The sequence below is a fragment of the Pteronotus mesoamericanus genome, unplaced genomic scaffold (assembly GCF_021234165.1).
Source record: "Pteronotus mesoamericanus isolate MK-2021 breed Mesoamerican mustached bat unplaced genomic scaffold, CSHL_Meso_final contig_182, whole genome shotgun sequence".
In the NCBI taxonomy this organism is placed as follows: Eukaryota; Metazoa; Chordata; class Mammalia; order Chiroptera; family Mormoopidae; genus Pteronotus; species Pteronotus mesoamericanus.
This window is the reverse complement of record NW_026555078.1, coordinates 7,870,852-7,942,940: the sequence shown is the minus strand read 5'-3', so window position 1 is coordinate 7,942,940 and position 72,089 is coordinate 7,870,852. Positions and strand designations below refer to the sequence as shown.

At 41.6% G+C, this 72,089-nt stretch overlaps 1 protein-coding gene across 3 annotated transcripts; it reads right to left on the bottom strand.

The window, feature by feature from the left end:
- Positions 1-31,362: 31,362 nt before the first annotated feature.
- GALC (galactosylceramidase) lies at positions 31,363-71,533 on the bottom strand. Of its 3 annotated transcripts, XM_054567182.1 has the most exons (17): positions 71,335-71,533; positions 64,546-64,614; positions 64,223-64,286; positions 62,928-63,041; positions 60,914-61,053; positions 59,030-59,068; positions 57,358-57,488; positions 54,482-54,637; positions 51,565-51,689; positions 50,151-50,278; positions 47,258-47,347; positions 46,442-46,528; positions 44,194-44,344; positions 43,614-43,794; positions 40,154-40,317; positions 38,850-38,926; positions 31,363-32,743 (listed from the first exon to the last, which is right to left on the bottom strand). In XM_054567182.1, the coding sequence occupies exons 1-17, from the start codon at positions 71,527-71,529 to the stop codon at positions 32,597-32,599; spliced, it is 2,058 nt and encodes a 685-aa protein (XP_054423157.1). In that variant the 5' UTR covers positions 71,530-71,533; the 3' UTR covers positions 31,363-32,596. The 3 variants fall into 3 exon arrangements, with proteins under 3 accessions (XP_054423157.1, XP_054423158.1, XP_054423159.1); XM_054567183.1 differs by lacking the exon at positions 38,850-38,926; XM_054567184.1 differs by lacking the exons at positions 31,363-32,743; positions 38,850-38,926 and adding an exon at positions 38,614-38,791.
- Between the last annotated feature and the right edge of the window lie 556 nt (positions 71,534-72,089).

Sequence of the window (72,089 nt, the reverse complement as noted above, 5' to 3'; positions counted from 1 at the left end):
TTTCTCTCAGTGGCCTTTCTCATACTTAAGTGCCAATGTGTCTGTTGGCACGTGCTAGCAGAAGTCCACACCAGAGAATGAGAAAAAAATCAGCGTCAAGAGCAAACTCAGAATTATCAACGCTTACTTGAATCAAATCGCTTACTTGAAAACACTAGGTATTTGGACTTGTAATTGTAATGTAATCTTGTTTTACAGAATGTACCATTTAGTTATATTCAATATTCCTAAGCATTATAAACTGAAAACAAATACAAAGTGACATTTGAGTTTGCCATTTGTATATAAGTGCCTGCCATTATTAGCAGGTGCCGGGCCAGGGCAGCATTTAATTCTTAACAGCCATACTGTGATGCCGGCAATTTTTATTTTCCCAGTTTTATGAAGGGGACACTAAGCCTTAGAGAATTTAAATAACTTGCCCAAAGCCACCCAACCCAGGAGCAAGCAGGGCCACAGTTGTAACCAACAGCAACCCGGTCCCCAAATCCCCGCTCTTTTTTGTAACTCCACTGAGGGGGAAGAAAACTTTCAAACTCCATCCTCCTTCCTCCCCCAAAAATACCATCCAGGAGGACACTGCACCCCATCCTCAGTCCCTTATGACCCATTTCAGCATTACGCCAGCTCTGGGGAGAGATGTGGAGGAAGGGTCAGAGGTGAAGTGAGAGAACTGCTTCATTCACTGTCTGGGAGGTTTTGCAAAGAACACAGGGACTTCTGGGTATGAGGCATCCTGAGTGAGAACGTTTCGTTTTATTGAGCCCAAGTCTGCCTGCTGGCGACCTCAACCCCTTTCCCCTGGTTCTCACTTCTGGATCTCACAGAGAACAAGCCTACTTCCTTTCCAACCAATGGACCTTTGATGCCTCTCTAAGTTTTTGCTTCTGAGCTAAACAAAATCCTCTTCCCCAGTCACCTTTGATGAGACAAGTCTTCTGTGTTAGGGATGGCGAAGTCAGAGAGGCAACGCCCTGACTGGATTTAGTCCTCTGTGTCTCCACAGGAGAGAGGCCTCAGGTCTCAGAGACAGAGACTGGTTAGAGGCCTTTGCTTTCTTTTATTTCTTTTTTCCCCTTCGTTGTTATTCAAGACAGTGCAATGGAATATTTAGCTCTTCACTGCTTCCCCCTCTTGGTCAAGGGAGTGACAATTTGAATAAAGGGCATCGGTGGCCCCCACAGGGGACACTGCCCCTGGCACACAGTGGTGACCTACACCCCACCACGAGCCCCATGGGCATGACCAGGAAACTGCGTCAATAGGGTGGGAGAGGGTCCCTATATTTCCTCCCCTGGTAGAAACGTTCCCACTTCATCTAAGGCATTAAGGGGAGCCCCCTCTGTATACAGAGAGAAGCGAGCAGGCATTAATTTCTGGGTAAGGACCTTCATGTCCCAGGAATGCTATCAATATCCCCTGGGAAAGGACCCTGAGCACACAGACAATGACCACACTTAATGACCCAATTTGTTCTCAGGAAAAAAGAAAAGGTATTCCTTTCAGGTGAGCCTCAGTGGGGTCTTCAGACCCCGAAGAAAAACTGGTCTTTGAACTTCTGCAGCGATTTCCAGTTTTACCACCTTGGTTCTCCTCTAGGTAATGCCATTTGGGATGGACTAATTCACAAAGCAATAAAGCGGAGTTTTCAGAAAGTAAATGACTCGTGGCACAGTCTTCTCTAAGGAAGATGGTCCAGCAGAAAGACCTCACTGCCTTCCCCCAACCAAAATCCCCTACAACACATTTGTGCTAAAGAAGCCTTGGCTTGATCTGGATTTTACCAAAAAACAACCTATTTAAACACATCTTGATCCAGGATGAAAAGTACGTCATTGCCAGGGACAGGCGAGGCCCCTGGACAAGAAATCTCGGACTTTGTGACGGTTGGCGCTGGGCTCCGGACACTTGGGACTTTGGTTCCGCACCCATTTCTGACCAGGATATGGGACCTCTGTGGTCTGATGAAACAAGTAGAATCAAGAATCCACAGTTCAAGTCCTGCCTCTGCTTAGTTTCACAAACCTCTTAACTCTTCTGAGCTTTATTTACCTCATCCTTGAAATCATTATTCTCATTACAACACCTACCCCTGGGGTTATTGTGAGAAATGATGAGGAAACTGCTACATTGCACAAGCACTCCTGGTAGGATGTGACCAAGCCACAGGTTCAGTCCCCTCTCACTGGCTCTTTCCAATCACTCCATGGACTGGCTTTTTTCTTGTCCTGTATCAGATTTAGGGCTAGTCTCATGACACTTCCAGACACTTTAGAGTAATCACAGAAGCCTTGACTGGGTAATTCCTATCTTCTGATCCAAAGAAATGAAATAATTGTGAACTTCTTTGTTCTCACTCACAGCCTCCCCATGTTCACAGCGCGCCCCGCAGTCTGGCTGGCTGGCTGCCTGGAAGAAGGTGGTGTTTGACTTCGCTTTCCCCATCTTGCACATTCACCCCTTCTCAAACTTGTTAATCGTGGCTTCTGACCCTTCTGGATCAGAGCGTGAGGACGAGAGAGAAGAAAAGGGGTCTCGTCTCAGGGTGACCCAGCCAGCACGAGGCCCTCAGCTTCCCCCCTGGGGCTCTTCCCTGAGCCACTGAGACACGCCCACCCTCTCCCATAGCTGAGGGTTTCTCTCCTGCAGTTCTGGCAACTGGGGAAAACGCCTGTCTTGCAGCTGGCACTCACGGATCCTTCTTCAACCCCTACAATGCAGAGCCCTGCCCCTGCCCGGTGGGAGACCGCTCGCCCCTGCTGGTGGCCCCCGGGCCAGGGTCTAAGGCAGCCCCCACCCGCTCACAGGCATGGCCTCCTCTGCTCTCCAGAACCCACTTCCTTTGCCTCGAGAAGTGCTCCGACCCCAAGGCGGCAGCCACCTCTCCTTCACTGCGTTCTCTCAGCAACAGCAATCGGTCTGCCTCTCGCACTCAGGAACTGGGAGGTGAGTCAAGCTCCAGGGCACAGTGACCAGGGAACTGCGGGAGGCAGGCATTACTTACGCTGCCTGCGGAGATTCCCTACAGCCCGCGCTCTGGACCGGAAGCCCCACCCTTCTCCCTCACGGAAGTGACTCACCCCGCCGACCGCTCTGGCCACAAGCCCGCGTCCCGTCTCCCACCCTTTGGTCCATTTTTCCACCGTCTTCGAGGATGGAAATGAGTGGTCAGGAGCTGGTCAGAGCCCAACTTTTTGCACCTCCTTTTGCAAGTCTTGCTTGTGGTTTTGCACCTCACCTTGGGCTGTAGCCTCTATTAACTTAATGCACAGCTGAAACTGGGGCTGGTAGAACTTCCTTTTAATACCTCAGCACGATAATGGTAACAATGGTAACAGTGGCAGCCCATGGGGATCGATCACTGAGATGCGCCGGTCACGGCACTGTTTTGCGGGTATCCTTTTATTGAATCCTCACTGCAACCCCGTGAGGAACTGCGATGCTTGCCTCGTTTGACAAATGAAATTGAGGCTCCCTGAGGGTCTGCGATTTGGCTGGGACCACAGTTCATAAGCAGCGACGTGGGGGCAAGGGGGCATGACTTAAAAAGCAAGTGGTCTGATTTAGAGGCCAGTGCGCAGACTTCTGTCCTCATCCTAGAATGCTTATTTATGGTGTTATTTTAGTTACCAAAAAACAATAATTTTTATTATTCCATTCTACTGCGATGGCTTTAAGCTGCTTCTATAAGATACATTAAACACTCCAAAATGATTTAAACTGAGACCGGGAATTGAGGGGTGATAGAGTGTTACAGTAGCCATTAAAATGTCTTAAACACTAAGGTGCCTAAAAATGGAATATTTAACTGTGTTAAGATCACCAAATTAAATTGGCTGTTTTCCCAAGCATGGTCTCCAGTAATTGCCACTTGATTGAATAGTGAACCAAAGGGACTGAAATGCAGACAACACAAATGATAGCCAAGCCCCTCCTCCTCCATCAGGTACATGTAGCTTTACTGATTGCTCAGAAAATAGAACACCTGGGCTCTGCTTGGAATTTAAATAAATATCAGAAATACTTGCAAAGGTTTCCCCACTATTTAAAAGGAATTAAAAAAGAAACTCTCATTGAAATAATGCATGGATGAAAAGGATCCTATTAGCAGCTAGCCAGTAATGAATGAGTTGCCACTCTGTGCCAGGCTCTAGGGCAGAGCTCTTCACATGGAACGACTTCCTTCAACCTTCTCAGCAAGTCTCTCCATAAACCCACAAGGATTCTTGAGATACGGCAGGGGTGTAGGACAGTCACTGTCATGGGCAGAATAGTCCACGTCCCACTGCCCGCCCCCAAGATGACCACAACCTAATTCCTGGAGCCTGCGGGTATGTGACCTTACATGGCAAAAAGACTTCGATGCGATGAAGACGAGATGAAGTCCAGGATCTTGACATGGAGAAATGACACTAAATTACCCAGCTGATAATGACAAGGATCCTTAAAATTGCAATGGAGTCACTAGTATACTTGAAAGATGGAAGAGGGAAGCAGGAGGCCAAAGTCAAATTCAAAGACAAATTTGAAGATACAACATCACTGGCTTTGAAAAGAGAAGAAGGGGCACAGGTAAAGGAATGCAGACAGCTTCTGCAAGCTGGAAAAGGCAAGAAACTAATTCTCCCCAGGAAACTCCACCAGGCACACCACCCTACTAACACCTGGATTTCAGCCCAGTATGGCCCATTTTGGACTTCAGATCTCTAGAACTATCCCCTAAAATAGTACATTAGAATTGTTTTCAGCCACCGGATGTGTTCATTTTGTTACAGCTGCCACAGGAAACTAATACAGTCACCTCACATTTGTAGATGGTGGAGGCTAGATTTGAACTCTGGTGTGCCTGACTCCAAATATCATCCCGGTACTTTCTCACTGCTATGGGATGAATTGTGCCCCCTTGCAGCCCAAAAAGAAATGCTGAAGTCATAATCCCCAGTATCTGTAAATGTGACCTTAATTGGAAATAAGGGCTTTGCAGATGGTCCAGTTAAGATGAGGTCATTAGGGTGGACCCTACTCCAACACAATCGGTGTCCTAAAGGGGAAATTCAGACATAGATATGCACAGACAGAAAGAAGACCGTATGAAGAGACACAGGGAGAAGACAGCCATCTGCATGTCAGGGACACTTGAGGCTACAAGGAGCTAGGAGAGATGCCTAGAACATATTCTCATGCCTTCAGAGGATATGGGGCCCTGGAAATACCTTGGCTTTGAATGCCTGGCCTCCAGAGCTGGGCGACAGTAAAACTGGGCTGTTCTAAGCCTCCCCGTATGTGGTGCGCGTTTTGGAGACCCTAGGAAATGCCACGCCCATGACGAGCAGCAGCCTCACAGTCCGCGGTGGACGCCTTCTCCACCTCTAACAGGGAGAAGGCAGCTCACAGGAACATCACCTTGCATGTCCACATGAGTTTTATTTTAGAGAACAGTTTTCACCATAAATAAATATTAACGTATTAGATTGTGCCATGAGCACATAAGCAAGGCAAGGGTTGAGTCCGCAGGGAGGCTCCACAGGAGGTGCGCAGACACAGTGGTTTCTGACTGGCTCCAGCTTTGCCTGACCGTGGCCAAAGCCAGCCCCTGCCACTCCGAAAACTTACTGACCTTCTGCAGGCCTCAGTTCCCTCATCTGCATAATAGGAATAATAATTCTAGTTCCTGCCTCATAAGGTTTTCCTGATGAGGCTAAATGAGATAACACACGTGACGTTCTTCTTGCTCAATCCACGAAAAACCACCAGAAAACCCTATTACAGAGAGGAGTGCTGAAGCTCAGAGAGCTTAAGGGATTTATCCAAGCACATGTGGCTCCTAAGGTGCAAAACCAGGACTAAAATCCAAGTCTTCTAAACACTAAGGCAGAACAATTTTCACTATAACATCCTGCCTTTCTATTGCCTTTCATTCTCATTATTCTTTGGGTTTAAATCAATCTGAACCTTTTTGGCCTTTAAACGACTCTAAATTTAATTCCTTTTCCCTTGTCCACCCCACTCAGTCAATAAAGATCACAGTTTCTATAAACCACTAAGTTTTCTTGTCCAAATTCTTTTATGAGACCCTTTAGCCCAAGAAGTAAGTCTTCATATTGCCCCATAGCAAAGGAGTTCTCTCAAGACGATGCCGTCACCAGATAAACACCAAGGACAGAAAAAAAGAAAACTGAAAGGCAACAGCCACTCCTGCCACCAGTCACCGAACAGCTAACCCCCTAGAACGTGCCCCGTTTTGTTTCTGAGTCCTCTTTGCTCAGCGAAGAGGATCTCGGTTCTTCCCAGTGTTTGTAAATAAACTCAGGGCCCTGCAGACTGAAAAGCTGCCTTGGGGCCGCACTTGCACCTACTGTATTTTCTGCATTTATACGACCATCTCAGAAAGCAGTTCTCCTTAAAATTATGGGATGCAGAATGAAAAACCCATCAGGATTTAATGACCATATTTCAGCATCTTACTGCTTAAAGGAACTTGGCTTTTTCAGCACTTTTGCAATTGTGCAAACTGGAAGCGAATCAAAAAGGTAGAGCGAGAGTTTGATTTTTTTCTTTTTTTTAACTGCCACAAACCATCCATCAAAGTTAAACTATTGACAGGGAGACGGAAAAAGGATTGAAGAGCCATGAGTGAGGGGGACTGCAGAATATTAAAAAAGACAATCTCTCAGTCCTATAGACACAATTAACTGAATTTCATCAAGGCTTCTATTTTTTTAAAAAAAAAAAAATACACAAAGAATCAATATCAGGCATAAAACCCAAAAGTGGGCTGTTATCTCTAAACCAGAGAAAACATTTCATTAGGCTGAAGGATTTTACACTCCCGTTGGGAAAATTGCTTTTTCCTCACACCCCTCCTTTGCTAACTACAGAAACTCAGTTGTAGAGTCAATCATGGAAATCACTTAGCAAATGTCAAAAGGTGCTGCCACTTTCTAAATATATTTGTTTCTTTATGGAAAATTCAAGGCCCTGGAAAGCCTGGCACTCTGCCCCCTCCTGACTCACACCCTGCCATCACTTTGCTGTTCTCACTTTGTGCAGTTTCGTTCCCTATTTGTCTGCTTGTTTTTGTTGTTGTTGGAAACCGAAAGCCCATTTTATGAGGCTACGGGCAACAGCTTTTCCCGCTGACAGTGTGGTATTCCTTGCCAGCCACTGCGCCGGCAAGGGCTCCCGTCGCCCGGGCTGCGAATATGCATCACCCTCAAGTCCCACGCCCTGCAGCACCGAGGGCCTTTTCCAGGCCTTTCCATCGCACCGGCGACCGTCTTTTCGCATTTCATCCTGGGGAAGGCCTGTCGCCTGGTTTATACTCTGCCCAGTAACAGGGCTGGTTCAGCCGACGGCCCTGCCAACCCCACACCGACGGAGCACGCCCCCCTCCCATGGGGCAGGTGCTCACAGATCCCGCCCGGCAGCAGGCCTTGAAGATCAGGCACAGGCACAGTCAAAGTAGTTGCTCAAAGAATCATCTGAAGGCCTCAAGGCATAAACTATTGAACTAGAAAGAGCCTGGGTACCAATGTCAGGGCTTCTAGTAAATAGCAGCCCGTCGTAAAATAGCAATTTACCGGGTACCTCCAATGCGCGCTTCACACATCTTATCATTCTACTTCTGAATTCTCTCCTCACTGGACAGCTACCGGAGCTGCAGCAGACTAACGCATTCTGGGGCATAGGGTTGTTAAGTGCACATGTGATATATTTTTAATACACTTTTCCACCATGAAGTGCTTTAAAGAGGAAAGGGGTATATTTGCCTAACACGCTGACTTACTCTATTTATTGACGTGTGTGTGTGTGTGTGTGTGTGTGTGTGTGTGCGCGCGCGCGCGCGTGCGCGCGCGCTCATTTATTTAGCTCACTAAACCAACCGGGCTGTCCACAAACTCCTAACTGACTTTGTCTTGGCGGTGTGGATGTGTCCTAAAGATGACAGATGGTGACAACAGCGGACAGCTGCAGCATGGCCCTGGTCCCCACCGAACACGTCTGGCATGGGCTGCTCCTAATAATCCTTAAATCCAGAAAGTCACCTCTGATGCTTTCGGGTCCAAACCCTTTTCCTGATCACCAAGCTACTTCCAAAAGAATTTTCCATCATCAACAGAATAAAGACCTACATCTCAAAAGGGCTAGTAAGCAAGAATTTACTTCGTACTGAAGGGTCTGCTTTGCTTGTGTGCTGCAGACCATTCCCCCAGCATGTAAACCTCCACGAAAGGCTCGCTCTGCTTTGCCAAGAGCTCGCACACAGCCTGGCACTCAGTACAAAGATAATGATCTAACATATTGCATCCACGAAATATCAAAAAGCAGGTTGTAGTTCATATTAAATCATGGTAGAAAAAGAAGCAAACGACTCCGTCATGTAACTGAGTGAAAATTCTGACAGACCAGTAATTAGCAGGATCACAGCTGTGTGGCTAACGCTGTAGACCAAAGCCATTTAGTAAATAAACATCCCTGCCCTTTGAAGAATGTTGTTTTAGCCAGGCAAAGCTGAAATTAGCCAAGAAAGGTGGTGGTAGCCAGCAAAGGACTTCTGGCCATAACATTAAACCTGCTCAAGTCACACATGGTGTAAGTAATGATAGTAAGAATTAGAGTAACGATGCCCATATGATACTTCACATAATAATAGTAAGAATTATATATTAGATATATATTCTATAATTTAGAATGCTTTAACAGCATATTCGTATCCATAAAACCTTTTGAGTTCCAAACTCAGTTCAGTATTAGAAAATCCCATTTTATGCCAAAGCAAGCCAATAGGATACTTTACCCATAGTCATGCTGCCATCTAGTGGATATCCCTTGGAACTGAAGTTCTCCTGAAAATTACTGAAAAAAGGATTAGAAGTCCTAAGGTTAGTGTATTTTTTTTTTCAGTTGATAAATTTTTGGAATTCCTCTATAGATTTCTCTGAGGGTATAATGGAGTATTTTTGCACTATCCCTTTCTTCTGCCTTAGCAAAAAATAAATAAATAAATAAAAGTTTAAATGTGCCAGTGATACTCGGTGAACCAGAATAGAGAATTTCTCTTCATCTCTTTGTCTAAAAACGAGAAGCCTCTCCCAGGAGAAAATATATCCTCCTGGAAAAACGCGCCATCAAACTGGCCACTGCCTGCCTTTTCTTTAGCACCATGGTGTGTCTTTGAGAAAGTGGTCCTCGAACAGAAACACCGACCGGCCATGTCCCTGTGTTGTTGGTGTTGTCCTATGACTAAGACACTTGTGAATACTGTGAAAAAGAGACTGTTTGGGAGGGGACACTTGACTGCAGCCCTTGGACGTGCATCGTTGCAGAACTGAGGGGGATTAAAGGAAGTGGGTGAGCGGGCCGAGTCGGGGCTGCTTTCTCAGCTGAGGGGCCTGGATGAGTCAGCTCCTGTCCCAGAGCCTGTTTCTCCCCCTGCCATCTGAGCAGCAGCGTTACATGATGCTTAAAATACCTCCTCCCTCAAAAGCACATTCAGATGTGCCTACTGTTGCGGGTTAACCACCGCATGAGCCAAGCCAGTTCTGTGTCAGGATTACAAACCCTGACTCACCTCCTCAGGCGATATCCAGCCCTCATGGTGAAGGAGAAAGGCTTGGAGAAAAGAGTTGCTTCTATCCACTCAGTGGGTAGAACTGACAGGTGGATTGGCAGCTGTGCCTGAGCCCTCACTCCCTATGGCGCATGGATCTTAACTTTGGGTGCACATTGGACCTTCCTGCGGAGCCTTAACCCAGATTTCGTTGGTATGGGCTGCTTCTGCGACCTGGGGCACTCTGAAACTTCTCCTAGTGACTGTAATTTGCAATAAAGCTTGAGAACCATTGCGCTAGAGAAAATAAAACACAGAGCCCTTAAATATGAAATGAGTCTTTCCAGGACAGGGCAGGAGGCCAAGGCACCTGTTCCGGTCACCTCACTCCTTGTCGTTTCTCACCTTGGGAACTATGGCCCCTCCGGCTTCCTGCAACCCCCTGCTACTCAAACCCTGCTACTTGGTTCCATAATGTATTTGCATGCACTGCGGTAACTCACTCTTTGCCAAGGGAGGGTAAATAAAAGCTAAGGGAATATTAAATTCTCCTTGCTTCAAGGCTTTGTGAGTACTATAGATGTTTTAAAGAGAAAGGGGAATTTAGAGACCATCTATTCCAATTTCTTGACTTGACAGGAAAAGATGCAGACCAGGAAAGATCAAGAGCCGGATATGGGTTATAAGCCCTCGGTACATGCCAGGCTCCTTGCCCCCACTTTGAAATTCATTATTTCATAACTCTCCATACAACCCAACAAAGGGGTCATTTTACCCCTACGTTGTGATTGCGTGAAAATAAGCCAACAAAAATAACTCTGGACCTGGACTTGAACGCGGGCTTCTCCAGCCTCTCTACCATGTAAAGTCCCGGTCCTGGAGCACAGGGACGGCCACGTCAGACCGGAAGCCTCCCAACCCTCCCTCCACGATGGCCCAGATCAGATTGGCTGCTTTTCTAGAAAGCAGTTCATCTGCCAGCTCTTAGAAACCAACTTCAGAAAATCCCTCACTTGTCTCATCCCCAAATTCCTACAGCATCATATTTCCCAAGCCAAAATTAAATCATATAATCTGACAACAAGACAGATTTTGGAAAATTGGAGTAAGTTGGGAAAATGTAGAAGGTATGATTTTTCCCTAGGGACTTCACATGCACAGTGGTTTCTATGTGGATGTGTCAGGCTCATTAGGAAAATTTTTTTTTTTAAATGTCAATTTTAAAGTCTATAGAAGAAACTAAAACCCTGTATTCTGACCTTCCAGAAATAATCACTGTTTTCATTTTGATATTGTTATTCCTTTATTTTCCATTGCTTTTAGGAATACTTTTTCATTTTCTTTGCAAACCTGGAACATAATATAAATACTCTTTCAGATACTGCCTTTTAAAAACTCAACATCACATCATGAAGTTTCACTGTCCCAAAATATTCCTGCAAGCATGCTTTTGTTTTTTAAGGCTTCAATTCCACAAGATGGGTGTGCATAGTTTCTTTATCCATTCTACCATCATTGATCATTTAAATAATTTCCAGTCTTTCACTGGTATAAAGGTCCATGTAATAACATCCTTACACATACATATTTGTACCCAGACCTCTATGTGTAAGCATATATAAATATACATAGTATTTATAAATATATAACACCATGCTATATTGTTTTGTATATTACCTATTATACTTAAAATAGCAATATATAAATGTATTGTATATGTATATGTATTTATATATATACATATTTGTATTTATATATGCATGCACATTCCTACAGTAACAATGTACTGTAATATATATGCATTTGCTAATGCAGTAAGCCAAAAATACTTTTTATTATTTTAATTAACCTATACATTTCCCTAACATCGCACGTGAACTGAGCGATGCAAGTCCGGAACAGGAATCATGAAAGCAATTCGATTGACCTCGTCATTGCTTCGGAATGGCCGCTGACGTGGCTCCGCTCACCACAGCTACTGAAAAGCCTGCTCACCACGGAGCTCCAGGGTATCCAGAGACCCTCAAACATAGGGCAGGCTCACGTGCACGCAGCGGGCTGCTGTGTTCTCAGAGGCGTCACACTCATAGGGACACACACCCCTGAGGACACGATCAGCTGCTGCTGAGGAGCCGGCAGCCATTCCGCCTGTGGGCTGTGCAGTATCCCGATTTACCCCACAGCAAAGGCAAGCTTTGGCTTTTAACTACAATGCAGAACTGGCCTTTACTGGCCTAAGGCTGTTAACAGAACTCCCGAAGGCGCCCAGATGGGGGCCCCTTAAAGTCCCGCAGCTCTCAGGTCAGGGACCTGGGCAACTTACACCCTTACCTATCCATGCCTTACTTGCCCCATGTTTATCTGGGATATTACAGACTTTGCAGAGTAAACAGTGCTTTATAGGATTGAATAAGCTCCCCTTTAAAAAGCAGCAGAAGCCCAGGTAGACCCCAAGATGCTGACTCCCTGACCTCCCTGCTGGAAGGGACTTCTACGCCCGTCCCAGTCCTTCCCTTCCCTGCTGAACTGAGCAGGCCAATGGAGAAGGCACCCCGAGGTCCCCGCTGCCTCCCTCCAGGCAGCCTGAGTCAGCCTTTGCAGCCGGCCCGGTGGCGTCCCCTCCTCTGAGACGCCCCACTGCTCCCCATGCTGCTGTTCCTCGGAAGCCCTCAGGGGCCTGACCCTCCACCCCCAGATGCTTCAGTTACAAGGCCCCCCTCCCAGCCCCAAGCCAAAGAACCCACCTCTTCCAGTTCTCGAAATCTAGAATCCCCTGACTCCTCCTACAAAAGATATTCACCTCTGCAATGTACGTAAAAAACAGAAGCAATCAAAGTGACTAAAAACAGGGACTGTTAAGTCCACAACCTCTACCAAATGTTCTAGGGCCACTGAAGATTCCAGTCATGGAGACCATATGAAAATACTGGCAGTTCACTCTGTGACGGTGAAGACGAGAACAATGCCGTAAACCCTGATTACAGTGCCGCCAGGATGTGCCGGCACACGGCACAGGAATCCACAGAGAGCAAAATCATTGCTTTATAGGATAGAAGAATTATGAATGAATTATTTTTTAAATTTCCTTTTCATTGTGATAATGTGTACAAACAACAAATAAAATTCAACTTTACAGGCAGGACGAGCAGAACTTATTTTCAATTTCCACCTTAAGTGGTTGAAATAAATAGAACTGACTGCAAAAGTAACAGTGTTGGGTTAAATGCTGCAGGCTTATCAAATAACAACAATCACTCACGGAGCAGTTTGTATATGCCAGGCTTGAGCTAACTACTTTTGCATGCATTAGCTCATTTAACCCGAATAACAGGACTCATGGGATTAATTAACCTAGCTTTTCATGTAAGGAGCCTGCAACCCAAAAAAGGGAAGGGTTGTGCCCAAGATCAGAGAACAGAGGCAGAGGTCTGTTTGGTTCTGAAAACTCAACATGTGTGCTTTTTACTTGCATTGCATCATCCATTGCTAGCACAGCCAAGCTCCTAAGGGGTATTAGCAACATAAAAGTTTTGTAAAGTTTTCTGTCTTGTTTAGCAGTACAAGCATGCCCAAATACTTCATTTGGGTAATTTATACTCATGGAAAGTGCTTAAAAGCAGATTACACTTTTTACTTGGCCTATCGCTAAGATGCACTTAATGGGCTACAGGTAAACTATGTGATATTTATTAATATGGACTTTTATAGCATCCTAAAAAGCTGTGATGGCTTCACTGTGAATTTTAAATTTGCACTGCCTTTATTTTCACTCTAGAAATAAAATTTATGGGATTCCTTGCTAATACACTCCTCACCTGATTAGCATTTGATGGCTGGAGCCCAGCCGCCGCACATGGGAAGGACGCTGCTGCGGACGAGGGAAGAGGGATGTGGGCGCTCTCCGGAGAGGACTTGTGATGTTACCTATTCATTCTGCAAAGTCACTCGAGGCTTCAGAAAAACACAATATTCACGTTTTGTCATTTGGACAGTGAGTAGCTTGCAGAGAAATCGAATTCATCTTACACAACTGGTGTTCTAAAGTTCTATGCAAACCAAGTTGCTTTTGGTGAGTTATGCTTCTAAGGCCCTGAATAAAAATTGGCAGGGCCCTACATCCAAAGCCACTGTAGAAAATCACACCTTCCCCCTAACAATTTTGTCTGCTAAAGTTAGGTGAAAGTGCCTTTGATGAAAGAGGGGACGGAGAGTTGTCGAAAGATGATAACTAGCGAGGAATATAAAAGTAGAGAACATTTGCTTTTTTGAGAGCAGGGGGCAGTTGGGTCAGATTGTGAGTTGTTTAGCTTTAGGAGTTATTTGACCAAGAGTTAATGGAACCCCGTAACACACTGAGAACATGTCACCGGTGTCACCATGCCCCCTATAATCTAGACAATATTGGCTATAACTCCTATTTCATTTTAACCACCCACAAGATTTCTGGGTATCTATGCCTTTTCACCACCTCTGATTCAGAGTCCTGCTTCTTGGGAATTTGATAAATTTCTGGGTTATTCCTTCAACCAACCAACCCCTGCTCTGCGCTGTGGTAACCCTCGTAGGAAAATCTCCATCCCTTCCGCCTGCTCGCTCTCTCTCGCTCGCTCTCTCTCACACTCACACATACACACACACACACCCATGCACACAAGCACACCACTTAGAAAAGGCGTACACTTGTGTGCACATCACACCTGCCTAAAGACTTCAGCAAACTGTGAGAGGCAAGGGGGTTACTTTACCAACATGCAGCCCCTTCAAGTTGAGCACTTGTGATCTCTGGGCATTAAATTCCTTTGAACTCCTTCCCAAGAGGGGCACTGGGATGGTTACTTTTGCATGTCGACCTGACAGAGCCACAGATGCCCAGAGATCTTGCCAAGCTTTATTTGGAAGTGTATCTGTGAGTGGGTTTCCCAAAGAGATCATCACTGAACTGGTGACGGAGTAAAGCAGAGGGCCGTCCCCAGGGCGGTAGGTGTCATCCAATCTGCTGGGGTCCTGAACAGAACGAAAGCGGTGGAGGAAGGTTGAACTCACTCAGCCTGATGGTCTGGCCTGTGACGTTGACCTTTTGTCTTCATTGTTCCTGGTTCTTCAGAGCTGGACTGAAATACCCAGCCTGCAAACAGCAAATCACGAGATTTCTCTGCCTCCGTGATTATGTGGACCAATTCCTGGTAATAAATCTCTTTCTGCGTATACACCTGCGCCTACATCCGTAGCCTCCTGGTCTGTATCTCTGGAGAACCCTGACCAATTGAAGAGAGGCGCTTCGCACTGGACTGGCCTTGGGTACCGTCTCCAGCTCCTTCCTCTCTTCTCCTTCTCCCCAAGTCTTACTCTCTGTGCACAGGGCTTCGAAATTCCTTGGGCTGTCTTGACCCCAATGATTTGTCAAGATACTTTCCTAAAATAGCTCCCTTTCTGGGAATATTTCTGGTAGCAGATGTTAAAATAATATATCCTTCTACCACCTACATGCTTCTTTCTTCTCTGCCTATCTTTTTTTGTGCATGTGTGACTTGGTACCTGGAACACAGGACACCACACAAATGCAGTAGTACGGATTTGATAAAGCCCAGCAACAAAAAGAATCACTAACTCAGTTTAGAACAATCCCATCTTTATGGGTATGCCTCTGATATAAAGGACGCGGCTGGCCTGCTCTCTGTTAAATACAGGGTGCACCTGTATAGTCCTCGACTCAGGACCCAAACTGTCCAGAGGTCCCATCAGTTCCACGGCCCTCAGCTTTATTGAGGGACAGTTGGTTATCCATCAACCGCAAGACTTGAAACCTAAAAGACAGCTATTCAATAACCTATGAAGACTGTTGGAGGAGGTGCCAAGTGCATGATTCCATATCAAAACAGAGGCCTGCCCAAGGCTCTGCTTCATGGGAACTGAAGAGAGCGATGCACGGAGGGGACAGCTGGGGTGTCGCTTCCAAGTCCCAGTCCATCATGCCAAATACCCAATCTGAATAGAGCAGGGGAAAATATAGAACAAAGGCACAGACAGATGTGAGCTCAGAGTGTCAGGTGTCATCTTCGCTGGCAGAGAAAAAGGAGAGAGGAAGGAAGGGAACGATTTCCTGGATCCATGACCTTAAACACCAGGCCAATTCTAGGTCAAGGACACTCAAAATGATGCACAAAAAAAGCCTGCCCCTCCATTACCAGCATTTCTGCACTAGTCTTTGTCATAAGCCCCCAGACTTGTCTCTGTCACCTCCCTGCCCACCCTCCTCTTCACCCAGATTTGCTGTGATGCACACACATGCGCCCATTCATGAAAGACCATTCCTGCTGCTTGTGCCTCATGCGAAAGCCAGAATGCTGCCCACACCTCTCAGAGGCAGCTGCGTTCTCACTCTGTGAGAGGAAAGCTGTCTCTGCGAGGGGAGCTCATCTTGCCCCGGGGAGCAGGGACGGGGGTGGGGATGGTACATGATGTGCCTGTATTTTTGTCAGAAAACTTTCCTCTTTGTTCCAGAAATCATTCTCTGACTCTGCGGGAGGCTCCTTCTCCTTCTCCTCCTCCTTCTCCTTTTCTCCTTCTCCTTCTCCTCTTCCTCCTCTTTCTCCTCCTTCTTCATACAAAGGAAAAAGTTTAGCCAAGGATTATGAGCAATTTGGGAGGTACAATTTTCCTGCCAAGTTGCCAATCACAAAGAAAATGCAGCTTGTCTGGTGATAAAGGGATCGAGAGAGAATGATGGCCTGGGAGTGCCCCGAAAGCCACGGAGGGAACCTCAGAGGGAAACAAAATGCAGGGGCCAAAAGAAAAGGCAAAGGGCCCCCCGCTGAGCTCTAGCATCTGCTCACAGGAAGCGAGTGCAGGGTGTGAGAAACAGACATCTGCAGCTGCATCAGCGGCCCCACCAGCCGCATTGGGCTCGTCCACCCCACTCTCTGCCCTGAGTCCCTCTCCCTTGCCTCTTCCCAGACACGCTGGCCACTCATTCTGTTTTTTCGGCTGAATTCTCCTCTCCTTGGTCTCTGCTCCCTAATCTCCAAACATCAGAATATCCCAGGGTTCAGTCCTTGGTCCTCTCTCCTCCATGAATTCTCACTCCCTAACTGATCTCATCCCCACTGCAAGGACCATCCACACACCAATGACTCTCACATTTGTAACACCAGGTGTCTGCCCTTAATCTCAGACTCATGTATCTAAATGTCTATTCAACATCTTTACCTGGATGTCCAGCAAGCACCGCAAACAACATGTCCCGGACAGAACTTTTGGTCTTCTGCCCCAAACTTCTTCCCCCTTCTCTCTCATCCATCTCAGTAGATGGGGAAGCCATCCTTCCAACTGCTCAGACTACATCTTAAAATTGCCCTTGAACTTTCCTCTTCTATATAGACTGTCAGCAAAGCTTACTGGTTGGACCTTCTAAATCTACCTAGAATGCAACTGCTTCTTTCCCCATCACTCTCATTCTGGGACAGGTCACCATCTCTTTGCACCTGGACTGTTGCAATAACCTCCCAACCAGTCTCGAAGTTTCTATCCAACATGCTTCCCTAGAGCTGGGAGTCAGATCAGATCATTTCTCTATTCAAATCTTCCAAGGATTTCCAATCTCACTCGTCATGAGTTCCTACATGATCAGTCCCCTGCCATTCCTCATGTCATATTTATATCTTTAGCACTTAGTCATACCTGCCATTTTATATGTCCATTTTGTTGTCTAGAAGAGGGGTCATCAAACGTCAATCTACAGACCAGCCGTCTGCTTTGTAAATGACGTTCAATTGGAGATAGCCATGTCCATTCATTTAAATCTTGTCTATGGCTGCTGTAGTGCAAAAAATGGCAGAGTTGAGCAGTGTCTGAGAGACTTGTGGGCTGCAAAGCCTAAAATATTTACTGTCTGACCATTTACAGGAAAAAAAGTTTGCTGATTCTTGCTCTAAGAATATAAACTCCATGGAAACAGGAACTTCATAAATGTTTAACAACTATTTGTTAAATAAGTAATAAACAAGGATAAGTGCAAAGTAGTGACTGGGTTTCTAATAAAGGTAACATAATATGATATCTAAATGAGTGTTGTCCTGCCAAAGACAATAATTGTAATAATTGGATCACTGAGAATAGATCCTGAGATTTTTGATGCTGCAAATGATTTCTGCCTCCTGAGACAGGAGTCTTGCATTTACTTTCAGGGAAGGCTACATTTTGGCTTAGGAAACTATTGATTAGCAGATTCCCACCTGCCACCCCTGAGGAAGACCTATGTGCAGTGGAGTCGCATGAACGTTGCTGTTCCAGAATGTTTCCTTTAATAATGCAAACAGGGTGTGTCTTTCAGTAGAGGTGTGGGCTTCACATCAAGGCAAACAAACAGCTCCTGTTCAGATGTTAAGGGAAGTCTGCCCTGGACCCTGAGGGAGGGAGATGCTTGGGGCCTCCTCAGGGTCGGGTAAGGAGCTGTCCCATTGCAGGGTGGCTGGCCAGGAGGTCGGCAGGGATGTGGTCCTGAGAGAGACTGCCCATGGACAGGTCTCAGCCTGGTGGTTGGTGAGTACCGGCAAGTGTGGTGGTTTTAGATTATCCTCTGTGGCCTCTGGGTCTCCCGTGTGCTCCTGGGAATGAGAGAAAGAGCTTGGCCCAAGCTAACAAGAACAAAGGGGAGAGAACAGTCCTTGCTTCCCCAAAGCCAGAATCGGGTGCTAGAGAGGGACAACAGCACAGGGAATAGGAGAGCTACCCTGTAAGGGTCCCCAGAAGCCAGAGCATCAGCATGGGCACAGCGTAGGGGGCTGGAGAACAACAGAGAGAACTGGCTACGGTTCTCCTGAGCACCGTTGAGACACAGCCCCTCCAACAACTCCCAGAATTACCCTGGGGAGGGGACTCCTCTGGTCAAGATAGTGTAGAATATTGCAATGTGGATTTTTAAAAAGGAAATGTGATCTTACTTTGGATCACAACCTAGAGAGACTAAAACACTTAACTTACAATAATATCAGCAGTTTAAAGAACATCATTTTAATAACCTCCATTGAGTGTTCATGAAAGCATTCCTTTAATAAATATTGATTGAGCCCTGGTCCATTCAGCTAAGCTGGTTGAAGTGCTGTTCCATAACTGAAAGGTTCGGATTCAATTCCCAGAAAGGGCATATGCCTAGGTTGTGGGTTTAATCCCTGCTCCAGGCATGAATGATGCCCAGTCCAGACTCATAGCAGAAGGCAACCAATCAATGCTTCTCTCAATCGCTGACCAGCAATGAATCATCATTTGTTTACAAATTGTACACAGAGAAGGTGATTCACGACTGGTGGTCTCACTCACTGGTACATGAGATGGACTGGACTTATTTTCCCCAGTAGCTGCCCTGTCCAAAAGAACCTGCTCTGCAAACACCTCCCTGCTGGAAAGAAAGGGATTTTAATACTATCTCAACTCAGTTCCATTGGTGTTTGGTGACTTTTATTAGAACAGTATAATTTCAGTTCTTAAAGAACCATTCTTCCTTTTAATTCTTCAAACTCATATATGAGTCAAGGATTCTTTCTGTTGGTGGCCGTGACTGGGCAGCAGTCACCTCCATGGGGCAGGGTTCGAAATGGACTCTCAGGAGCACATTTGTGGAATTTTGTGAAGGTGAATGGTCATCAGGGCCCCCTCCTATGGGAAGTCCTACTGTGTCTGCCCTGTACCTACCTCCTTCAGTCCCCCAGAGAAGACTGCAGAGGCCCCCCTCCCAGTAGGGAGGCCTGGAAGACAGCCAGCCACCCTTTCTGGGTCGTGTCTGAGAACCATGGGATGCCCCTGTGTCCCTGCCCTGCCCCTGCCTGAACCAGAGGTGGTACAGGCACTTCACTGGGGCCACCTCTGGGCCTCACCTTCCCCCTCCAGCCCCTGTCCCCATGCCCCAGTAGCATGGGAGCTCAGGCGGAGGAGATACTGTGACCGTGGGTTCCCAAGCTAGTGGAAGGAGTGATGATTCAGGTTCCCTCAGTGGATTTGGGAGCCTCCTATCCTTTGTTTTCAGGAGGACAGCAAAAGGAATAGTCTGTCTTCACCAACAATGCCCACAAACAGACGCACCCCAAACCCTTGTCCCCAGGCCTCTTCCATCGCAGGGGAGTTGGGGCAACAGGAATAGGGCCAGTTCTCCAGCCGTTGCCTCTCAGGAAGCCCTGAAGAGAGAGGCTAGGCCCCTGTTGCTGGCAATTCTCTGAACTTGAGACACAGGGTCCTTATCAACTTTGGGTCTCAGCTTCACAGGCAATTCTAAGGAGAGATCGCATGCCACACCAGACAGCAGCTTGCTGAGCCTGTTACCCCATTTTATCAGCTCAAGACCAAACGGGGTGAGAGCATTAAAATTCAAAAATGTCTCCCTTTAAGGACAGGCAAAGCCCAAGGGAAGACCCTCCAGTTCCCTGGTTGGAGCTCTCAGAGCTCTGTGACCTTTCAGTTGGTGAAAGAGGACAGCTCATCTGTGAGCAGCTGAACTACACGCTCACTAACAACTATCAGAGCAGGGAAAGAGTGTCACCTTAGGCAGCACTCACAGGGATACCAGGCACGGGGGGCCTGTTCCCTGTCCTCAGTACCAGCCACACTGCACAGTTGACATTTGACACTGATTCCCAGAGTAGGACAGGCACTTAGGAGTCACACATGGACAGTACCTTCCTCACCCCTACCACCCACCCCTTAAGTAACAGTCTCAGGGAAGAGATGGATCTAAAAACAAACCCCTCACCACAGGGGACAGGAGTGGCCACGGAGGCAGATGACTCCAAACCCCCAAGAGACCAGGAAACCTTCTCAGAGGCTTACCATTTGTCCCGATTTTTGAGAAATAACTAGATCCAAAGGAAAATGTTAAAGGAAAAGAATAAAATCATCATCACCTGTCAAACAATATTATAACAGGGTGTGTCTGCTCTCTCTTTGTAGCTCTAGTAGCCAAGAATTCCTGAAATCCCTGTGATAGATGATAAACTAACACCACTTTCTAAAGTGGTCCATGAAAGACTTTATTTGAAGGGCTTTGGATTGGGGTAAGAGTGAAGACTTTGTTGAAGTTGATTCTGATCTAGAATCAAAATAAACTGGCAGGAGGCCTAGAAAAGCAGTTTTGGAGCTCAATGAAGACATCTCACTAGAAGAGAGGGGCAGCTGTTACTAGAGGGGTCAGGCAGAAGCTAAGCCTCCACCCATCAGGGCAGCAGAAGTGGGGGCTCCCCTCTCATCCAGCCTCCAGAGCACTTTCCAAAGAACTCAAAAATTTCCTAAGTCCTATTGGAAGAGGTCACCACTCATTTGGATGCCTCATCTCCCACGTGTTTATTAAATAGTCATCTCCCGAGTCCACAGGTCATCAGAACAGGAAACATCTGCCATTTATGAAAAGAGCTTCTATGCCAAATCATTCATTAGTTGCCTGAGCCTATGGCAAAAGGATTGGAAATCCTGCTCAGGGAATTTGGGGATGGAAGAAAGAGCATTGCTGTCAAAAACATAAAAATTATAAGCTTCTTATTTTTATGCTCCTAATGATAAAGAGAGGCACTTTCTTCCCTCCACACCACTTTTTAAAACTTTCCACTGTGGTTGCCATGGTGATCTGAGCTGGTGCCTGCCTCCTGCTTGGAGACCCGAGCTCCCTGCTGTGGTCCAGTGTGTTCCCAAGCATGGCTGACACAGCTTCTCTTCAGGGACCTTGGGGTCCTGTCTGCCAGTACTGAGTTGCGTCTTATTTTAGTCAAAATAATAAAAGGGAATTTAAACCCTCCTACTGTTATCTTAATAACGTTTTTAAAGTGCTACATGGCACATTATAATCACATGTGCATACACACACGAATGTAAGACAGGGCCAATTAAGTAAAATCACTTGAAATCCCATTCGAAGAGGACCTCATCTAATATCTTGAACACACTCTGGAAAATTTGATTATTGTCTTTGTCATTTATGGGTGTGTGCTCACAAGTACACTGTTTTTTATACAAAATAGATCATAATGTACTTGATCTTCTGAAACCTTCACTTAGCACTTGAAATGCAAGGCTATGGTCATCGATCTTGAGCAACAAACATAATAGCATCTCGTATTCACTGAGAGCTAAAAAGGAGGTATCATATTAGCTCATACAATTCTCATAAAACCCCAGCCAAGAAGGTTATTATCTGTTATTATGACTAATTTGCTGTTATTATCTCTGTTTTACAAATGGCACAATGGACTATGTTCCAAGATCATGCAGCTAGTAAGCGGTAGAATTATGGTTTCAACTCAGGCACTGTAGTTCCAAATCCTGTGTACTTAACTGCCACACAGTGCCATCCCTGAGCAATATCTCTCTTCTGCAAAGGTGGTATAGTATTTTGTGGTATAAGTGTACCATCATTTATTTCCTCAGTCCCCTTTTGATGGGCATTTAGATGGTTTGCAACACTTTGCCATGAATAGCAATACTCTGATGCTTGGATATGCCTTTTGTTAACTACATGAGCTCATCTCCTTTCTTGGCAGATACTCCCAGGAGCAGAATCATTGAATCAGGGACTCTACTCTGACCTTTGCAAAGGCATTTTGACTTTTTAGTGGCATGAGGGTGCTTTTTCACCCATGTCCTTGACAATATCATCATTGATGACTTAGGTTGCAGTTCCTCATTTTTAATGACCTCTTGATTTTGTTCTTTTGAGTGACCTGTCTTCTCCATTGCCTGTTTTTAAAATTATGGCACTTATTTTGTCCCTGGTTAGCATCTTACAATTCTTTATGTACACTCCAGAGTGCATCACTATGGGCAATAGAGTAGATTGGCTCCTTTAGCACCTGCCCTAATGCCCTCTTCTTCTGGGAGAGCTAAAAACCCACACCTGCCAGACTCCCTTGCAGCTAAGATTTCAACTGTGATGGAATTCTATCACTGGGACATGCTGGCAGTGATTTAGTGGGAAAAGGAGTCAACACCCAAAGTACATATGGCATACACATTTGCTGCTCTGGGGTCACTGGGCTCAGTGGGATTCATGAGCTAATGGTTCTGGCAGCAGCTTCCTGTTCTTGGTTAACAGCAGTGACCCGGGGACTCAGTGATCAGTAGAGGAGACCGCAGCTTCCTCGGCACCTTCCTAGGTAAACCCCAGCAGCAGTTGCCCTCTTTCAGTTCTTCCAAGGATTCAGTAACCACTTAATTCCTTGTTAAATCCCTTCCTGTTTAACAAGCCAGAGTGGGTTCTGTAATCTGCAACTGAACCCTGACCACTAAATGCTGAACCATAAAAAACACTCCTTATATTTTTCCAAGTTAGCCATTTGACTTTCAGTATTGTTTCCACTGTTCCTCTGCCATTTAAATATTTTATAGTCATATTTTAAAACCATTTTCCTTGTCTATAGCATGCCTGGTAAAACTTCTCCCTTCACAAATTGATAAAAGCTACCTTTTCTTTCAATACAATTATTACTTAGTATTTGCAATTTGTGTGTGTATGGGGATCGGAGAAGACAAGACAACTGTCATAACCATTTAGTCCCACTGATTTTTAAATGCCATCGATAGACACTTGAATATGGACTTTATTCCATGCAGGAGGGGTTAGTACACTTTTTCTGGAAAGGAGCAGAGAGTAAGTATCCTTGGCTTTCTTGACAGTCAATCTGTGCTGCAACCATTCAGCTCTGCTGGTGTGCCATGAAAGTTGCCATAGATAATGCCTAAGTGAATGGAGAGGGCTTTAATTGGCCTTTGGTTTCTGACCCCATTCTTTGTCCTCCACTTGTTTATTCCTGGTCCATAACCATGCTTACTGCTTTGTTACAACTTTAAGTCCTTTCTCACCGTTCTTCCTTACAAATTTTTTCTGGTCTATTTTTGAATATCTAATCATCTGAAGGAATTTAAGAATAATTTTTTCAAATTAAGAAAATCTTATTGGGATTATAATTGGAGTATAACTTAAGAAATTTAGAAGAAATGCCATCTTTACAAAATTATCTTCCAATTTCCATTTATTCAAGTCTCTTAGTATCAAGAATTTTCACCCTAGAGGTGCAGTATAGGCACAAATTCTAATCCCAGCTCTGTCACTTGCCGGCAGTGTGACTTTGGGCCAGTCATTTCCTTGTGCTTTTATTTTCTCATCAGTAAAGTTGGAATAATAGCCTCTCTTTTAGAGAGTTTTGGGAAGATTGAATGGCTTACCTAGAATATAGAAAGCACTATTCACTTGGTGCTCTAAACTTTTTGTTCCATCTCTCAATCACAGTGCTTATTGCTGTGGGAACCCCATCTATTTCTAACTTGAAAACCTTGTTCTAGTGTTTCACCATTCAGCATAATGAAAATAACTCATGTAAATTTCCCTAATATGATCTATTACTATTTTACTGTTTTGTTTATCCAGGACATGTATTGACTTTTTATCAAATACCTTTGTCACATCCAATGAAATCATCATAGTTTTCCCCTCCCTCCTTTACCCATCAAAATAGAGAATTACATTAGAAGACTTCCGCTGTTGATCCCCCTTTGATTTCTTAACATGAATCTCAGTTGGCCATGGTGCTATACTTTCGTGCATTGCTAGATTCTATTTGCTTGTACTTTAGGTAGGACTTTCACATCAGTATTCATAAGAAGATTTAGAATGCTTAGCTGATTGTTTTTAAGGGCTACCCTCACCCATTATTTTATACCAATGTTGTCCTTGTTTCATAAAAATGATTCTGGTTTACTTCTTTTTCCCTGTTCTAGAATACTTTTAAACAGCCCCCCAAAAAAATCTGATCTGCAATAATTTAAAATTATCCAACTGGAAACTGTTTGTGCCTGATGTTTTATAACAAATGGCTCAATTTCTTCAATAAGAATTGGTTATTTTATTTTTCTTTTTGTTCAGTTCCTCTTGAGTCAGTTTTATTAAAGCCTTTTTCTTAGAAAAGCATTCATTTAGCCTAATGTTTCCATTTGTTAGAAGATAAGCTGCACTCAGATTTACTGGTTGTAGAAAAACCATAAAACTTTTCTAATTCATACTTATTTGCTTTATATTATTTCTTTCATTAAGTTTATTCATTAATTTTTAATTAAAAATAAAACTAGTCCCTTGTTATACATGCATCATTCCACCTCTCAGAGAGGCCTTCCCCTCCCTCCTCTCACTACCCCAATCAAATGCAGTCTTTGATACTCCTAAAAGTGCCATTTAATATAAGCAGAAGCCCCCACACTACATGAGTGAGGACACAGGAAGGAGGGAAAAGCAAAGATAATCCAGGGTTGCCAGTGTAAGAGCCTTGTGAGGCTACAAGAGTGACGCTCAACCCTGACTACACATCAAATCACCCCCCATGCTTCTAAATTAAATGCCAATGCCTGGACCCTTCTCCAAAACAATTAAATCAGATCCTTTAGGGTAGAACCTGAGCATCAGCATCATAGGTCTCCTCAGATGATTCTAATGTGTGTCCGCAGTTGAGAACGAGGCCCTGTAAATATTGGTAGGGGAGCCTTTAAAAGATTGCGGCCACGTGGCCTCTAACCCACATCCAACACTGGAAGGCTTTGGCCCCAGCCCAGGTCGGTCCCATGGTAGCTTTAGGGATTGTGTTCCAGACACCATGGCTTAGATCTCTCTGTGGGGGTATGAGAAACGGGATCACATCCTCACCACCTGACACAGGCTTCTGGCATTAGAAATGCCTCCAGTGAAAAAAGCAAAAAACAAAACAAAACAAAAACCCACAAAAATACACAACTCATCTGCCCTCGAGTTGGAAGAGCAGTGCCTGAGGCGCAGAGTCCGCGAGAGCCCGTCCTGCAGCTCGGTGCCCTCCTCTGCTCCTGCACAAACTCACCATTTCCTTTGAAAACGATTTAGTGCCATGGAAATAAATCCTGGGAGTAAGATGTCAATGCCTCTCATTCATGATCAAGGTGCAATACCACCACAGGGTGGCATTTGCAAATCGAATGTGTGGCTCAGAAGAAAGTCTCTTGACAGCTCAAACAACAGGATAGAAACTTTATGGAATAATTATTCTCCACTCAACCTCACCCCACTCCCCCACAATACCCAATTATCTTTGGCCAAAAAGGGGTCCATTTTTTTCCTGTTTTATTCTTCCATTTTTTTGTATGGCTAAGTAAGTTATCTTTAGTGCTGGGTAACATGTCAGCTAGTCAGGCTTTTAAAATTGAATCTATGAGTAGTTTTATACATGTTATATGATAATCAATGGCAAGCCCCAAACCTCCAGCTTCCCTAGTAATTCGGGATGGAGTCAGACAGACTAGTCCATGTTCCGACACTCATTATGTTTGTATCCTTGGGCACGTTTTCAAGTCTTAGTTTCAAATATTACCTACCTCATGGGATTGTTATGAGGATGGAATGAGATAACTCATAAAAAGTGCTTAACACAGTGTCTGCCACCTCGTAAACACTACATCCACTCACCCAACAGCCATTGATTTGTTGTGTTATATATTATACATCAAGGACTGTGCTAGGCACTGAGGACACGGAGGGGCGTAAAATCAGACTTGATCCCAGCTTCCATGGAGCTTACAAACTAATTTTCAATAGATGCCGGCTGTTATTATTTCAAGATGCTAGGAACAGGAACGATCCTTTCGCTGCTAAAAATAAATAGTGTGAGTGACACAGCAAGAATTTGCGACCTTTTACTTGGGCTTGCAGATTCCCAAATGGCAGGTATTTGTACAGTTAAAGTTTCACAGAAAGAAGCAACGCGGCACTGAAGGGCTGGATAACTTTCTGCCTTTAATTAAATTGGAAACGCCCGAGATTAGGGGCGTATAGACACAGGCTGAGATGATGGGCTTCCTGCTCCCAAGAAGCCTTCCCAGGGCATTATAACATCTACTGAAGTCACTGCACCTCTGTGTGGTTAGTTTCTCCTTCTACCAGATTACGCCCAAGGAGCCTCCAGCTCTAACATTTTCCAGTAATGCTGTGTGTATGTGCGGGGGGAGGGGGTTTCTGTTTCTTGTTTCTTTCCCTAGAAACCATGATGATTCAGATCTGCCAACTTTAATAGAATACTATTGAAATAACTAAGCCAAACACCTTCCCACAGATTGAGATTTTAAATAATTTAAAACTTTTAATTTTTAATTCTAAGATTAACTTATTTAATAATTTAAAAAAAATTTTTTAATGTGGCAGAGGCTGTTGCCTCTTCCAATAGTCACTGTTCCCTTCTTCCTTAGTAACTTAATCCCAATTTTATTTCAAGTATCCAGGAGCCCAGCTAAAAAACCTCATTGCCCAGTTTCTCCTGTGACTCTGGCTAGAATTTTACTAAATTTCAGTGAATGACACGTACATTGGTCTTTCCAGCGTATCTTCTTAAATGGGAAAGGTCAGGCCCTCTTCCCCCTCATGAACGGCAATAAAAAATGGAATGCGTGGGAAGTTAAGTGCTACTGAACCATGCAAAAGAGGGATTTTCAGAAGTCAATTTTTTAAACAAACTTTTTACTTTCACATCACCATAACCCAGCCAGCCAGATGCACACTCTTTAGAGGATTAAATTAATGGTCCTTGTACCCTTTACACTAGGCAGGGAGAGTCACCACAGACTGATTGTAAGCTTTGCGTTTGACATTCTTAACACGGTGTCTGCTACATCATAAACACTACATCACAAATGTTTATGATCATTGAAGACTTCCCATGCACTCTCCTATCCTCTATGAAAAAACAGTTCAAAATCCCATGTTCTAAGTTACATTTTTATTAGAAAATGTAATGCAATACTCCAAATAGAAGATTTTTATCTACTTTCATTTAGGAATTCCAAAATGCACTTCTAGGATAAAGGCATCTGTGTTAGTCAGGTTTCTCCAGGGAAACAGGACCACCAGAATGTACACAAGTAGAGAGAGAGATTTATTTCAAGGGATTGGCTCACGCAACTGCGGAGGCTTAGCAAGTTCAAATCTGTTGCACAGGCTGGCAGCTGGAGACCCAGGCAAGAGTTGCTGTTTGAGTCCAAAGGCAGTCCACTAGCCCAATCCCTTCTTCTTCCAGGAAAGTCAATTTTGTTTCTTTTGTTTCTTTGTTTTTACTTAAGCTCCTTTATCTGATTGGATGAGGCCTATCCACATTAGGGAAGGTAATCTGCTTTACATAAAGTTTCCTGATTTAAATGTTAATCTATTCTTTAAAAAATATACCTTCACAGATACATCTAGAATAACGTTTAACCAAATTATCTGGGTACCATGGCCTAGTCAGGTTAACACACAAAATTCTCAGTGCCTCCGTTCCATTCATAAGCCTTAAGTACTTGCATAAGTAACCATGGTCTGTGTGAATCTGCCACAGAGGGTGTGTGGGAAAAGACCTACGGAGGCTCTTGGCTCAGAGGGAGGCTGTACCTGAAAAACAGCACTTCAATCCACTCAGTCTTGCAGTAAATTCTCAAACTGTTTGGGATTGTTACCAGTTACACCTAGTGAGTAGCCAAGTATGTATCTAGAGTCTCCAAAGCCATTAGGAAGAGCAAGAGGTAGAGACCCCCTGAATCCTCCCATTTGTAAACAACCCGACCCTACTTCCATCCCCATCTTACAGTATTATGAGCAGCGGAGAGACCCTGCGGACATCCACGGCCAGGAACTGGGCGAGCCCACCTGGGAGGATGCCATTGTGTCCCCCGTACTGAAGAGCCATCAACACACGTTTTAGTATCGTTTACTTACAGGAACTTACACCCTCTGCCTGTGCCCATCAGGGTCTTCCAGTGGAGTGGCTGGCAGCCCATCTGTTACCGAAGCAGCAAATCCACTGCAGCAAAACCGCAGATGCCAAAGTCCACAATGATTCCCAGAGCACACAGTACCACCTTGCATATAAAACCTTTAATATGGGCTTAAAAACACTCCCCATATTTTGTTAAATACACGCCACACAATGCAAAAGCATTTATCAGTGAACTCTGTTGAGCCAATGCAGAAAGTAGTAACCTGTATTTTCAGTGTAATCTTTAAGTCACTTATGTTGGGACTAAATCACTGCAAATGTCTTGATCAACAGTCCCCCATAATCCCTCAAAGCATTTGCATTTTTCGTAGTTGAGTAACAATCATCAGTTCTTTGGAGCATCAAGTTCAATTTTATTGGAGAAGGAAAGAGAAAGGGAAAAAGAAGCAAGAAGGTGAAAAAGGAAGGGGAGAGGGAGAAGGAGAGGAAGAGGAAAAAATAGGAGAGAAAGGAGCAACGAGGAGGAGGAGGTGGAGAAGGATGAGACGGAAGAGGGGGGAAGGAGGAGCAGCAAATTAAACCTGAAGTAGAAGGAAAATAGAGACCCAAGCAGCAACTGATGAAATAGAAAACAAAGAAACAATAGAAAAATAAAAAACCTAGGAAACCAAAGCTGGTTCTTTGAAAAATAAATAAAATGGACAAAACTCTCACTATACTAATAAAGATTAAAAGCACAAATTGGCCACATCAGCCCCCAATCCCTCTTCTTTGAATTGTTTTGTGACACTGAAGATGGGTCCTGTAGACATTTTGTAATAGTGGGGAGTTGTAACCCATCCCACCATTCTTTTGACATTGTTTCTCTAAGTGCTGACTCTGATTAATATGTAATGTATAAATATTCTATAGTTAATATATAGTTATAATAGATAAAGGGAATCTGTTAAACACACACACACACCCCCCTTTACAGCTACCACCACACTTAATGGCGGAAGACATTTGGCTCCTGAGATCAGGGACAAGGCGAGGACCTCTGCTCTAGCCACTTCTTCCCCACAGTGTACTGGGTTCTAACTAGTGCACTAATGCACCACTAGAAATAAAGCACACATAGAGCAAAGGAATGAGTAAAGCTATCTGTATCTACAGATGAAATTACTTTATATGTAGAACTCTGAAAGAATTTACAAAAAGGAGGGCTTGGTAAAACTAAGTGAATTTAGCAGTGTTGTAGGATTGCAGGTAAAGATAAGAGTAGCAACTGTATTTTGATATATGCACAACAAATAACTGAGAAAAAAATTTAAAAACACCATTTACAATAGCATTGAAAGAACATATAAAAATTTAAGGATACATTTAATAATATGTATGTAGAACTTGCACACAAAAAGCTACAGAAGTTGCAGAGAGAAATTATGGAAAGCCAAAAAATGTGGAAATTTAACAAGCTCATAGATTGAAGGGCCAATATTATTAAGATATTTATTCTCCCTAAAATGATCTATAATTTCATTGTAATACAATCAAAATTCCAGAAAACTCTGCAGAAGAACATAAGGCATGCCTAAAGTTTATATGAAAATGTAAAAGGGCCTAAGTTAATCCTAACAGTTTTGAAGAACAGAGTTGGAGGACTTAGGTTGAGTTCAAATTTTATTATAGAGCTACAATAATGAAGACAGTGTGGTATTTGCCTAAGGATATATAGATCCATAGAACAGAATAAAGAGTTTATTTCTGGATGTGCACATCTGAATGGTCTTTTCAATAAAAGATGCTGGAAAAATTGAATGTCCAATAAAGGGAAAAATGAACCTAAAACCTCTCATTATATGCAAAAATTAGTGCAAAAACGGATCACAGACCTGAATGTAAAAGCTAAAAATATAACACTCTCAAAGAAAGCATAGGGGAAAAATCCTTGTAAACTTAGGATAGACAAAGATTTTTTAGAACACAAGAAAACACCTACCATAAAGGAAAAAGTGATAAATCAGACTTCCAAATTAAAGTTTTATACTCTTGTAAAGATACAGACTTGGAAAAAACAATTCATAGAACATATACCTGATATTTTTTTAAAAAAAGAAAAGAAACTTGCATCTGGAATATTTAAAGAACTCTTACAACTCAATAAGGCAGAAAACACAATTTTTAAAATGACCAAAATATTTGAACAGTGATTTCACAAAAGAAAATATATGAATGACAAATAAACCCATAAAAAGATGCTCAACTTCTAAAATACCTACTACACACCCACAAGAAAGGGTTAAATTATAAAGAACAACAATCTGAAGCATTGACAAGAATGCGGGGCAACTGAAACTCTCAAACATCGCTGATGGGGTGTAAAATCATACAATCTTTTGGAAAACAGTTTGCCAATTTCTTATAAAGTTAAACATACACTTCCCAAAAGATCCAGCGATTTCACTATTTGGAATTTACCCAGAAAAAAAAAGTGCAAACACATGTCCACACACAGACTTGTACATGAATGTTCCTAACAGCTTTATCTGTAACACCAAGAACAGGGGAGACAAACTGTGCTACAGCCATACAAGAGGGCACTCTTTGCAACAAGGAGCAAACCACTGACATACACAGCAACATAATCAAATCCAAAACGGATTATGCTGAATGAAATAAGCCATGCACAACAGGGTACATAGCACATGATGCCACTTTCAAAGTGTTTTGAGACAATGTAAACTTATCAGTAGTGAAAGAAATGAGATCAATGGTTGCCTGAGTGGGGAAGTGAGAGGAACTGACGGCACAGGTGTACAAGAGACCTTTCCAAGATGAAAATGTTTGATACTCTGTCTGGGGCGTTGGTTACATGGATGTATCCTTTTATCAAGACTGACGAACTATAAAGTTAAAAATGGGAACACCTACTTTATTGTATGTAAATTATATCTCAGCATAGTTTATTTTTTAAATATATGTAGGGACCAAACTGTAAATCACTTAGATTTTATTTTAATTTAAAAATTGTCTCTGTAATCTGATTTATTCTAATACTTAGCTTCTTGTGTTTAATAGTGGTACAAAATTTCATGTCAGTTGAGCCTATATTAAACCACTACGAATTCCAAAATTGAAGAGTTAGTTCATTGAAGCTTTAAACTTTCATTATAAAGAATTCCAGGAGTTACTTTATCCACATGAATAACTGAGTTGTTTTTAGGAGGTACACTAATTTTTAAATATAAATTATACTGCATGACAAATATGCTCACCCATACTTAAATATAAATACAATGAGAGTTTAATGAAATAAATGCATCTAACCACAGAAAATATTAGAGGATGATCCAATTCTATGAACTAGCAAATAGCTAAATGTTCCCTTTCTTCTGCATACAAGCAGATAAAAGAATTCATTAGCTCTTTTTAGTCTCTTACCAGTGACACATGAGCAGGCAGACCAGGAAAAGCACAATGAAATGAGACAAAAAAATTTGCTTCAATTTTATCTTTAGACCCACTTACAGCATTGGCTACATAGCATTTTCTTCCTCCTCCCAGCCACCTGGGAAACATTATAACAGAGGGTTACAGAGTTATAGGGCTAAAGTTGGAGCTGAAAGAATTAAAACAAAAAACAATAAACACAGATACCCAATTAATCTGCTAGTATTTATTATTGCAGAAATAGCTTTAGAGGTAGTTTATTAATGAGACTTTTTTTAATTATCCCATTCAAAACATCTATAATTAATTCTAAAGCATCATCATAAAAAGGAAAAGAAAAAAATACTTTTCAGAATGTCGTTTTTGAATAACAGGTTGAAGTGGTTTTCAAAAAGCAGCATTTCCAGTGTTGTTCAGCTTCTTAGTGTGGTAGCATTATCTTTAGACAAGGACATCCACATACTTAGACACATATCGGCATTAATAAATACATCTCTGTGACAATCAAGTTATTCCCACCTTGCACAATCACTTTACAAACAAGATGAAGAAAGCAATCTCAGCATCAACACCGAGGCTCCAAGGTCTGGACCACCCAAACCAGTCCTGCCGCTGAGACCACTGTACCATTGGAATAGTAGAGTGCATTCCAGGTAATGTTAAAGATTCATCTGCTTCCCCTTGGAATTAGTTTAAAAAAACAAAAACAAAAAACTTTCCACAGGATCAAGCAGAAATATCTTTTCTCATTTACTCTTCATTATTTTTAGCCTCCAAAGGCTCATACATCAATCCATTAAAACAAGAACTGGTTCTGAACCAGAACCAAAACCAAAAAGAAAGGAAAACAAAAATCTGAAGAGTGATCTCTAGCACTCAGTGAATATTAGGGTGTTGCTTCCACATGAAAGTTGTCAAACTGTGCAAATTCAAAGGCGTGAGTTCCGATCGCAGCCCAGCCATTCTTCGGGAAAGTCACCTGGATGTCTGTCCAGAGAGGCTTGCCATCCAGCAGGCCCGAGGCGAACTGACCCTGGGGGAGAGAGAAAGGCACCCTTGGAGACACACGAAAATGATTCTCTGAAGACTTTTTCTTAATAACATGTGGTCCACCGACTAGGTGGAGCAAGGATCCTTCTCACTTAAGGATCTCACAGGAAAACAGTTCCAAGAGTTGGAACAAAAGTTTGAAATATAGGAACAATTTTTCTCGGAGGAAATTCTTATCTACCTATGTCAATAAGCTTCCAAGGCACAGGAATATCTCAATATTTCCTTGGACTCCACCAAAATGTTGTAAAACCAACAGAAATGTGCAAGTTTTTATAAGATCATCATTAAATTTTAGACAAGAGCCCACGGAAATAAAAAACATCTGTCACTTACAAGTGGTTGCGCATGCACAGGTGATGACTAACGGCCCCCAACGAGCTCTTCAGACAGGACCGCTGGAGCCAAAACGTCCATTTATTGAAGTCCTTTTTATCCCCATGCACAGAATATCACTTTAAAGTCACCCATATCAGAAAATCCAGGGCCCTCCTTACGTTAGAAAAATAGGGACCCTCAGTGATGATGGGGGCGGGGAGGAGGAAAGAGGGGGAGTCTCCACAGAAATGACTAACTGCTCACTGATGGAGAAAGATGAAGTCCGCCCCTTCATAGCCTGCCATTCCTACTCAGCTAAGTGCCTGGAGCACACTGAATAAATGCCAGTTTGCTCTTATTATCATGATTATAGCACATTTATGAGCACATATTCACAGCGTGCAATTACAACTGAACACTTCAGACTAGCTCGTTTTAATAGATGGACAGCTAAAGAGCGAAAGCACGAGGCCAAGCACCAAAGTAAAATCTGTTTTTAAGTTGTATCATGCAATGGACTTTAGCTATTTCATTTCACAGATGGAAATATTGAGACTTAAGATTAAAAATCAAAGTCACGGATTTACCAGCGGGGCTAGGAACTGAATCCTAGTCGTCCACATACATCCCCATCACTACACACACATGCACGGCTGCCCTCGGCTCTGGCCGTGTTACTGAATGGGCACCTTCTGCCTCTCAGGGAGCAGTGCATATGAACATTGAGCCAAGGGACTCCCATATACAAGTCATATTAAGCACAAAACCTAATGGCACCTCATCTCCTCTTCCCATGCCTCCCCCGCTCACTCCCCAGGTGTCAGCCCTCCTGGCCTCCTGGCTGCTCCTCACACAAGGCCAGTCCCAGCAGCACCCTCAGCTCAAACATCACCCACTCCAAGAGGCCTTGACTGACCTCTCTATCCAGAAAATCCAGGCAGGGGAGCTACTTTATCTCATTCCCTGTTTTCCTCCATTGTATTACTTATTGATTTAGCTACAAGTTTATCGTCTTAAGAACAGGAGTCAGTCAACGCTGGCCATCAGGTGAGTCACCTATTTTTATAACTAAACTGTGCTGGAACACAGCTACACCATTCCTTTACCTATTGTCTATGGCTCATTACAAAGACAGAGCTGAGTAGTTGCAACACAGGCTATAGGCTGACAAAGTGTAAAATGTTTTCTAGCTGGCCCTGTGCAGAAAAGTCTGCCAGACCCCGTCCCAGAAGAACGCAGGCTGTAAGGGAGCAGGACCTTTTCGTGTCTTGTTCACTGCCGTAGCCCGAGAAGAGTGCATGCAGTAAATGCTTCATAAAAATGTGGTGAACAAAAGAACAAAAAGCATTTAGCCCTAAAGCAACCTTACAGAAGTTATCTCCACTTTACAGATAAAAGCACAGAAGCTCAAACAGCTGAAATAACTTGCTGGAAGTCTCAGTACCTATCAGCAAGGTAATAGGAATACTGGACCAACTAGTTCCACGCACACCTACCTACTCCTAAGAATATTAACTTGATTCATTAAGTGTTTCCCACACGTCAGGTGCTGCACCAAATTTTCACATATATCGTCCCATTCAATCTTCATTAAGAAGGGTGTGTGTTCATTACATTATGGATGGGAAAACAGAAGATGAGCAACATGAAATACTTGAAAATGAACATAATAGACCTGAAAGTCCCTTGTCCTAAATACTACACAACAATTCTTAGAGTGAAGTGCCAGATATGTGCTGAGAAGAAATCAAAAATGGCCAACATTAAAATGAGAAAATCCTCATATTGGCTGAAATTTGGGAAACAACATCCTAGATGTTTTGCTTTATTGTTTTCATTTAGGCAGCAAATATTTACATGCCAAATGCTGTTTAATGCATTCAGGATGCACAAGAAAGACATGGTCCCTGCTCTTATGGAGCTTACGTTCTAGGGGAAGGACACACACACACAGGAAGAGCTAAGCCATCAATGGCATGTGAAGAATTAAAACAGGTTGATGTGCTGTGGGTACCGAAGAGACTACTTTAGTCTGGAGAGCTGGAGGACTGTCAGAGAACGTCTGCACAGTTGAGATGCGAAGGAGGAGCAGGATGGCCACAGCTCACAGAACGAACCACAATGGCGCTGGTGGAGGGGGGTGGGGGCTACGTCAGCGAAATCCCCATCCATCCAATACCAAGATGAGAGCTAATTTCTATAAGCAATAATCACACTGTATTAAAGAGATGCCAGCAGAAACAGCTACGATTGTGCAGAGTGGCTGTAGCTGAGGGAGAGAAGACAGAACGGGACGAGGAGGGAGAGATGCGGGAGTATGGCCGGAGGCAGCGCTTTTGAGGAGCCCTTTTGATCTTTTTTTAACCATTCATGCAAAGTACCTGAAAATATTAAGAAAACTTATTTTTAAGCCCCCTCATAAATTCAAAAACTTCATAAAACTATGAAAAATAGGCCTAACAAGAAATGTGTGATACAAAAATAAAACTGAAGGACATGTTGGGAGGTCTTAATAAATGGGGAGAAGCAGCACATTCTTGCTCCCACGTTCTTGATGAATGATATTCTTTAAAAAAAGTTATTTTTGCCAAAATTGATGTATAAATTCAGTGTAATACTAGCAGTCTTTTTCATAGAATGTAAAAGATTATTTAAAAATTCAAATAGAAGAGGACATATACTAGAAGAGTGCATAATTTTGAACTAGTCATCAGAGAGATGCAAATTAAAACCACAATGCAATATTACCTCATGCCTGTCCGAATAGGTATCATGAGTAAATCAGCAAACAACTACTGGTGAGGTTGTGCAGAAAAGGAAACTCTAGTTCACTGTTTGTGGGAATGCAGACTGGTGCAGCCACTGTGGAAAACAGTATGGAATTTCCTCAGAAAACTAAAAATGGAACTGCCTTTTGACCCAGTGATTCCACTGCTGAGAGTATGCCCCAAGAATCCGGAATCACCAGTTCAAAAGAACCTAGGCACCCCTATGTTCATAGCAGCACTATATACAATAGCCAAGTGCTGGAAGCAGCCTAAGTGCCCACCAGTAAATGAGTGGATCAAAAAGCTGCGGTACATTTACACAAGGGAATACTATGCAGCAGAAAGAAAGAAGGAGCTCCTACCTTTTGCGACAGCATGGATGGAACTAGAGAATATTATGCTGAGTGAAATAAGCCAGTTGGTGAAAGACAAATACCATATGATCTCACCTATAAGAGGAATCTAGTGAACAAAATAAACTAACGAACAAAATACAACCACAGGCACGGAAACATGGAGCAGACTGACAGCGACCAGAGGGGAGGAGGGAGGAGGATAGTGGCGGAAGGAAGGGGAAGGGACTGGAAAAGGAGCGCAAATGAACGACCCATGGACATGGACAACGGTGAGGGAATTGACTGTGGAGGATGGGATGGGTGGAGGAGGGCAAAGGGGGGAAAAAACTGGGACAAGTGTAACAGAGCAACGATAAAAAGTGATTTAAAAATGCCAATGAGTCTCTGTAAATAAAGCAATGTGATGACTTGAAAAAGAAATAATGCAGGACAAGTCCCACTGGAAAGCCCCTCAGTCACTCTGACCATGTGTAAGCCAGGCGCTCTCCAAGGTGCTGGAGAGCCAGCCGAGACCGCAACAGAGAGAGGCCAGTCATTACAGGGGCTGCGTCCGAGCGAAGCAGTGGGGCTCACACACATACACTGTCCACAGAATATGTACGCTGCCGGGGGTCATGAGCGCTCTGGAGAAAAACAAAGCAAGGGAAGGGGGCATGCTATTTCATACACGGTGGTCGGGGAAGAGTTCTGAAGGAGGGCGGGAGTAAACCACGTGATCAAAGGGTTTAGACCGTCTACGCGATTTAAAATGCGATACTGGATGATAATGGGCAAACAGAGCAAAATGAAGAACAAAGAAATGTTCAGAAACAAGCCTATGCATACATGATGGTTTTACATCAAAAAAAATAGCCTTAAAAATCATAAGCAAAAGGACAGTCTGTCTATACAGTAAATGATGACAGCTATCCATTTGTTTAAAAAGATTGGTATCAAGCTCTTCCCCTTACAATCCACAAATCAATCCCAGATGGATCAAAGATTTAAATATAAAAAAATCCTAAACTTAGTTTAGTTTTGGGGGAAAAATTTTCCTAACCTAAAGAAAAGGGAAGGCTTTCTTAAACAAAATATAAAGCATAAAAACAATGAAATAAAAGTGAAATATTTGATAACACCAAAATTTTATATTTACATTTATATTCATGAAACATACCATAAGAAAAATTAATATACAAATCATGAGAACAGAAAAAATATTTGTAACCCATATACAGACAATGTGTTACTACCCAGAATATATAATAAATTCATACAGATCCATCAGAAAAAGACAACACAACAGGGGAATAATGAGAGAATTCAATGGGTAACTTCAGAGGAGAGAAAATAAAAATGGTCAATAAATATAAAATATACAATCTCCCTAATTATCAAGGTAATACAAATCATGTCTACTAGTTTGAAAATAATCTTTAAAACTTAATAGTATCAAATATTATTATAACTGCTATAAAAATCGATCCAGTTTGGCTAGCAATATCTATTTTTTTCTTTCTTTTTAATTCTCAGTGAAGGCTCTCACCATGTAACCAATTACACCAGCTAGAACTCTCATGGGAGTCTTGGAATACTCCTTCTTATCCTCTATGTTCAGTTTTAGCAGGTGAAAGTACATCCCGGAACTATAGAAGCCAGTGCATTACACTGTAGTTGGTTTGTAAGTTTATTTCACTGGTTCTCTGGTGAGCTCACATATATGGCCCAGTGTAGGATCTCAGTATATGCTTGTTGAATGCATGTCTGAATGAATTCAGGCCAGTATCTATTACAATTTAAAATGCAATCCCATTTCTACACATCTTCCTAAGCAAATAACAAAACATGTGTATCCAAGAGGCACATAAGAGATCCTCCCCCAACTGCAAGTAAAGTCATCCCTTACTTCCTCAGTTTACCCTAAAGGGAAGAACTGGGAACAAAGTTGTGCCCTTCAAGTGTGGTATAGTGAAATAAACTGTGCTACACCCAAACCACATGGTCAATACATACTGATACTGCCTGGAAAATTAGTATTGTCACTTTTGGTGGTTGGGTAGAGAACACCCAAAAGGGAAGAGAAGAAGTTCAAAAAGTTATTTGAATTCCATTTTCAAGCTCTAGTATAACCTGAACAAAATTATGCCTATCTTGACAGATCAGTATATTATACAGAAGAATTACTCCACATAGGATCCTTTAGAAGCATGTCGATCAGTAACTCATGATCAAGTAGTTATTCTGACAAATATTTTTAGATTCCATGGTACTACAGTTAACCTAGTATCTTCTCTAACAAACATATTCATGGAAACCAACTTCTAAAACATTGTGCTTATAATCGAAAACCAAATTATATTCAACCATCAAAAATAAATTTGTGACTTTGCTTATACCTATAAGCTCCAATTTTAATCTTTGTTCAAGCACACTTGAAAAGACAGTTCAGTTGTTGGGGTGCTAAGGTCCACAGCTGACGGCTCTCCTGTGGGTTGACCCTGACACACACTATCATTCTAGGGAGCAGCGGTTTGCTGGTATCACGGCAGGTTCTCTGTCCATTTCCATTATTTACCACAGTTTCTCCCTCTCATTTGTTAATAGGAAGTGCTAGAAAGGGACAAGAAAAGAACATCTTACCTCCAGTATTCTGATCAGCAATACTTACCTTAATATTTAAAGTGAGTGTATACCATTGTTGTGCTGTGATTTCAACTTGTCCGAAAGCATATAACATCCATCCAGCTGTAACACAAGAAGATTATCTACATCACAGAATCACGTAACTCAGTGGGGGCTCTCAGGTGGCATGTGGAGGTTGTAAAATCAACCTTAATAAGGTCCTACAACTGATTTAAAACAAAACATCCTTCATTCAGGTATGCATTCAACAAGCATATACTGAGATCCTACACTGGGCCATATATGTGAGCTCACCAGAGAACCAGTGAAATAAACTTACAAACCAACTACAGTGTAATGTACTGGCTTCTGTAGTTCCAGGATGTACTTTCACCTGCTAAAACTGAATATAGAGGATAAGAAGGAGTATTCCAAGACTCCCATGAGAGTTCTAGCTGGTGTAATTGGTTACATGGTGAGAGCCTTCACTGAGAATTAAAGAAAGAAAATAATGAGTTGATCCGGGGATGTATTATATTTGAGTGCCTGGGAAAAAACGAGGACGAGATGCTGAGGGGGCAGTTTAAACACAGAGCAGTGGGGACCAAAGACACAGATTTAAGTTCTTAGTTCTAATTCTGCCACGAACTCATTTTGAGACCTTGGGCAAATAAATTAACCTTTCTTGCTCTCTGTTTTGGATTGGAAAATGTAAGGTACCTTCTAGATCAGTCATGCTATGACTATACAATTTCAACTCTAATATCCTTACTACCCACTTCCTCATTTATTTTTATTTTATTTATGGAACTCTTTTCACCTGAGGAGAGGCCAAGAGCAGAATATTATGGGAGGAAGCATTTTTCTATTAATGCAAGAGGAAAATCAAGAGACTGGGACTCAAGAAGAGTCACCACCAACAAGGTCTAGTTTCAACAGAGCAGTTGTGTATACCAAAACCAGGGAATTGGATGGAATGCAACTTGAACATAGTCTAAGTGCCTATTGTGGATAAAACGCTATTCTACATAGAACAAGGGCTGTTCAGATGAATGAGAAAAGTTCAGTTGTTTTCAAATTATCAACTAAATTAGGAAATAGGATTACTCCATTTGAAGCATATCAATACCTCTTCTTATATTTCCGTAAGCACGGTGGCAACATTCTTATAATTTTGTTTTTATTTACAATGTTTCCAGAGCATTCTCTCCCTTCTGCTACCCTCATCCCAGTCTATGCAAATCCTACCCTGACAGCCAACTCAACTCTGTAATACCCAAAAAAGCTCTGTACAATTTTCTCATTAACTCAGTTACCTCTCTCTCAGGTGTGATAGAAGAAGTCACTTACCCAGATCCCCTGTAACTCTGTAGGTTCCATTTGCAAAAATCCAGAAGAAAATTCCTCTGGCGCTTCTAATGAAGATACCACCTTTATTTACTCTTCCGGCAATGAACACGCCTCCCTTGTAAGGGGTCTCTAGGTAAACATCACACTTGATAGTCATATTGGACCTGCAGAATGAAGCTGGTGATTAGTGCTTTTAATTATGCCACTCCGACTGCAGCACAAATCATCGTTTCAGAGCCAACATGCTTCCAAACTTCTAAGTGAGGCGAGCATGTGATTTGCTAGGTCTGTGCTTGTAGCAGGAATGGGCTTCAAGAATCTTCACTGATGATGGTTTAAAGTTTTACATGACTCAAGTCAAGTCATTTCACTGCCACTTTCAATGACTTACTGAAAAACAGTAGTTCCTGATTTTAAGGTTCTTAAGAATGTACAAGTATTTCTTGTTTCTCTACAGTCACATAGCTTCTTATCCTAAGAAGATATATATATTTAAAAAGCCATTTTTTTCTAGGAATATATAAAAGGTAAGTTTCCACACAATTCTGATTAAAAGGGTCTATTACATTTCCATCAGCAAAGACAAGCAGCGAAGGCGATGGCAGGGGTCTCTGGGAGAAAATAAGTGACTTCGGGGCTAAGTTCCACATTGAACCCTAAGGAGACCCCAAACTCCAGATGGAAGATCTAAAATTATTTCTCCACAAACACAGCACCAACTCTGTGTTGACTCTACAGCAGGGGTGCTCAAACTTGGACAGTGCTGCCGTCACCTGGAAGGCTTGTGGAATCCAGGAGGTCGAGCGCAGGCCCCTTGAGTCTGCCGTCTAACAGATTCCCAGGTTATGCTGACGCTGCTGGTCCGGGAATTCCAGCTTGGGAACTGTTTTCCCTTGGAGAGCACCTCTCTTGCTACAGAGGCAGTAAAACCCTCGTTCTGGGGTCACTAACGCACAGGAGTCTATCAAAGGGGGAAGAGTCAGCCAACCAGGAACCACCAGGCCTTGGACAACGAGCTGTCCTCCGGGCTTCCTTTTGTAAAAGCTACAGGTACCTTACGCCATGACAGAGCCACCTTAAGCTGACATGAGCTCTGAAAATAACTCACCTCCCACGGAAAATTTAACTGGGAATGAGAAAGCAAGCCTGAACACAACCAAGAAATAAAGCAAGCAATTCATCTAAAATAAAAACAAAGAAAGGCCCAAAATATATTGGAAATGGGGGGGAAAACTGGATCTAGAATTATGTGGCATTTACATTTCTAGGAGATTCTTCTCACCAGTAAAATTTGCACAGCAGAATTTTCCCGTGTAAATAAAAATACTCAAAAGGAAGCACCTACAAAAGGTAAACAACAATAAGGGAAATTCACATTTAATCCTCTAATCAGAGCTGGGCACTTTACAGGAAAATCAAAGACCAGTAACAGAAGCTGGGCCTCGCCTGTGGGTCCTCGCACAGCAGAGGGGCCCTTTCCCTCTGCAGACCGTCACACCGGCGTGAAACCTCTAAGGAGCCACCCCTTCTTTACAGCCCTACGTCTTTTCTGGTTCATCACAAGTTTGCATGTGCTACAGGCACCATAAAATTACTCTATTTAGAGTTAGCGTGAGAGAAGATTGAGCTCTTTCCTTTCTTTTCCATCACATTCCAAAATAAGTAATTCCAGCAACAGAACTCATACACAACTTTACAGATAATGAATGAAGTATAACAACAGTGTGGTTTCATCCTCCACAGCCACTGCCTCCCAGTAGTGCTGAGAACAAAAACTGGCCATCATATTATGCAAATCTGATGACAGGATGCAGAGTTCACACCTGTGCAACAAAAGGTAACTTCGTGATTGTCCGCAGATCCCAACCCAAGCTTAATAACAAAATGGAAAATCTTAAGTAGCTTTGGTAAAACCTACTTAAATTACGGTGCTGGTCCTTAACTGCACGTAAGTATGAGAGAGGAAGTTAGTTCTACCGCAGACCCAGTTCTGAGAACTGACAGCCCTTGCCACACACAGAGAACAGATTCACTGAAACAAAACCACAAAAACAGCTCACTAGTGTTCCCTTTCCCGCTCTTAGGAAGAAGACAAAGATTCAAATGAGGCTGTCAGGTGTGGTCCAAAGAGAATGGGGTACAGAACCAGAGGCACAAGGCCTCTCGCCCCGGCTCTGGAATTTACAAGTGTGGGATCATGGGCGAATCTTACCCCGGAGCCTCAGCCTCCCAATCTGTAAGCTGAGGGGGTGACGTCTCTGCCACAAGGTGGTTGTGGGAGACACACACCAGTGTTCAGCAGCACCTGCTGCAAGGCTTCCAGGAGCTCTGGGTAGATGAAAACTCCTGAAGGCTTATATCACAGCTTGGGACTAGAAGTGTGATTTATAACAGACCACAGGTAAACAGAAGTGAGAAGGATTTTCTGCAGTATTCCAGAGATAAATAATTTCAGGTTCCTTTCAGAATTATAGTCCCTTCCCTGTCCAGTTTCTAAACTACAGATATGACTGCTTGGCATTAATAGTTAGTGTCACTAAACCTGGAATATTTGTGTTTTATGTTTCATAGTGGAATTACTTCAGCTAAAAGAAAAAAGTAGGGGGGGGGAAAAACACCTAAAACAGGTATAATAGCCACTATAGTGGAATTCCATAACTGACTTAAAGGGGAAGGGGAAGTTTTGGTTTGGTCATTGTATATATGTTTTTTAATTATTTTTTTAGAGAGAGGGTAAGGGAAGGAGAAAGAGGGGGAAAGAAACATCAAGGTGAGAAACATCAGTTGGCTGCCTCCTGTATGCGCCCCAACTGAGGACCAAGCCCACGACGCAGGTATGTGCCGGGCCCGCAAATCGAACTGGCGACGTTTCAGTTTGCGGGAGGACGCCCACCCAACCCAGACACACCAGCCAGGGCTCGTCATTATATTTTAAGTGAAGAATAAATACAACTTGTCTCTTTACCAGAGGCTTAACAAAAAGAGTTGAATTCACTATACAACTAAAAGCTAATTTCACTTTTTACTCTTGCCGTCTGCTGTCACCTCATAGATTTTCTCGAGGGCTAAAACAGTGTAATTCTACCATGGATCCAGCAGGTGGCAACACCAGATAACAAGTCAGCTCTCCAGCAAACCAAAAGGGAGGGGGGAAAACCTCAAATTATAGTCTGTAAATAAATGTAAAATTATTAGTGTGTCCAAAAGTCCTCAATTTTTATATTACAATCATCTGCTCCTGCAATAATCACTATTAAATTGGGACAATCTGAGGAAAGGGAACTGACACAGGCAAACAATTTGCTACTTTGTGGCCACCGTGCTATTCAACAACTATCACCCAGCTATTAGGTTCTTGGACAGGGAGGACTGTGGAGAAGTCCTTGTTTCAGAAGGCACCCAGCAAGACTACAAGGCTTTTTTCAGTCAGATTTACATTAAGAACATCAGTTTTACACACCATTTGTAATCTCCGATAATACTGATCGTGTTGGATGCGTCAGCGGCCCAAGTAATGGGTCGTTGATTGAGAACTTGGCGTAGCGTGTAGCGATGCTCTCCAGGGTCTTCAATGTTCATAAAATATTCAAATACTCCCGTCTGATCAGCAAAATTCGGAGCTTCACTGAAAAACGGGTAATCTGTGCAGAACATAAGAAATCCTCTGTTTAATATCAAATCCTTAAGGAATATTTTCTCTCTGAGATTTTATGGTACATCTGAAGACACTGTTGAAAAGATTTAAACAAGGAAATGAAACTTATAACCAAAGGTTAGGGTTTAGGTTAAAAAAGAGATTAATTTTTATATCATTATTTGACATCGACCTGATCAGTTTGACATACAAACTTTATATATTTAATCCATGCAATTGCTGAAGAGGAATGATCATGAATTCTGGAGTTAAGGCTGGCCACATAGAGATTCAGAGCTAAAGGAACGTACTTTCACAGCCGCTCCGCCACGCACTGGTTTGACAGGCAGAACCTCTCTGCTGGTGAAAATGGAAACCAAGTTGGGCTGCAGGGAAGGAAACTTACCGACATTGAAGTCCTCCTCATAGACGCTTGGGAAGGGCTGGGACTTTGGAGGCGGCGGGTAGCTGCCCTTGCTGCCCGTGGTGAGGGTGGTGAGCGTGAACAGCTCGTCCTCCTGCAGCTCCAGTGTGAAACTGCCGTTGCTGTTGAGGAGCTGAAACAGAAAACATCATGGTCAAGGCCAGCGGCTTCGGCTCGGCTCATCTGGGCCAAAGAGCTTTTTTAAAACATAAGCTTCACGATAAGGCAATCTCATTTCTGTTAGAACTTTCTAACCACTTGTAAAGGACACATTCCATATCAAGGCCCTCAGGAAAAGAAAAGTTTAAATTATTTTGAAGACTTTGTAAGATTATACTTTATACAAAGCATTTTTAAAAGAATTTCACTACATAAAGAAAAGACTAGATGATCCCAAAATCTATTTCTATTAGTCTATTGTCTTCCATTAGACTGTTAGCTCCTTAAAGCTTGTATATATTCAATAAACATAACTAAAAGATCTGCTTATTTACATTTTAGGACTCTGCTAATTTTTTACTAAAGTGGAAAAATCCATAAAATATCACTGTTGACTCCAGTGTTAGTCACGGAAAACCTTTTATTATTAAGAAAAAAAAGTCCAATTCATCGTATGTTCAATATATATTTCAATTAGCAAGTTATGTTTATATCACATTGATGATCTTAGCAATTGTGGCTTAATCTCTGTAAGCCACAATTTCCTCATCTATAAAATCAGAAAAAAATATATGTACTTCAGAGGCTGTTGTGATGATTAACTGAGATAATATTTCTAAAGCGCTCTTAGCCCAGAGTGTGAGAAACACTTCCTATCACCACAGTTCTCTGCTAAACGCAGCCCTCTGTGGTCACTGCTTTGTTTCACAGAGTTAACGCAGCATTCGATACATGCCTGTTTTATGAAATTTGAGCAGCTTTTTTTCTTACTTTGAACTAAAGGGGTTTATATCATATCTTTGCTTTAACAACAAGTTCTTGTTCAGATCTATAAAATCTCTAACATCATATTGTGGCTCAGAAATAACCCCAAATGATATTACTTTTCCTATGGGGAAAAACAATTTCATTGTGCTATTTCTAGCAATTGTTGTACAAAGAGTGGAGACAGTTCTTTTTCTGGAATTTAACATTCAATGAGTGTTCAGTCATTGAGAGTAACTCGTGGATTCACGGGATATTAATAATTACCAGAAAAGTAGCAGATTTGTGTCAGTTAGCTGAATATTGTGCTTCCTTAAGCCAATCCATTCTTTGAAATATTTCTTGAGTAATCACCACGTTCTTAACACTAAAGTAGGCACCCGGGATAAAAGGCTAACTGAGGCACAATGCTAATCCTCACGGTGTCCATGCAGTGGGAAAGTGTTTGACTAGATAAGCACCTATTCCTAGGTGGCTATCAGCTAAGGCTGGTGGGGAAAGCCCCCGAGGAAGTGACGTTTGGCTGAGTCTTGAAGGATGAGAGGCATTCTAAAAGGGGGAAAAAAAAATGCATGGGCAACGTCACAGTAGTAATTAAATTAGCATGCCATGCTCTCAAAAGCGCAGGAAGTGTAACCTGTGAGGCCTGTTTCACAGGACATGCATCTAGAAAGGAAGGCAGCCTTCTCCCTCTTGAGGTGCTAATGAGGGTCAGGGGCTGCCCTAAGGGAGATGAACTTACAGGAAAAATCACCGAGGCACTTTGAGCAAGAGGTTAACAAGACTCAGGTCTGCCTTTTAGACACATCACTCGGGCATCAGTGTGTGGGGGCCTCAGAGAGTCAGACTGGTGGCTGGAAAAATGGGAGTCGGTTTCCAAAATCCCCGGGTGAGCTGATGGGAACTGAAACAAGCAGTAGCAGCGGGAACCGAATGAGGAATGAGTATGAGACACACGTGGACGACAGAATCGACTGTCCTTGATCACTGGTGGGATATAAAGGGTGAGTGGGAAAGACAGCTTCAAATGAGACTTAAATTTCTGACTGGGGCAGCTAAATGATGGTGGCCGCCATTCACCAAAACAAACTAAATACCCAAAACACCAAACACACCTAATAAGGACACAAAACGCTGTGAAGAGTTTTTCTGTTTTTTAAAAAAAATCGTTGAGGACAACTTTCTCTCTATTATGTTTCAGCCATAAAATCAATTATAAAATTAAAAATTCTTAATTCATTAATCAAATTTCTGTTCCCTTTTACTGTTGCCATGCTCAGAATATAGGAATTTATTTTAAAACTACCCATAGAGAATCCAGTTGTTTAAAAAGATATCTCTCAGATGACTTTCCAAGTTTGGTATACCACACTTGCAGCTCCGGTATTTCACTCTGAGGAGAGAACACACAAAAAAGCCCGGCTGAGTGGTTCATCAAACCTTTTGGGGGATTTACAGAATCAGTACCACCAAGAATGAACCTGTGACAATGTACGACTCCTTTTATTTACCAAAAGACCCACCTCAAATTTTAAATAGCAACATTTTGAAAGTAGAAAGGCATTATTCAAGCAAATATTTTGTTTCCCATAAATCTACAGACTTTTGACAAATGTTTAATGGTTTTAGTGCATTGCCTTCAAAAATACTCATTACTATACCTGTGTAGAAAGCTTTTAAAGAATTTTCTGGTATTAAAAAACAATTCTTATGTGATTAGTAGTCACAAAAGGCACTGTATTTTCTGTATTCAAATCTAACAATAGGTAGAAATGGCTAGAATCTGGTCTTTTTTTTTTTTTTTTTTGTACAGAGTACTATAAAGATAATGCTTTAAAAGTTCCCTAGACAACATAATTGATGCTTCTAGTAATAAGAACGACTTTCTTGTGAGTGACTTTTGTTAAGTGTTCTTCAAAGCCTAAGAGTTTAACTCCTAGTGGCCTGGGCAGTGTTGACTAAAACCAGTCAGCAGATAGAAGAAACCACTGCATGAATTCCATTCATAGGCAAGCTCTTAATAACTGTAATATACAACTTCATTTAAAGACAGCTAGCCTGTGATAAAATACACACACTCTCAAATTCAAAACCACAACAGAAGTCCTACATATTTACTTACAAAAGAGCCTTGAAGAACAAAGGTAGCAAACTGGTGCGACACGCTGAAATAAGGAAGCAGGGGCCGTATGCACTTAGAGTGTTTATGGCTCTGAGGAGAAAATTTAAAAATCACATAAATTATCCAAATCATGCACAAGCAAAGTTACAACATTTTTCTAAAAAATCTTAAACATATAATGCCCCAAAATTAACAGAAATTGTATACATTACATGACAGCTATGAGTTTATGGCAAGTTTTTAAAGAGTTTTTCTAATACAACCTATACTGAATGTTCTTGCCCATGACTAGTCAAAGGAAAGCTCACTGGCATTTTGACTGAATCAAACTTTGAATTCACAACTAAATTCCAGGCATTTTATAGCACAGATGTTAATTGTTATGTTATTATTATTTTCCAAGTAAAATACATCAAATAAAAGTAAGTTCTTGAAATGCTTTTACTGAAAAGGCATATCATCTAAATATAACCTTCAAATACACATCTAAGATCAGCTGAATACATATAACAAATAATTCTTACATATAACAAATAATTCTCACATGGCCAACATCCTTTTTTAACAAAATAGTCACTACTATGGGATTGAATCAAACAAAGTATGAAACATAATCCCTATTTGAGGGTATTCAACAGTCACAGAGCACCTGCAGTATAAGACTGTGCGCCAGGCTTATATGGCTTTTATGTGGACAATAAAAAAATTATAATCATTATTAAGCGATTTCAATACCCTATCCTCAATAACTGATATGCAACTAGACAGAAAATCAACAAGGATACAGGAGATTTGAATGCTACCAAGTAACTTGCCTGGATTGACATCTATAGACCACCTCATCCAGCAACAACAGAATGCACATATTTTTCAAGTGCACATTCACAAAGGGTATACCATATTCTTAGCAATAAAAGAAGTCTGAATAAATTCAGAAAGTTTCAAGTCACACAAAGTATCTTCTCTACAACAGAATTAAATCAGAAAATAACAGACAAACCTCTGGAAAAATTCTAAAGTATTTAAAAACAAAATAACAAATTTCCTAATAACCTATGACTCAAGATAAAAAATAAAAAGGGAAATTAGAAAAAAATTGAGCTCTATGGAAATGAAAACAACATATCAAGGTTTGTGGGTTGCACTAAAGTAGTACTTAGGAGAAAATTTATAGCACGAACACCTAGATTAGAAAAGAAGAAAGGATTTGAGACTTCAGCTTCTACCCTAAGACTGTATGAAAAGAGGAACAAAGCAGAAGAAAATAATAAAAATCAAAGGAAAAATCACTAAGCAAAACGCAGAAAAACAAGAAAAGAATAATCAATAAACCAAAAGCTCATTCCTTAAGAAGATCAATAAAATTGATAAACTTCAAAATGCTAAATATGGAGTTACCAGTTGAGCCAATAATTCCACTCTTACATATGCCCAAGAGAAATGAAAACACATGCCTAGAGAAAACAATTATACACAAATATTATCTCAGCATTATTCACAGCGTCCACAGTTAGAAACAATCCAACATACATCAACAGAAAATGAATAAACAATATGTACTATAGCCATAAAGTGGAATATTATACAGACATAAAAATAAATAAGTTCAAATACAGAACCATGAAAACATTAAGTGAAGGAAGCCAGAAACAAAAATCCACAGATTATATGATTTAATTTATTTGAAATGTCAACAACAGGCAAATCCACAGAGATAAAAAGGAGAGTAGCGACTGCCAGGGGGTGAGGGAGAGGGAACAGTGAGTGATCGCCAACGAGTGCGAATGAGTATGGGGTTACTTTTCAGAGTGATGAAAATGTTGTCAAATTCTGTGAATTAACTAAAAACCACTGAATCGTGTAACTTAAAGGGTAAATTTTATAGTATTCAAATTAAATTTCAATTTTAAAATTCAATATAACTCATTATTTTAGTAAACACCAAAAAAAGAAAAATGATACGATGTTTTCAATAAATGCAGAAAAACACGTGACAAAATCCAACATCCGTTCCAGATTTTTAAAAAGTGCTAGGAATAGAAGGGAACTTCAATCTCATAAAGGATAGGCACGGAAAACATCATACTTAATGGCAAAAGACTAAATGCTTTTCTCCTGAGATCAAGGACAAGACAGGAATATCTGCTGTCACTACTTCCATTCAACATTGTATTGGGGATTCTAGCCAGTCCAATCAGGCAAGAATAAGAAATTAAAGATAGCCAGACTGGAAAGGAAGATGTAAAATTATTTTTATCTGCAGGTCGTCTACAAAGAAAATCCAATGGAATCTACAAAAAAAGCTACTAGAACTATATGTAAGCTTAGCAAGGTTGCAAAAAACAAGATCACTATACAAAAACTTGTATTACTATATACTAGCTACTAACTGAATTGAAATTTTGAAAAATACTGTTTACATTGACAATGTAAAATACTTAGATAAAAGTTTCATAAAAGATATGAAAGACCTGTACACTGAACACTATAAAATATTGTTGAAAAATGTAAAGGAAACCTAAATAAATTTGAGGATATGCCTAGTTAATGGGCTGAAAGATGATGTTATTCAGACATCAATTCTCCCAAACTGATCTTTAGATTCAAGGCAATCTCAATCAAAATCTGACCAGGGTATTTTTTTTTTTTAATAGATATTGAGGAGCTGTTCTGAAATGCTCATGGAAGTACAAATTACCTACACTAGCCAAAATAACTCTGAAAAAAAAACAAATTGGTAGGAGTAAGACTACCTATTTCTAGGAATTATATATAAGGGTGGGCAAAAGTAGGTTTATAGTTATAATCCTGTAAACCTATTATACGTATAATCTTCAAAAGCTGGTTTAACAAAAGTGACTTAATCCCCCCCAAATAAACAGCAAAGAATTACCATAGTTTCAACGATGATGGTAAGGTTACCTAAGCCATCAGTCAGAGCTACATAGCTTCCTCCCTTTTCTAAATGGCCGACTGTCTTCAGGTAATACCAACCTGGTTGAGTAAACTGAGTAGTATGAGCTACAGAGAGGCAGAGAAAAGACTCAAATAAGATAACAATGGTAATAACAGGGTTTCTTTTAAACAAACAAAAAATCTGTCTAATGATTTGTGTATGATTAAATCTAACAAGCTAGTTTTATTTTGGAAGGTACTTGCCAATCCCAGGTTCCAACTTTGAAATAATTAGTCCAGTTAAATGGTACAATTGTGAGAAGATTCTTATAATGACTAGTAAAAATAAATGAGCCACACGCTGTCAGTTCAAGAATACTGGTTGTATTTTACCAAGAGTTAAAATAAAGTTATCCCCTCCCAACCTTTGTTCATCTCTATTTAACCCAACCTAATATAATGACAAAAATAAGGTTAAAAGAGTTAATAATGCTTCTCAAAAACTAAGCTCTATGATTTCAAACAAGTTTATTTCCCACAATATACATGGTCCGGCAGAAGTAACACTTGCTTGAGTGTGGTTGGTAGGGTAATAACATGGGTGTAATAATTTATAGTTTTAATTTGAACATTTCACCTAAAATGTCATATGGTGTGCTTGAGTATGATATTGTTATGTCACAGAATTGCATGCTCGTGATTTTGTAATAAAAACTTTTGTTAAAAAAAAAAGGGGGCGTTATTTGTGCTGGACCCTGTGTATTTACTGGGCGCCTCCACAGCTGGCTCCGAAAATGTACTAAGCAATACTCTACATCTCAGCCCCACACCAAAAAAAAGCAGTTTCAACATTAGCCAACCAGGACATATTCCAAGGCAGTATAATGATTATTTGTATTTATTAAAGTTACTTGAGAAACAGCAGTGCAAGAAGGACACTCTGACCCTTCTCTCTACCCCCTGAATGTAGGAAATAAACCTCCCAGGTAAAGGTACCCACCCTGCACCAGGAGGCAGAGAGACACCCTTATGCCAGAGACTGGAAGTTCAGAGCGGAGAAAGCTGTGTAAGCAAACTGCTTAGTTTCTTCACTAATGAGCACCCAAGACGCTTTTGTTATCTTGTCAGTTCAGCACAAATATCTTGTTTCTTTGTCTAAAAGGTATTATCAACAGCCGGCTTTGGCCACTTCTTAGGACCCGTATCTATGAGACCTCCTTATGCACAAACTTAAATTTGGTTGTTTTTTTTTCCCCTCCTGTTAATCTGTCTTGTTCCTAATTAATTATTAGACAGTCAAAAAAACAAGAAAATTAGGGGACGATTTCTCCCCTTCCCAACAATCCTTTCTAATCATTTTCTGCTTTGTCTCTTAGGAATTTCGGGCGTGAGAGACGGTATGTGAAGCACACCTGTTATCCAGATAGGAGACTCTACTGCGTAGTGCCCACTCCACGGCTCCTGAGCGGTCATCAGTCCGCTACGCCCATACGGCAACTGCTCATAGTAACTGGCCACCAAATTCCAAGCGATTGTTCTAAAAGATTTGTTCGATAAAAGAGGAACACCAAAATAGCTTGTGGTAAAAATGTTAATGTCTAGAAGCCTACATAGCCAAAAGACCTACACATAATTTATGTAAAAAATATGTAAATAACCAGAAAATGACCACACGAAACAAGAAAATGTAACATGACTAAGATCATTCACGTTTTGAGAAATCCAGTGTTGGAGGCATCTATATATTGTTAATGGTGAATCATATAATAAAAAAATACAAATGTATATACAATATACAATTGAGTAATGGTGTGACCAGAAGATGGACTGTACCCTGCTAGTACCAGACATGTCACAAATGTGAGTCAAACACAAAATAAAAGCTTTATCCATACCTGTTTTCCTGTGATAGTCAGCCTCCTTAATGCCCCAGTTTCATGACATAATTTTATGCAGTTCTGAGTGACTGCAAAGTTTTAAAATCGAGACTGACTGCCTGCGTTGAAATCATGGCTCTACCACTTAACCTCTCTGGACCTCAGTTTCTCACCTGTAAAATGAGGATAAGAACTGTACCTAGTTCATGTGACTGCTGTGAGAATTAAATGTACCAAGCACATGAAGAACACAGAACAAAGTCTGGGCTGTAGCACTGCTATGATCCTGCTTCACCTACAAGTACTACTTGGGTCAGCTTGCTGGTCAGTATTTTGGTCCATTCTGTGAGACGTCCACAGAAGGTGCTCACCCCTAAAATTGTGACTCTGGTTCTCAGAGAAATCCAAGGGCAAAAGGGAATCTCTAGACCCTGGACCCTGGTACTGCTGGGTTCCTCAGAGCTAAGAACAAAAAACAAAACAAACAAAAGAAAAACCAGACTTTACTCAGGTAATAAAATAAACAGGTTATTTTTCTTATCAAGTCCTCACCCATAATAAAACGGCAGACTGACATTCTTAGAAAGTCAAAGCCTTCTAATTCTGTCAACACAAAGTAGGAATAATAGTCCCAATTTTCAAAAATCCTTACTACCAGTGAAAATTTTAAGGGTTCTCATGATTTTACCCATGGATTATAAGATGCATGGCGTCTTCTCTGGCTGGTGCTAGAAATATAAGTAAACAACATGGAGAGCACTTTGTAATATATAAAAATGCCTTGGAACCCTAGAGATCTCTGACCCAGACACAGATTCCATTTCCAAGAATACACCCAGAGGAAACAATCATAGATGTCTATGAAGATATCTGTATGCAACTGGTCATTTCAGAGTGTGCTGAGCTGTAACTAAAATAGAAAGAAATAACTTTGATTCCTAGGAAAAGAACAATATTCAATGAGGTATAATATATTTTCTACATCAGAGTTTCCCAAATTTGTGTGCCCCAGGATCACCTGGGCACCAACTAGCCCAGTAGAGTTCCAGGCACCGTCCCTGGAGATCCAGGTTCAGCAGGTCTGGGCGGCCGCCGAGAATCAGTACAAGCAAGTATCTAGGTGCTTCTTGAGACAAGGCAAGTTTGGGAAATGCTGCCTTATGTAAAAGAACATATATAAAAACTACAAGTGATGAAGTCAAAGTATACTGAAGTATGAGAAAAAGTTCATAATGCCTTATTAAGTGAAAAGCAGCTTATTTATTGAACATTACATAGTATGTTCTCAATTCCGTGTTAAAATTTTGCATATATAATATAAATGGGAAGATGTATAGTGATATTTTTAAGAACAGTTACTTCTGGGTGGCAGAAATATGAGTGACTTTGTTTCCTCATTTGTATTTATATGTAGTTACAAAATTCTCTGCAATGAGTAGATATGACTCCTAATAATACCAAATTAAGTTATTAGAAGCAAAGGCTCCATGATAAGCATCTTTCCTTTCAAAAAGAGAAGACAAAGAACAAAGAAGGCTGTCAGAATAATGTCAGCTCACATTAACATCATAGAAGTATATATTGGCTTGCTTTTGCTCTATTTATTTTTGTTTTAGAAAGCTAAGTTGAATTTAATTACAATTAAAGCTCCTCAAAGCATTTAAAAATCTTCCCTGAGAAATAAAAAAAGAGTTGTGTTCTCTCTTCAGGACCTCTGCTTTGGGAACAGACAGTTACACAAAGGAAGTGAAGGTACAAGGGAAATTTCTTGTCCAGAGGCGGATTAGAAAGTGAGTAATCCACACAACACCTTCCCCATTCTTCTATAAAGGTCACTGTCATAAAAAATGAGGAAGGAAGGAAACTATTCTAGACTAAAAGTGATTTTAGGGTCATAATGTCTAAATGCAATGATTGCTGTTTGGCTCTTACTTTAAAAAAAAAAGCTATAAATAACATTTTTAGAGACAAGTAGGAAAACTTGCATATAAACTAGTTATTAGAAATATTTTTTAAATGTCCTTATGCTCTTATGTATCAAAATGATATTGTGATCACATAGGAAAATATCCTTACTTTTGGAGCCACATGCTAAAATATTTAGGGGTAAAGTGTCATGATATCTGTAATTTTACTTTATAAATATATATGTATATATACATGCATATACATACATATATATTGCTTGTTAAAATCATAGAAGTACATACATTTTACTATATATTAATTATATGTCAATAAGCCTGATTTTATTTAATACAGATGATATTCAAATATAGAAAAATAAATAGATGTATTCTAGGTACAGATATAGTTATAGATGAAGCTACTAAGGCAAAATGTTTACAATCATTGAATCTGTGAGAATATGGAAATCCACTGCACATTTTTCTACAATTTCTGTTTTAAAAAATTTTCAAGGTAAAAACCTTTAAAAGTCGTTAATACTTACGAAGTCATGTAGCCATTGATATAATTCTGGTTCAATATGCGGCCCCAGCAGCCAGCACCCACTTCATTATTTAAAGTGCTAAAATCTTCAGAAGACCAAAGCTTCTTCTTGGTCAGCTTGGCATTCTGTACTGTGTGGGTCCCAGGATAATGAGCTCTAGAAAAGAAAGGATGGGAGGAAATGGGAAAAGGTCTAAACGCAGCACTTATATCCACTTGTTGAGTAAATAAAAATGCACGCCTTCTCCGACACGTTCTATTTGAAAACAATGGGCAGCTTCCAGGTGGACCTCACACAGATTGTAAGCACCTGCTTCCCAGCCTTACGTCTCAGGGGGCTCTTAAGATGAGAGAAACCTACAGCCACACACTAAATGGGAAGGAAGATGAATGAGAAATCTGTTTCTGGAAACCATAAAATTTATGGAAGCATGTTGATAGATGGAGGTAGCAGAGGAGGCCACAGCCTAGAACCCTCCAAGAGGTGAAGAGCGTGGAGACAGGATCCAGACTTCCCAGGGGAAGACCAGGGTTTGGGACCCCAGAAAGGAAGAGTGAGAAGGGAGCACAAAATAAGACTAATGAGTCTATTACATAAAGTAGTACTTCCTCCCTTGCTCCCAGCCTTAGTAAACAGAGAAAGACAACTTGGCATTTGCTCCCCCAAAACAACAAAAAACAATAAAAACCCACACAGAGTTCTTTCTTGAATAAATTACCTTGGAAAAACTACAAGTTATAATCCCAGAGCAGTGCTGGCTCTCACACTGGGCGGTATTGCCTGCTGGCGGGCGGGGGATGGGGGGCGGTGGGCAGGGTTTGGGGCTGGTATCTAGGGAGGGCATCCAGGGAGGGCATCCAGGGAGCAGAGGCCCGAGATGCGGCTAAACATCCCACAAGGCACAGCGCAGGTCCCCACCACAAAGAATTACCCAGAGAAACACCAAAACGGCAGAGGCTGGGAAACCCGGCCCCTGAGGAACGAACCTTCCCCTTTATTCTAGCATTTGAAAGGGGTCAGTCAGTTGAAGTAGAAATGTATATTTATTATTCCAAGAGTAAAATACTGCCATAATGACGACTGTGCAGACTACTGATGACTGAACAAAAACAATTAAGAAATTTCAAAAGTAAAATAGGAAACAGACCGACAGTATAGTAACGAGAGCACGTTAGCTGAATAACTTTAGGGACATGAGTGTATACTTTTTAGGCCAACGGTTATTTTTTAAAAAATTAATACTAACAGAAGCAGATAATAAAGATTGGATTTATCTTTGTAGTTTGGGGCAGTCGCATTCATTACATTAAAAGAATAATTATGAAGTCCTGATAGAGTTTGCAGTTTTTTAATTCCATTTCAGTCATGAATCTTTTAAGAGAAAGTCCTATTTGTGAATTCATTATATCTAGTAAAGACAGCTGAGGGCACAACATCAATTTGGCACTTCAAGATTTCGTGAGGAAAAATATGTGTGTCTATATACATATAAAACAAGCTCTGTCCAGAAGAAGTCCAACCACTGTTAATTCAATGAGAACAGTTACATGACATTGATGTAACCTGGCAGCCAAGGAGAATGGATTGAAACACGCACCCATGAACAATGACAACTTCACTATACTAGTCAGTGAGGGCAGTACATGCCAATGAGTGAGCATGTCTACAGTGTGGCCGTCACATTCAAAATGACTGAGTGAGTAGAGCAACAAATCTGCATCAAATTTTCGTTAAGCTTGAACATTCCTCCATGGAAACTATTTGAATGATTCCGAGGGCTGCAGCTACGGGCAACTGGTGACTGGCAGCTTCACCGTGCTCGCTCATGCATCACATCGGGTGCAGAGTTCTTTGGCAAAATATCAAATCACCCAGGTGACTCAGACCCCCAGCCCAGATTTGGGGCCCTGCAACTTCTCTGGCTTTTCCCAAAACTGAAATCGCCTTTGAAAGGAAAGAAATTTCAGACCCTAGAGGAGATTCAGGAAAATAGGAAGGGGCAGCGGATGGTGATTAGGGAGAGCTGTGTGAGCTCCCAAGGTGCCTACTTTGAAGGGCACTGAGGCATCATTGTCCTATGTACAATGTTTCTTGGATCTTCTTCAATAAATGTCTCTATTTTTCATATTACGTGGCTGGGTACTTTCTGGAGAGACCTTATATATACGTGTGTGTGTGTATCAAACAGAGAATATAAAAAGAAACATTTGAGAAAAATGAGGTTTCACCAAGATTTTTTGAGTCCCTGAATTCAGTTGAAAAGAGCACCTTTCAGTATTGTAAATATACTCAACAGAGACCACAAGAACGAGCTAGCACCTACCAGGGTTAATAAATTCTTGTCTTGGCACCATAATGCCCAACGTGGAAAATGTGACTACTAATACTTGTAATAATGTTAATTTTAATTTTTTTTAAACCTCATTCTACGATCATGATATTCAGTCCCAGCCAAAAGCCAAATGTATGTTCAGCATATCTCTGGTTGAAATATACTTGTATAAAAAAATAAAGCCTGAAAAAAAATAAAGACCACAGGAAGTCTGAGTGTTAGGAACTAATTTCATGACATTGCCTTTCATAACTTCTAAAATGTAAATATTGTCCTCCCCCTTAATCTAAGAAAAGCCAAGTTTTATTACTGAAAACATTAACACAGCTTTTAAAAATTACCAGTACCTTTCATGGTCATAGAAAAATCCCAAATTCATACGCTTCAAAGGAATGAAGTTTCAGTTATACACGCTTAAGTAAACACAAGAAAGCTACGTTCTGAAAATGTAATCAAATGGAGAGGAAAACACAAAAAGAAAGGCATAGTCAATATCCAGAACAAGCAACCAGAAACTCAGTTTTCAAAGTAGAATATTCCTTACCCTATAACATCAATCACCTTCAAGAGCTCAGAGTCGAGCAGCATAGAAATAGAAATGGGCTCCCAGAGATTATCACTCGCTATGATTTTCACATGCTGGAGGCCTTGATAGTCCAGCATTCTTCTTAAAACCTTTGGGAGGGAGGACAGAACATAGGAAAGGCTACAGTGAGTTCTCAGCTGTTGAATTACAGCCAAGGTAGTTAAGGTATCTTCAAAATTCAGCATCCTGGACAATGGTGTTAAAATTATTTCTCAGTAGAAACTTGCTTCCTATGGAAAATAAAAGCATTATTATCAAGATAATCTACTTCATGGAAATGTTAGAAGAAAATAAACAAACGCATGAGGTAAAAATGTTTTAGAGGGATTTTCCCTCTACCTTCAAAATTATGTTTAACCATAAAAACTTTGGATGGGATGGTAGAAAGTAAAAAGAAAAAAAAATTTAAAAAATCGTAATAGCACTACCCGGAAATAGCCACTATTATTTTTGGAATACACTCAGGCAATTTCCTATATAGAAACAAAATAAGATTGGAATCATATTAAACATACCATTTGGTAAAATGCTTTAAATTATCATTTTACTTTGAGTATTTTCTGGCGTCTTTACATATTCTACCATTACTGAAAATATTAGTTCTCAATATTTTGCACCATTGAGAAATAAGAAATATTCCATGGTTACCCTCAAGTCTTTCACATGTCTAGACTAGACAGGCAATAAGAATCTACCTGTAGGACTATCTCCCCAGGAAAATTAAAAGCAACAAGCTGAACTCTAACAGGAAATAAGACAACACAGCATAGGGTGCCCACTCTGGTGCTCAGCACCGTCCAGAGACTGACACAGCCCCTTCCACCCACCGCCCTCGGACCCCAAATGGGGTTTTCCAAACACAATTTAAAACCCACGTCACTGAAAACCCAAGGCAAATCTTCAACACAACGTAAATAGCAAAAGCAAAAGAAACGGTAGCCCTGCCACTTTTATATAAATCATTTGTTTGTATTAGATTAATTTCTACTCTTAAAAACAAATCCATACCATTTTCCCAGGGGCCATCTTGCTATACTATATGGAATATTTATTCAGAAAGCTTATCGAACCCCAACACCTACACTCATCTGCCATTACTGAACTCTTTAAATGGGTATTTTAACAAACAGGACACAGATGCCAATAAAATGTTGCTACCAAATGGCAATTAAACGCTAAAAGTTTTTATATCCTGAGATATTTTACTGCAGGTAAACTAAAGGTTGAGAGAAAAGGAAATGATCTAAATTCTTTAAAATAGCAGTTTTTCAAACAAGGTAAGTTGAATTAGACCACAATGGAATTAGAACAGACTCATAATAGTATTTTTTATATATACACACACACACACACACACACACACACACATACACACACACATACCCATACATATACATACACACACATATATATCTATATATAAATAAAATTCAGGGCTTACAGGAAATTGCACATGCCTTAATCAGGAGTCTAAATATTATTAAGGTTTTGCTTAAATTTTGTGTCACAACTAGCAAAACAATTAACTGTGCTATAAACAAATACAGCTTTTACTACTAATTTCCATGGAACCACAAAGGAATTATTTATTAATCATTTAAAGATTAAAAGATTTTTAAGTTGTACAAACCTTGATATAATTGATGTCAAATGACCTCTCATTCCAAATCTGCAAAACAGAAAGTTAGAAAGCCTGAACTAAAAGTTTTTAAGTGTCAGAAAACAGACATTATCACTAAACGCCATTCCTCTCATCCTCTGTCATATCACCTGAAAAGCCGTTTTCCTTACTTTACGGGATGGTCTGTTGTTGAATGTACTGATATTTATAAGACAACATAACTTTTAAAATTAAAATACTACCTTTAAAAAGTTTAAAATATTTCTGAGGTATTTTCTAAAATTGTTTATTCCAGAGATTTCCAAAAATGGAACCATGAATCTTTCAATAAATACTGACAAGGTGATGTGCCAGGAACTACGCTGACACCGGAGACCTAACAGACAGAGGGGCTGCTGTGACACTTCCTAGAAGGTTCCCAGAGGCACGCCTGAGAGCCAGGTATTCCTAAGTACACCATGCAGGAGAAATTATTTTAGCACACACAGAAAAGCACAATGATGTGCTACATCACAAAGTGAATTCTTAATAAGAATAAAAACAACAGGCACAAGTCTCTTGGGTTTAGGATCACGAAGCATGGGAATTTAGGGTTGAAAGAGAACCTCCACGACTTGAATCCTGCAGCTGAGAAAACCACTAATTACAAAGATGGGCCTAGAGTCCAGGTACTGTGATTTTTTTTACTCCAGTGATACAGGAGAGTTTCTTATCAAAGAAGCTCCTCACCACCCCATGTGATTATAACAGTCTAAAAAGATGTGAATCACCCATTATTCACCAGAAAGAGTTTCTAAGTGTGACTTTACCGTAATAGAATACTATTAGACCCAAACCTACATTTAGTCTCACTATGGGTTAAAAATACCTTAACATGTTGTCAAATGCAAACTAATTTTCAGTTATAATTTGGAGAAGGACAATAAGAACCAGTGTGCTGTGCTCTTGTTTCTGGCTTCCAGCCCTCGGCTCGTCCCCATGTCCTACATGACCCGTGATTCTGCGGTTTACCTGTTCCAGTGTCTACCCCTCTCACTGAACTCCTCGAGAGCTTATTAATTCTGCTATGCCTGGAACATAACAGTCACAGTACCTGCGGCACAGTAGGAACTAAATAACTGCTTGTTGATTGCATGAAAACTTTTGAAGTCAGATTTGACAGATGGCATATTAATAAACAGAAGTGTACGGAGACCCACTCTATGTGCGGTATAGTGCGCAGTAGGGTACAGTGCAGCCTGAGGCATGCCTCCAGCCTGCCAGAAAGACAAGATACCATGATTTACATTTTTTTAATCATTAAATAACAGTTTAGGACAAGGGTGGGCAGATTTCTGCCAGCCTGCCAAATCTGGCACACTACCTGTATGTTTAGAGCCTGAGAGCTGTAAACAGTTTTTTCAGTTTTAATGGTTGCATTTTAACTGGTTACATAATTAGCTGCAAAATATCCTTATCAATAACTTTTGACCTACAAAACCTAAATTTATTTATTCTCTGGTCCTTTAGGGAAGTTTGCCACCCACTGGTTTAGAACAACAGAAGACTCAGAACAAAATGAGACTAATCAGTATAGTAAACATTGTATTCTTATAAGAACTAGGAAAACTAGGGAAAGCTTTGAAAAAGAAGAATTTGAGCCTGAGTGAGACCCAAAATAAACATTAAAAAATATTTCAGAAAATATAAACAGGACATTTTTCAAAAGTGGAAAGAACATGGATGGACAAAGAGGAGGAATTAAACGGCTACATGTAGTTAATTTATGTTATTATCAGACATCAATAGAACAAATTAGTCTCATGACACAAGATGGTTAGTTAACAAAGTGCCACTTTAAAAAATTATAAATAAATGTGCCAAAGTTAAGCATGTTTTAAATATATTACTAACCCCAATATAATCAATGTCCAAATCGTGATGATGCTTGGCGCCCACAATCCAGCTCATGATGTAGTAGGCCGTCAGCTGCCGGTTTACGTAAGGCCAGTTGAAACCTTGTCCCAGCCATCCAGGGAAGGACCACGGCAGCCCTGCAGAGAGGCACAGTGCGGGTGGCAACGCGGGCGCTCCCGAGCACACAGCGGAAGAAACCCAGCAGAACACAGGCAAAGCAAAAAGCCAGTACAGACCTGGCTAAAGGAAAGCTTACGTGCCATGCACAAATTCTCAAAATCCCTTCAACACTCTAATTTCTTACTGATCCCTGGAGTCAGATATGATAACTCCAAGTGCTCTTTCAAGAAAAAGAAATAAAAACAAACAGCAACAAAAACAAGCACCTCTCCCGAAGATACTTACCAACAGAGAGAAAAACTTACAATTTAACTTAACATCTCTACCACCTACTGTAGCGGATGTTCAATATCCAATTTCTGTTGTCCAAGGTCAAATCATAGAGTTCTGAAAAACTCATGCTTAACTACTCCTACAAGGTAAGTATAATACAAATTCCTCATTCACTACTAAGGCTACTTAAAATATAAACTAGGTATTGAAATTTAGCAAAACTAGTTTCTTGTTGTGTCAATATAAATGCCAATGACTCAATAGGGGAAAAAAATATATCCTTGTTAAATGATGTATATTAAATAATCCACATTGTTCCAATACTCTAATATTATTTTAAGTGAAAAAATGAGAATAGTAGAGAAGCACTAATTACAATTCTAAATACTAATTCTGTTACTAATATATTAAAATAAACTTAAACATCTAAATTCCCTGTTTATATGTTACCAACCTAGTTCACCATTAAAAAAATCAAAATCAAAATGACAAAATGTTTATTTTTCTAAACTCAGGAGGAATGTCTAAGTGTATTTACTCAAAAGATGTAACAATAAAATAATGGAACATTTAAAACAATGAAACGCCACATACATTCTGAAGGTCCAACCACGGGTAAATCTTGGTTAGGACAGGGTTCCACGTGCCCGATTTTCTGCATTTAAATGAGACCTGACCTTGAAGGCAGCCCAAAGGGCAAAGTAAGCGATGAAGTCAATGGTGCTTTTCACTGTTCCAAACATTTCTGGAATCTCTTACAAAAGTCCATTTACAAAGAATACACTGGCTCCTCATTATTTATTTTAGGAAAGCTTACACTTGTCCTTTAACGTGATTGTTGAAATCTCATTAATCTCACTGAACTTAGTCTGAATATGCAAGCCTGTTTCAAAAAATCAAATTCATGTCAAATGACGACTATCTACGACCACTGTGTGTGTTTGAAGTATCATACAAGTACGGACACTGCTACATGAGAACTGTGAAATGAACACAGCCCCGTCTGAGAGCCAACCAATGATCCTGCCCTGAAACCTAAGTTCCGCAGGGCAGGGGTCTGGGGCTGGACCACTCAGAACCCCACATCGCCGAGATTCACAGCAAGCAAAAACCTTTCGTATGTATCGCTCCTAGGAATGGGGTCTACTATATGCGATGCACAATTCTGCAAGCGGCTGGAAAATATTACTGCATGTGATATACAATTTTATAAACAGCATTGCCCTTCGACAAAATTTGATGAGAAATGTTGCTGAAGAATGTAGCTTAGCAAAAACTCTGGGATGGAATAGTTTCTCAATTTAATTTTGCCATCTACTAATGATCTGATCTTAAGTCAGTGGCATAACCTCTCTGAGCCTCTACTGCTTCTTCTGTAAACTCATAAGGATAATGTCTTCCTCCAGAATTATCCTAAAGATCAGAGATAATATATAAGGGCAAAAAAAGGGATCATGCCTGGCACATGCTCCACTACTGGTAGCATACTGGTAGCATACTGGTAGTATTAATTACGGTATTAGTACTTCAGTGTTAACAGAGCCCCCCCATACATGATTCATAATTTTAAAGTTACAGGAAGACAGACTGCAAAAGTATGGCGAACGTCACTTCTTACCCATGAGTCTGATGTTAGGGTTCCGCTTCTTAGCTTCCTTCATTAACCACCACTCGTATCCTCGGAAATAATTCTCATCTAACATATAGTGCATGTGGGAGGGCTCAGTGCCATCTGAAAGAAAGAGAACAAAAGAGAAAGGAAGCAATTCCATTGCCGGTGCACAGCGGGTGGGGGGTAGGGGGTGGGGGGGCCACTCGCCCAGCACACAAGCACACACCTCACAGGAGGAGTGCTCCACGTCCGATCCTGAAGTCGGGCAAAGAAGAATAACCTTATATAACTTGCAGATGGATGATCAAAGCATATTATTTCATCTTTTTTCATTATCCTAAGCATCGTAAGCACCTTCCATTTCTATTATAAGCGGTGTTAAGAGAAGTGTTATCACCTCATATAATTGCAAATTCCTAGAACTACATCCTGCTGGGCTTTTGGTCTCTCTGGGGTTTTCAAATCCCATATCCAACTTTAAATTCCCATCACCTCCACATCCAGCTTCTCACTCCCAGGTGTGAATCCCTGGGCTCCTACAATCCAAGTCTCATGCTCCATTCCTTTCAACATAAACACCAATACCACAGACGTGTCTGTTTAACAAAAATCATTTCCAAATCACTAACAGGAACACAAAGGCACAAATAGACTAGAGTTCACGCTAATGGAATCTGACCTATAAATAATAAGTTATATAATATAATTGAGAGAATTAAATTCCTTTTCCTTTTCTTTTTCTTCTTCCTAGAAACTACAGCCCATAAACTTGTAATTGACTACATGCATCACAAAGCCAATCAAAATCATCACTTAAGAGTGAAGATTTGGTGGTTAAAAATTACTTTGTTTTGAAAAGAAAAATAGAGCTATGTATCTGAAATACTGATTATTTATATTTCTACCACCTATTTTATTTAAAGCTAATAACGCCTTACATGTTTTATACAATATGAAAAGCTTTTTTTTAACTTTTTAATGCAATTTCAAACTGTCCCTATATTCTGTCTAGTGAATATAGCTTTTAGAAAACTGTGGATTTGTTTATTACTAATTACTTTAACTAAACAAACCATCTAAAGCCCAAATCCTGTTTTTGATGGGGAAAAATGCATACTTTGATACAATTTTTTAAAAAGAACTGGAGTGAAAAAAGAAAATTGAGGAACAATCTACTAAGCAATAAACAATGTCAAAAATGTAGGTATTATTTATATTCTGAAATCACAGTCCATAATTTAATCATAGAGTGAAATGCTGGGGTGGCAGGGGGCGGGGAATCCCACTTCCCAAACTCCTACCTGTTGTCTGCCCATCACCACCTATTTCGACTTTTAGGATATGCAAAGAGGCACCGAAGTTTGGCTGGAGAAAGAAGTAACAGTATTAACCCGTGGTTCACTGTACAACAGACAAAACACTTCAAGACAATTACTAATTGCTGCCTTTGACTTTACAGGTAAGAAAACCAAAGCAAAACTTCAAATAGATAGCAATTGATCCTAAAAGGAATTTGCCATTTTTTAAAAAAACTAGAATTGTGAAGGTGATAAAAATAATGGATAAAATTCACCATAGTTTCTAATATATGACAGGTACCATTAAACAATTGTGTTTCCATTACCTTAAAGAGATAATCCAATATTTGAGAACGATAGGGCTCTGGGTAATTTACTAGAAGCCGGGAGGTTGCCTAAAAGAAAAGTTTCAAAAGGATGAATAAAGCAAACCCTACCATGAACACTTTTTCATACTGCTTTATGCACTCTACCCATATGCAGCCCGCTCTTGGGCAAGGCAGAGCTATATAAAGTCATTTCCCATGGTTTTGTTGTTGTTGTTGTTGTTGTTGTTTGCCTGAATCTGTTTTGCTCCTCACTGGGCAAATGGGTCTATTTGTTCAATAGCTAAAACACAGGTTCCAAGCAACAAGCAAGCTTCTATTCTACTGAGATGGCTGGCTGGGAGGTAACCTTGTTAATTCTATTGATGAACCTCATAATTACAAATGTGTCTTGAGGACCTGGGCTCATAGAGTGGTTACTATAAGAAATGAAACTTTGGTTCTTTATCTTGAGACCATTTGTCAACTACCATACCTGGGGGCCAGGATGGGAGGGATGAATCTCAGGTACTTTCACCCTCTACATCTTGCAGGAAAATATTACAAGCCACAATGCTGAAAGGAATCGCTACCCTTCTCTTCCTTATTAGTGATTTATAAGTGCTCCCTGCTATTGTTATGAATGACCATACGATGATCCCCAGGCAAAGCTGCACTAAGAAAACCTCACACGAGACTGGCATCAGAGGTGGAAGGTACGGGGAACCAACACTTGACCGTATCTAAACCATGGCCGACAACTGCTTAAACAAAAAAACCAAAAAACCAGTAATTGAGCAATAACGTATTCCAGGGGGAAGAAAGGAAATAGGTTTTATCATGAAACACCAGCACATCACTAGGCTTGGAAGCCAGATGAACCCTAGGCCCAAGCCATTGACACCGTGCCAGGAGTATAACAGGGGCAAGATGCTTGACTTTTATAGGACTCAATGTTCTGTTTTATACTATTGCGTATACCACCTCTGACATTTTGGTGGTGCCCACATCTATCTCCCTCATACCGGAACCTCCCCAGCCTTTACTGGGCCTCCGATGCTCTCACCACCTCAAGCATAACTCATCCCCTACCAAACACAGCCAGTTTTTCCTAAATCTGCTCCTTCTCCTGCACTTGCTATCTTAGTAAAGAACAACAATCTGCCTTTACCATAAACTTAGGGTCACCCTTTCGCCACACTTTCCATCCATCTCCATTCATGAAGACCTCCTTACTGTCTCAAAACATCCATCCCCTCCTCTTCAACTGCCTTCATCAGGCTCCTCAAGTATGAGGGCAGCCTCAATGGTCTCAGAGTCTCCCGTCTGCCTCCCTCTATTCTATTCTCTACACTACTTGCCAGATTAATTTACCCAAAATACAAATCCAATCATGAAACTTCTCAGTGTAAACCTACCAAGACCTCCCCCTCCTCCAAGAGCTTTCAGGATAAAGTTCAGACACTCAATGTTATACCCAAATCCCTTAATTATTTGGAGCCTAACTCTGACCCTTTATCCCTTGTCACTCTCACATCTTCTGTCTAAATCAGGAACTGGGCCACATGACAGGAGGTGAGCTTGAGTGGAATGTGCTTGAATCATCCCGAAACCATCCGCACCACTCTGGTCTAAGGTAAAATTGTCTTCCACAAAACCAGTCCCTCGTGCCAAAAAGGTTGGGGACCACTGGTCCAGAGAATAATCAAATGAAACTGCTTTTTCTCTTTCTTCTTTCTGGAATGCATTTCACATACTCATTTAGCCAATTCCAATTCATCTTTCAGTCTTTGGCTCAAACTCCTCAAGGGAGGAGACTGCTGCTCCCCCGCCAGCCTTCCGCCCCTCCCCCGTCCCTTGGTTTGAAGCAGGTGCCTGTCCTGTGGCCTCCCTTGGCACCAAGCCCACATCTCTACCATGTCTTCTAATCCTGCATCCTAATCACTGCTTTAGTCTTTTCACTTTTTAAAATTCTTTGAGGACAGGGATTATGTCTCATTTAAGCACATATCCCATTGATTCTCTTATTCAATAAATGCGTATTTAATATCTTTTACATTATCATTTGTTGCATTAGTACAGGCAATCTAATTGCATCCTGATTCCATCATTTACAAGCTGTGTGACCAAGGGCAAATTTCGGTAAAGTGGGTTATCATATTAATTCAGCTGTTCTAAGATTAAAATAAGATGCATGCAAAGGGCTTAGCATAGCAACTGGCACATAGTACGCTCTCAATAAGTGACAGGCATTATATACACAAATTGTTTTTAATAAGACAGTCGCTGTTCTCAAATAGCTTACAGACTAGCAGAGGTTCAAATATTTAAGTAGGCACTCAGTGAATGAACATTATATATGCATACAAACTATCTTTGACCCAACGCAAACAATGCTTCCTGCCCTGCACTATGCACTTAGAATGGAATGGTGGGTTTTGCTGTTTTCGGGGTTATTTAGCCCTCTCTGCACTCCTATCCTTATCCCCGAAAGTACCAACTTTAAGCAAACACACTACTGCAAGCCCACAGTCACATCCATTGCAAAAAGGTCAGTCCACAAGAATAGTCAGTTAAGGGTAGTGCAGCCAAATGTGGAAATCGCCATCAACAATAACAAATTACTAATCACATCCCTCTGAATACAGCCTGGAGCTCTTTCCAGCCAGCACAGGAGGAAGCCCATAGCACGACAGTTGCCATGTAGGAGGCTTTCAATACAGGGCAGGCACTGTATATGCAAATTGGAACACCTGTTTCACTTACCATCCTTGGGACAACTTCCTCATTCCTAATCTATGAAATAAGATGATATTAACTAAAATTAGTCATGTACCTGATGCCATCCCAAGTACTTTACATATTTCCTCATAACGTTCCTATCAGGCAAGTATCACTGTGTCCCCAAAAAAGAAACTGAGACACAGAGAGGTTAAGTAACCTTCCCAAGGCTGTACAGTGAATGGCAGGGCCCACAATCTGCTCTTGCGTTCACATTCTTTTTTTTAAATTGTTGTTCAAGTACAGTTGTCTCCATTTCCCCACCATCACTTTCCTCTGCCCCCCCCACCCCCCACCTCCCACCCTCCATCTTTCCCCACTTTGGCTTTGTCCATGGGTCCTTTATACATGTTCCTTGACTTGACCCTTCCCCTTCTCTCCCCCTTTATCACCTTCCACCCTCCCCTCTGGTTACTGTCAGTTTGTTCTTTATTTCAGCGTCTCTGGTTATATTTTGCTTCCTTGTTTGTTTTGTTGATTAGATTCCACTTATAGGTGAGATCATATGGTATTTGTCTTTCATGGCCTGGCTTATTTCACTTAGCATAATGCTCTCCAGTTCCATCCATGCTGTTGCAAAGGACAGGAACTCCTTTCTGCTGCGTAGTATTCCATTGTGTAAATATACCATAGTTTTTTGAGCCACTCATTTACAGATGGGCACTTAGGTTGCTTCCAGCACTTGGTTGTTGTAAATGGTGCTGCTATGAACACTGGCTGCATAAGTTCTTTTGAATTGGTGTTTCCGGATTCTTAGGGTATAATCCACATTCTTAATTGCTACACCATCCTGCCTTTCCTACTGCAAATAAAGAGTAAATGAGAACATTCCAAACACCTACTGCCACAATCTGTGCTAGGTACCAGGGACTCTACAAAGAAGTTTAAAATGGTGTGCAAAAAATGTGTTGCAACCATTTCAATTAATCAGTATTTGAGCTTCTAAGATGAGTAATGCACTACACAGAGAGACACTATCAAAGTAGATTAAGATCCACCTACTCTGAGTTATGAAACAATTCCCATTTTAATAATTTCAAACTGAGTTATAAGTTAGACATAATCAAAGACTGCCATTTTCAGCAAGTTTAAACACTTGATTTAATATCACAAATTCTTACACCATGAAGGCTTAACTTTGGGAGCCCACCTGCATCACCACCTTCCGAAACGAGACCCAGCCCTTAAAATGAACTGACCTACTCTCAAGACTGAGAGACTGGTTCGAGGAGATATGGAGCAATCTACCAACTCAGGACAGGTTCAAACCTACTTATACCGGATGGCCCAAAATGTTAAAATATTTTGCATTATTGCCAAAACCAGTGAACAGATTCCCAGAGCCTCGAGATCCCTGGCCTGGTTTCATGGCAGGACCCTTCAAGCTTGGGACAATGGCTATGAGCTGGATTTCAAACTATTGCCTGTATAATTGTTATAGGAGTGCCACTACAGTCCTATTTAGATGCGAAGTTTGTAGGTTACGACAGGCCCTACCCCTGACTTTCACCATGTCAGTTACCCAGGCAGTTACTATCCTCATCATTGACTTTGATGCCTCAGCATCAAGGATGAACTGCACAGTAAGCCCTGAGAGTTGGTTTCTTCTTTTTTTTGATGCAAGTGCCTGAGGTAAGCTTTGATTATTGCGGCATCCACTTCAAAGAGGTGACCATTTCAAAGTAGGCTGTCTCGGGTAAACACGTTGCCAGCCATACAAGTAAATAAAAAGCCAGGTTGGGATGGGGCTTTTAAGTTTAAGTTCACCAACAGAGGGAGTCTGCAAAACACCAGGCTCCCACCTCCACCCCAATAGAAGCAGGCACTGAAAGCCACACCCCCCCTTTCCTCACCTGCAAACTCAGTGTGTGGTCCAAGGTGTTCAATCAGATATGGAGCAATCAACCTTCCTTATCACTTGTGAGTAATAAGCCTTTTTTCCCCCCCAAGTTGCCTGATGGTCATTGCTGAGGACATTGCAATCATGAGAACCAGTCCAGCCACAACACTAGTTATCTATGGGCTGAAACCAATATAAAACATCCACCCAAGAAGCTAGTTCCAAATTGCATTTGAGGATGCACGTTCCATCTGATTCAACCCAACAGACAACCCATTCAGGAGTTCCGCATTAATATTTTCAAATAAAATTAACTTTATCCATGATCTGGGGTACAGAAAAGAAAATCCCTCTCACTCGAAGGTCTGCACCATAAACCCTGCAGACTCAAAAGTTACCAAGAATAAAAGAAAGACAAGACAAAGGTTACAGCTATGGGACAAAAATCAAGTAAATTTGGTATGGAGCCGAGAACTGTCATGCTATTGACGCGCATCTCCATGCCTGGAGGCTGCCCAACAGCATGATCAGAAGGCTAAGGAAACGATCAGCTGTGCCCACAGAATTCTGCACAAAGCTGGAGTGGCCCTTCTGTCCCTTGCATAAATCACACCAACCTGTCCCAGCGTTACAGCCAAAAGAGGGCTAGGAGACATGCTAATTAAATGTAACTGGTATCCTGCATAGAGTGCTGGAACAGAAAAAAAGAACATGTGGTAACAACTAAGGGAATATGAAGGGAAATACGAACTTCCATTAATGTTAACAATATTGCTTTGTGAAAAATGTCCCATAGCAACGTGGGATGCTGACAGCAGAAGAAACTGCTGCAGGGTACATGAGAATTCTGTATTGTCTTGCCAACTTTTCTGCACACCGAAAATGATTCTAAAATTAAAAGTTTATTTTTTAGAAATTCATCGCTTGCTCTGGAGATCTTTGAATTAGAAAAAAGGAAATTGTGGCTCAATACTCAGCATGAGAATCAAATGGTGCATTTGTTAAAATGCAGATTCTTAGGTCCCACTCCAAACTACACTCTGAATGGGGGTTGGCGGGTGGTCAGCATCTGCGTTTCAACAAGCACACCAGGTGATCCTTAGGCACCCGAACAGCGGCTAGCCACTGTCTTTGCTGTTGAGCCAATGTGTCCCCCTCCTCCCGCACATAAATGATGTACAGAGGCCCTGGACCTTCTAGTGGACAACTCACCCCCGTGGGCCTTGCCCATCGGAGGCAACACAGCCCCCAGCAATAAACAATTCTCAATATAAGTTGATACTAGCATACAGCCTGCCATTTAAAAAAAAAAAAAAAAAAGTCCCAGGTGGTTTCAGGCCTCTTGCTTTACCTAAGATGCCTTGAGGCACCTGTCCTGCCTCCAATAAAAACCTATTGAGACTTAAAAGATCCAGAGAACAGACTGACAGTTGCCACAAGGGAGGGATGTTGGGAGCGGGGAAATAGGATTAAGAAATACTAACTGGTAGTTACAAAATAGGCTTGGGGATGTTGGGTGAAGCATAGGGAATACAGTGAACAATATTGTAATGGCTATCTATGGTACCCAGTGCGAACTCAAATTATCGGAGGGAACTCTTTGTAACCTATATGAATGTCTACCCGCTGAAACTAATACAAAATACTGTTGAATGCAAACTTTAATAGAAAAATAAAATAATTTTTTTAAAAAAAACTATTTTGCACTGGCCCCTTTGAAAGAGTTCAGGTGCACCCTGCACTACAGGTCTAGCGCTTCGCTTCTGACTCCACGACCCAACTCTGTGAAAGAGAAAAGGTACAGCCGAATAATCTCACTGGGGCATTCCCTCCGCTGGATAGAGGCTCTCCGGCTCCCAGGATTTCTGCAGCAACCCTCCCGGAGCGCCATCTCTTCGGTGAACACAGCCCCGGCCCCGGTGCCCACGCCCACGTTGAAAGTTCAGGTCCCAGCTTTGTGACTGTCTACACCTGTCACTCGGTGGACCTCGGGATGCTCATCTGTTAAACCTAACTGCCTCTCTAGGCTCGCCCTAGAGGAGCAAGCGCTGGACCCAGTCCAGCAAGGGGTGCGCAGGCACCGCCGAACCTGGGGCGCCCGCCCGGAGCGGGGCCGCGACTGGAGATTTGTGGGGCGGGACAAGGTGGACCCCGGCGCCCCGCCCCGCACCCCACCTCCCGCCACTCACCCCGCCGCCGCTGACCGCGCCGATGCCATCGAACTCCCGGCCCAGCCCGTCGGAGTCGTCGAGCACGTATGCGCCGCTGGGCGCCAGCAGCGCGCACAGCAGCAGAGGGACGGCGGCCCGGCCCGCCGAACCCGCGGCGGCCGTCATGGCTTTCGTTCGGCGTTGCTGGGAAGCCTGCAGTAGGCTCTCAGCCATTGTGTGGGTCACATGACTCAGGCGCCCAGGGAGGCGGGTCCGGTCGCCGTCATGTTGGAAAAGGGCAGGAAGCCGCTGACGCCTCCGCCGCCTGTAGGATGCAGGCCACAGGGCGCCGGTGCCGCCTCTGTACTGTTGTGGGAGGGCCCGGCGAGCCTCTTCCGGTCGCGCCTTCGTCAGGGTCCGGCACCTGCCTTAACGTGTGCTCGCCTCGCTGCTTCTCCTCGGTCCGCCCCTCTTCGAGCACCTTAGCAAAAGGGAAGTGGATGTCCAAGGCCAGACAAGGCCATTAGGCAGAGAAGGCCCTACCATGCCCGCCACCGTCAATTTCAGGGCGCATCTACCACGTGCCGGTGCAAGAACGGGGACTGACTGAGGGGCTCACAGCCCCTACCCAAGCGACAGTTCAGCTGTCACCTTGGTCGAGTCATGTAGCTTTCTGATCCTGTTTCTTGCTCATGTGAGATGAAACGGGAAGAGCAGTCGTATGGGGACATGATTAAGTACAAATAGGGTAACAGGCACCCGGTCAATTTTAGCTGACTGTGTTACACGCTTGG

Coding starts and splice junctions, on each gene's coding strand:
- GALC (XM_054567182.1), bottom strand. CDS start 71,529: ATGGCTGAGAGCCTACTGCAGGCTTCCCAGCAACGCCGAACGAAAGCC. Junction 50,279..51,564: donor GTCTCCTATCTGGATAACAG/GTGTGCTTCACA, acceptor GCCTCTCTGTAG/CTCATACTACTCAGTTTACT. Junction 38,927..40,153: donor CAGAGTTACAGGGGATCTGG/GTAAGTGACTTC, acceptor CTTGTGTTACAG/CTGGATGGATGTTATATGCT.